Source organism: Bos grunniens, chromosome 15, assembly GCF_055505025.1.
Source record: "Bos grunniens cultivar Pamir isolate PY7600 chromosome 15, Bosgru_T2T1.0, whole genome shotgun sequence".
Lineage (NCBI taxonomy): Eukaryota > Metazoa > Chordata > Mammalia > Artiodactyla > Bovidae > Bos > Bos grunniens.
The window spans coordinates 48,194,253-48,266,341 of NC_141179.1; the positions used below are offsets into that span (position 1 = coordinate 48,194,253).

The 72,089-nt window shown below is 40.0% G+C and overlaps 5 protein-coding genes and 2 pseudogenes across 6 annotated transcripts; all 7 read right to left on the reverse strand.

Moving 5' to 3' along the window:
- Nucleotides 1-2,137: 2,137 nt before the first annotated feature.
- Nucleotides 2,138-3,121, reverse strand: LOC147357941 (olfactory receptor 52P1). The gene has a single exon (XM_086341997.1). It carries the CDS (start codon nucleotides 3,101-3,103, stop codon nucleotides 2,138-2,140), a length of 966 nt encoding a protein of 321 aa, XP_086198123.1. The 5' UTR covers nucleotides 3,104-3,121.
- Nucleotides 3,122-11,918: 8,797 nt separating this feature from the next.
- On the reverse strand, nucleotides 11,919-12,908 carry LOC147357942 (olfactory receptor 52P1-like). Its single transcript, XM_086341998.1, has one exon. The coding sequence runs from the start codon at nucleotides 12,906-12,908 to the stop codon at nucleotides 11,919-11,921; it is 990 nt and encodes a 329-aa protein (XP_086198124.1).
- Nucleotides 12,909-26,942: 14,034 nt separating this feature from the next.
- LOC147357943 (olfactory receptor 52E4-like) lies at nucleotides 26,943-27,920 on the reverse strand. The gene has a single exon (XM_086341999.1). The coding sequence runs from the start codon at nucleotides 27,918-27,920 to the stop codon at nucleotides 26,943-26,945; it is 978 nt and encodes a 325-aa protein (XP_086198125.1).
- An 18,006-nt stretch (nucleotides 27,921-45,926) lies between these two features.
- LOC147357944 (olfactory receptor 52E4-like) lies at nucleotides 45,927-46,904 on the reverse strand. The gene has a single exon (XM_086342000.1). The coding sequence runs from the start codon at nucleotides 46,902-46,904 to the stop codon at nucleotides 45,927-45,929; it is 978 nt and encodes a 325-aa protein (XP_086198126.1).
- Nucleotides 46,905-57,212: 10,308 nt separating this feature from the next.
- LOC147357945 (olfactory receptor 52D1-like) lies at nucleotides 57,213-58,163 on the reverse strand. The gene has a single exon (XM_086342001.1). It carries the CDS (start codon nucleotides 58,161-58,163, stop codon nucleotides 57,213-57,215), a length of 951 nt encoding a protein of 316 aa, XP_086198127.1.
- Nucleotides 58,164-66,576: 8,413 nt separating this feature from the next.
- On the reverse strand, nucleotides 66,577-67,921 carry LOC147357946 (heterogeneous nuclear ribonucleoprotein A1-like; annotated as a pseudogene). The gene has a single exon (XR_015141538.1). The product of XR_015141538.1 is annotated as a heterogeneous nuclear ribonucleoprotein A1-like (transcript).
- Nucleotides 67,922-68,761: 840 nt separating this feature from the next.
- Nucleotides 68,762-69,713, reverse strand: LOC147357947 (olfactory receptor 52H1-like; annotated as a pseudogene).
- Between the last annotated feature and the right edge of the window lie 2,376 nt (nucleotides 69,714-72,089).

Genomic DNA, 72,089 nt, shown 5'->3' on the forward strand with positions numbered 1-72,089 from the left:
AGTGAGATAGTGTTAGTCGTTCAGTCGTGTCCAATTCTTTGCACCCCTACGGACAGTAGGCTGCCAGGCTCCTCTGTCCATGGAATTCTTCAGGCAAGAATATTGGAATGGGTTGCCATGCCCTCCTCTAGGGGATCTTCTCTACTCGAGATCGAACCCCGGTCTCCTGCATGACAGGCAGATTCTTTACCATCTGAGCCACCAGGGAAGTCCAGTTTACTTCTAATGCTTTCATTTTTCCTTATGGAATAGAAATTAATGGAATATGGAAGCCATGAAAGGCAGGAGGTACATAACAAATTTAGTATGATAAAAAATTTATTGCTATAAACCATGTAATAGGTAAAGCATAGTTATGTAATGAGATACCAGTTAAAATCTGAAATTATGAGCACATGGTGCTTGAAATCTGCCCATCCTTATACTTTCTTCAGAAGTGCTCCATACTGGGAGTATAGCAACACATGACACAGAGCACAGAATTGTTCCGGAGTTGGTGTTGTAGGGCTTGTGTGCCAGTATGCTGGTCATTTTGAAGGACAAAATAGAAATTTAGTTGAGGAACCATGGTGTTAAGAATTGTACACAATTCTTAAAAATCTGTTAACATTTCTGTTTGAGGACTATAATTTAAAAAAAAGAATTAAAATCAGTGCCACTCCACGCAATGGCAATCTTCCTATAGAACAGTGTAATGATTACCTTTCCTCTGAAAAATAGTGTTTGATGTATTTTATTCCCATCTATGTGAAGTATCAGAATTATTCATATTCATGAGAATGGAAGCTTTAAAAGCTCATCTTAGTTTTACCACCTTGAGACTGATATGGGAAAATCTGTTAATTACAACAGGGAATTTTGTGTCTCTTCTACCTAACAGTGTAAGATGGCAAACAGATAACGACAAGCAGACAATGAGAACCATCGATAAATTCACAGTTGAAAATTAATTTGTCAGTTAAATGAAATGTGTCAAGCTGATTGTCTGAGGCTATTCTTTTTGGAAAGCAGAAGAGTTAGGTTGTACAGTAACAATTTCCAAGCCCAGTTTTAAAGATGCGATTAAGACCTTTCCACTACATTGTGTTAGCTAAGACTGAAAGATTAAGATCCACTTGGGACTTTTTTCCTTCTATATAAATGTATGAATGAAAGGCTGAGACTTCCTATCCCAACTAGTTTGAGCAAGTGACTATCCTGACTCCTAGGTTCGGAGTTACGAGTCAGTGATCTCTGGAAGGACCTCTTAATTACATGAATGCATAATAATATTTAGAAACCTTAGACCCAGAATAATTTCCAGGTCACTCGGACTTAGGTTGGATCCCTAGAGGCTGGAGTCAGAAGTTTAGAAACAGCTCTCCCTTACCTATGCTGTGCCCTCATCCATGAAGGTCTTACTGTTTTAGGAGTCTAGGTTTCAAGCCCTTGATCTGCCACTTGCTAAAATTGAGAATATTGGTTAGACTTTTTTCTCTTTCTGCCTTCAAGTTCTAATGGAGAAATATAGCATTAATGCAAAAGTGCGTAAGTCCCTTGTAGTTCTAATTTCTTTAACTGTGTATGGTCCTATTATTTGATCTTTCTGATGGTAATGAAGGTGAAAGTGAAGTCGCTCAGTCGTGTCCGACTCTTTGCGACCCATGGACTGTAGCCTACCAGGCTCCTCTGTCCGTGGGATTTCCAGGCAACAATACTGGAGTGGGTTGCCATTTCCTTCTCCAGGAGATCTTCCCAACCCAGGGGTTGAACCTGATTCTCCTGCATTGTAGGCAGATGCTTTACCATCTGAGCTACCAGGGAAGTCTGGTAATATAGCTGCAATAATATAAGGCTAAAAATCCATGCCCACAGAACTGGGAGAGGGCCAGGTAGTGAGGAAGTTCCAGTGACTATGCCAAAGCTCCTCTAACCAAGTTTGGAAGCATCTCACTATGTTATACTTCCTTGGATGAAAATTAAGAATGATGAACCAACTTTACTTTCACTGTGATTTCTTATGCTTTGGAATGGTCTAGAAAATACTTTGACCCAACATAACCTTCTTTAAACCTCTGTGCAAGTATCAAACACTAAGGACAGTTTAATCTTGAAAAGCTTATTACCATATGGACTAAGTCCCTTCTATACTCCTAGATCACTCCGGTGCCTTGAGCCCAGTTCCCTGCCCCTTTTGAAACACCCTGACAACTCTTTCCCGAATTTCTTTGGTCTTCACTCCATATACCATAGGGTTAAGAGCAGGTGGAAAGAGCAGATACACATTGGCCAAAATAATATGAGTGTGGAGTGGAACATGGTGACCAAAGCGATGTGTAAAAAAAGAGAAGAGGGCAGGTGTATAAGAGATTAGGATGACACAGACATGAGAACCACAGGTCCCTAGGGCCTTGGACCGAGCTTCATGAGATGAGAGGCGAAGGACAGCTCGTGCAATGAGGAAATAGGAAAGACCAATGCAAAACAAGTCCACCCCAATGACCAGAAGTGCTGCCGTCAGCCCATAAACACGATTAGGCCTGGTGTCTCCACAGGCTAGCTTCACTACAGCCATGTGTTCACAGTAGGTGTGCGGGATCACGTGGCTTTGGCAGAAGCTCAAGCGCTGAATGAGGAAGGGGCATGGGAGCATGAGAATGGAACCTCGCACCATAGCTACCACGCCGATGCGGACAATGATGGTGTCAGTGAGGACAGTGGTATAGCGGAGTGGGTGGCAAATGGCCACATAACGATCAAAGGCCATGGCCAGCAACACAGTGGATTCCATCATGCAGAAAGCATGAATGAAGAACATCTGTGCCAGGCATGCAGAGGCAGACATGTGTCCAGCTCCACACCAGAGGATGGCCAGCAGCTTGGGGACTGTGGAGAAAGAGGCAGCCAAGTCAATGGTTGAAAGCATACACAGGAACAAGTACATAGGCTTGTGCAGGGCTGGTTCAGTGGCAATGACCACCAGGATGGTTATGTTACCCACAATTGTGGCTGTGCCCAGGAGGCACACAGGGAGTGAGAGCCACAGGTGGAACTCTTCCAGACCTGGGATGCCCATGAGTATGAAAACAGAAGAGTCCAGGAAAGTATGATTAGGAGACGCCATGGTCTGGCCAAGAGTACTAGGCAACTTCTTGGGTCAAAAACCCTCCTACAGCATGACATCACCTAAGGAAACAACACAGAACAGGGATATGAATCAGCTAGAGTCACATTTCTCTTTCTTACACCACATTTGTACTTAACAGAATACAAGCAAAGTAAACTCTCCTATTCCTTAATAGACCAGACACTGCATGCGCATAGTCACAGGATGAGAAAAATCAGGGAAGAAACTTTTTTATTTTGGGCTTCACAGGATATCATTCCTTACAATGTGGATGAATTTAAGAAATAATGCACCAGATAGCCCAAATATGCAGAACAAAATCAACTGTTGTTTGTTCTCATAAACACAGGGATTAAGAGGAGAGAAGGTTGGTGACAAGCACTATTCTATCAACAGGTCAAGATCAATAAACACATGACCTCCACAGAAGGTGGATAAATATGGCTTATTCCATTAGGTATTTATGTAGAGTATTGTTGGACACACTGTCCCATGATCTTATATCTGAGGGGGCAGAGACAGCAAAGATCTAATGTTCTGATCTATTTAACTTAGGATCTTTTCATTCCTAAATTAAAACTGATTGAGGTAAAAGTTTTTACTGTTCCAAAAGTGTGAACATTATTTATGTGCTTTGAGCTCTCTAGATCTCCACCAAATATGCAAGTGACAGTATATTCTAGATTTTTTCTTTTGCCTTCTCTCATTTTTTAAGAGAGGCAGGAATATTTTAGAGATACAGAATCTTAGAATTTTTAAAGCTGGAAGGTGTGCTCACAAAAAAAAAAAAAAGAGCTTGGGACCCATATAACTGGGAACAAATCTCTTACTGACACTATTGCCTTGGACAAGCCAATTTTCCTCTAAGACCAGATTTCCATTTCTGGTCTGGAATATGGTAATAATACTTTGTAAGGATGTTGAAATGCAAACACCACCTTGTACAGTGTGTGGCTCATAGAAGGTGTTCAATAAACAATGTCATTTGCTGTTACCATTGCTTTCATATTAATAGGTCAGTGACCTCATATCCTATTTCAACACAATTTCCTTAACCTGCTATTTATTAGAATCTAATCTTATCTTGAATATTTATTTATACAGTAAGAATTAGAAGGTAAACCTACTGACAAAATACATATTCTTTATAAGTGTTTTCTGTATGATCTCTATAGTTAAATGATGATCATTCAGAGACTGGAAAACAGCTTCCCAGTCTGATCTCAACTACAATATATGTCCTCAGCTCTTACTTTTATGACACAGATATGCTCACTGTGCTAATGTGAAGGACTCAACATGGATAGCGGAGCAGGAGTCAGATTGTGAAAGCAGAAAACCTCTGCTCACAGCACCACCCAGCCACTTAGTTTATGCCAGACATCCCTATGGCTTTTGGTCTCTCACAAATTCACTCACCCTTAGCCCGGATGCTTAATTTGAGGATGGTTCTCTGAGTTTCCTTCCTACTTCTTAAGTCACTGACTTTCTGTCTTATGACTTTTTTTCTTGTAGAAGTTGGACTTATCACATATTGCACATATCACCTGACTAGATTGGCTTATAATTTGATTGATGCAAGTGAACACGACCTGTAGTTCCTGTAGTTTTCATCTAAGGGATCCCAAACTTTATGCGTACCACCACCTTCAGAAGGCCATGTCCTCCTATCATGTCACTCTCTCCCACTATCATCTTATCCAGCTCACGGGAATAAACCCCTGTCTCACACCATCTCTTACATAAAATATTTTACGATATTGGTAAATATTTGGGATCATTCTTACTCACACCTCAGTTTGAATCTTGCCTTCTGACTAAATTTCTAATCCAATTCTTATTGTGACATTAAAGCCAATGCCCTGAGTAAGATAAAAGTTCCAGCATCACCATTTGGCTAAACATAGGTTGGAGAAACTTTCCATGCCTGAAACTGCAGCACAAATCAAAGCCTGTTATTCTGTCTGTGTAAGAGCACAGCTAAATTGGGATACCTCTGGCAATCGTAAGACCATTGAAACATGAAAAAAGTCAATGGAATCAATAAGGTTCTGCTGATCCCCCTGCCCAATATACTGTTGTTGATCTCTGCAAAGTGTCACTACACACACATTCCTCTCAAGTGCTTAGTGAGTAATCAGTTCTTAGCAAATGTCTTGAATTTACTTCATAATGCCTCCCATTTCTCTGGTTTGACTAATAAATCACTTGCTACTTGCTTTGTTGAAGGCTCCCCACTCAGCTTCCCTTTTCAACTAGAGGGCTTAATGACAAATTAAAACTCCCATTTTAGGAAATCTGCTGAACAAATTCCAAATTAGATTACATAGAGTTGTTATTTAGCAAAATCCCCTTTCCATACCTCTAAATCTCACTTTCTCTTCTTTGAAGTAAATTTTCCATCACCGTCTACACAGGAAGATTTTTCTCGAGGGCTAAGAAACATCTTTCCTAGAATCTTTCCCTAGCCCAAACTCACATAACTGCAGGACAGCAGAGAAGAGAAGGCACAACATTGTAGAAATACTCTCCGAAGATGGAAAGAACAGTATTAGTCTCCTGCCCTCAACTTTCTGAATACTGAGCCCAGAGGTTGTTGTGCTGATGAAATCTGTCTCTCAGTCCCACTTGGGAGTTAGGTGGATTGCATTGTGTTTAAGGCCAGAGCCATCTAGGGAGAATCTGTGTTTCCTAGGAAACAGAACATCCAAGCCTTTCTTTTCCAGATGATCAGATCAGATTATAGAGGTGAAGCTAGAGGCTTTTGTTAAAGAGTCAGGGAAGGAGTATTAATAGTCTGTATCCTTGAAATTCTTTCTCTATTTTTGTTTCATTTTCTTTCTAATTCTCCCCCTCTCAGAGATGGGACTATTTATCTAAGGGCACCTAACATTTTTAACTTGCAGATACAAGCGCTATGGTTATCTGACCTGGATCCCTGTTTCCAATGCAGCTCCATTTTCCAAGGATCCCAGGGTGGATATGCTTTCTCTTTCATGTCCCTGTTTATTCAAGAGTCATTCTGCCTTGTTTACTTTTTCCTGGGACTACACTGTTATAGAGGATTTACTACACATGTCCCCAGAATGGTCACTGTTACATAGTTGCACAGTAATTGGCTTTGTTAGACACTTTTTTTTTAAATTTTATTTTATTTTTAAACTTTACAGTATTGTATTAGTTTTGCCAAATATCGAAATGAATCTGCCACAGGTATACCTGTGTTCCCCATCCTGAACCCTCCTCCCTCCTCCCTCCTCCCTCCCCATACCCTCCCTCTGGGTCGTCCCAGTGCACCAGCCCCAAGCATCCAGTATCCTGCATCGAACCTGGACTGGTGACTCGTTTCATACATGATGTTATACATGTTTCAATGCCATTCTCCCAGATCTCCCCACCCTCTCCCTCTCCCGTAGAGTCCATAAGACTGATCTATACATCAGTGTCTCTTTTGCTGTCTCGTACACAGGGTTGTTGTTACCATCTTTCCAAATTCCATATATATGTGTACTGTGCATGATGTAGCAAGCTGGTGATGGAATTCAATAGGAAATTATACTGGTATCTAGGAGAAGGCAATGGAACCCTACTCCAGTACTCTTGCTTGGAAAATCCCATGGACGGAGGAGCCTGGTGGGCTGCAGTCCATGGGATCACAAAGAGTCAGACACGACTGAGCAACTTCTCTTTCACTTTTCACTTTCATGCATTGGAGAAGGAAATGGCAACCCACTCCAGTATTCTTGCCTGGAGAATCCCAGGGACGGGGGAGATTGGTGGGCTGTCGTCTATGAGGTCAGACACGACTGAAGCGACTTAGCAGCAGCAGCAGCAGGAGATGTGAATGCAGTTTTTCACCATATGAAGTAATTATATTAAAAAGTCATATACATTAAACATTACTAAACCTCTATCTCCTGTTGTTCTTTGCTGAGAATTTATCAACTGTGCTAATCTCAATGAAGACTTCCCAGGTGGCTCAGTGGCAAAGAATCCTTCTGCCAGTGCAGGAGATGCTGATTCAGTCCCTCAGTCAGGAATATCCACTGGTGGAGGAAATGGCAACCCACTCTAGTATTCTTGCCTGGAAAAATCCAATGGACTGAAGAGCCTGGCAGGCTGAAGTCCATGGGATCACAAAAGAGTTAAACATGATTTAGTGACTAAACAACAAGTCTCAGTAAACTGTACTGTTAGAGAGCTCATTTGCATTAAAACCACAATCCTGTCTTCTCTGGGTCTAATTCACTCTTGGTAACAATACTCTCATATGTAAAGAGTTTACTTATTTGATATAACTTTACCACTCATAGAGTTTACTTACCATGCATCCCAAGACTCTTGAAAAAATGTCTAAAACTTCTATTCCCAGTAAACCAGCCCCAGCCATCATCTAGGGCCTTATATTATGAGGGGATAGTCCAAGAATTATCTGTAGAATTATGGTCTCTATCCATAATTTACTGCAAAATTTGGTCTCCTTATCACCATTCTGAATGCTTCTCCTCTAGTCCCACCATATTCAAAGAGATCAATTTTCATTTGTAGACACTTCCCACAACTAGACTAGATCTATGTTCAATTAACTGCATGCACGCTCTTGATCCTAGTTTTGGAGAGTCTCTCCAAAGTCACCAGTTTTCAAACTTGGTGTTCTTCAAAATTACGTGTAGCTCCTGTTAAGACACAGGTTGCCAGTCCATACCTCCAGAATTTCTGATTCACTAAATTTGGAGCAGGGTCCTAATGTGTGCCTTTCTTATGACTTCCCAGTTAATGCAAATGTCACTGGTAAAGGAATCACACTTTAAGAAACACTGTTTTAAGAAAATGAACATTAAAAAAAAATCTTTTGGTTGGATTTTCCTTATCAAACTGCTCTGTGGTCTGCACTTCTGGTGAGTGCTATTAGACAATGTAGTTATCATAAACACCTTTAACATGTTACCTTAAAAACCTAGAGCAGAACAGGATTGTAGCAACTTTGCTCTCCTGAAACCTGCCTTGAATGTTCTCATCTGTCTATAGCTAAAAGTGCTTTAGAGAAACTTTCAATCCATTTCACTCCTTTTAGTTAAATGAAAAATAAAAATAAAACAAGGGAGAAATAAAGGTTTGCAATGCCTTTGTTCCCCCCTAATCAAGTCTAGCTCTCAGCAAGATAGAGGAAAAGTCCCGGGTGGTGCATTCTATGGAGCTTACAGTAGTGCTATGATGTGTCAACTTGGATAGTCTAAACTATAGTTTGAGAGGGGAAAATTGCCCCTTGTATTCCTCTTGAGTTCTTATGGCCAGATGAATAATAAAATTGAAACATAAAGATTAGCAGGAGAAAAGGAAACAAATTTAATCCATGTACATTGAGGTTTTGTAGAAGTAGAACTTAAATGGCAAAGCAGGCAGTTTTTATACATTTAAAGAAGGACACTATAAATTTGTGAGGAATTGATAAGCAAAGAAACTTAATTAATGAGGAATCTAAACAAAGTGTGGGCTTGAGGTAGTAAATTAGAAAAGGGACACCATTTCTTTATACAGGCTTCTTGGCCCCAACACCCTGTCTCTGGTGAGGAGGTTGTCATTTTGACATGAGAAACTTATTGTTTGCTCTCATGGAGGGAGAGAGGAGGGTTAAAGTGTATCTCTTCCCCCCCCCCCTTTTTTTTTTGAGATCTGTCTTTATTATTTTTGATTTATGTATTTTAATTGGAGGCTAATTACTTTACAATATTGTGGTGGTTTTTGCCATACATAGACATGAATCAGCCATGAATGTACATGTGTCTTCCTATCCTGAGCCCCTCTCCCAACTCTCTTCCCACCCCATTGCTCTGGGTTGTCCCAGAGCACCAGCTTTGACTGCCCTGCTTCATGCATCAAACTTGCACATGTTTCAGTGCTATTCTCTCATATCTTCCCACCCTTGCCTTCTCCCACATAGTCCAGAAGTCTGTTCTTACATTCTGTCTCTTGCTGTCTTGCATATAGGTTCATTGTTACCGTCTTTCTAAATTCCATATATATTTGTTAATATACTGTACTGGTGTTTCTCTTTCTGACTTATTTCACTCTGTATAATAGGCTCCAGTTTCATCCACCTCATTAGAATTGACTCAAATGCATTCTTTTTTATAACTGAGTAATATTCCATTGTGTATCAGTCAGTTAGTTCATCGCTCAGTCATGTCTGACTCTTTGAGACCCTGTGAATCACAGCAGGCCAGGCCTCCCTGTCCATTACCAACTCCCGGAGTTCACTCAAACTCATGTGCATCAAGTTGCTGAATGCCATCCAGCCATCTCATCCTCTGTCGTCCCCTTTTCCTCCTGCCCCCAATCCCTCCCAGCAACAGGGTCTTTTCCAATGAGTAATGTTACCACAACTTCCTTATCCATTCGTCTCGATGGACACAGGTTACTTCCATGTCCTAGCTACTGTAAACAGTGCTTCAGTGAACTTTGGGTTACATGTGTCTCTTTCAATTCTGGTTTCCTCAGTGTGTGTGCCTAGCAGGAGATTGCTGGGTCATATGGCAGTTCTATTTCCAGTTTTTTAAGGAATCTCCACACTGTACTCATTCGAATAGTGGCTGTACTCATTGCATTCCCACCAACTGTGTAAGAGAGCTCCCTTTTCTCCACATCCTCTACAGCACTTATTATTTGTAGACTTTTTGATGGCAGTCATTCTGACTGGCATGAGATGGTACCTTATTGTGGTTTTGATATGCATTTCTCTGATGATGATGTCAAGTATCTTTTCATGTGTTTGGTAGCCATCTCTATGTTTTCTTTGGAGAAATGTCTGTTTAGTTCCTCAGCCCCCCCTTTTTTTTTTTAAATTTAATTGTTTATTTTTCTGGAATTGAGCTGCATAAGCTGCTTGTATATTTTGGAGATTAATTCTTTGTCAGTTGTTTCATTTGCTATTATTTTCTCCCATTCTGAAGGCTGCCTTGTTTATAGCTTCCTTCATTGTACAAAAGTTTTTAAGTTTAATTAGGTCCCATTAGTTTATTTGCGCTTTTATTTCCATTAGTCTGAGAGGTGGGTCATTAAAGTTGAGAGAGACAATTCCGAGGCAGGTTGATAAGAAGTCCAGGGTACCTGAGGAGGAGAAAGAGGTCTAGGTCTCTAAAGGAGACAGGAGTCTGGAATTCTCAAGGAGAAGGAAATGACAAACTTTTTTTTCTACATACCTTAGTCTAGTAAGGATTATATAACAACAATGTATCCTGCTTGAGGACACATTTGTCGGTCTTGAGAAACTTCTGACTAATCCTATTATCTTAAAATGTATACTATGGGATTGGGTCTGGTAAGATCTTTCTATTATTAATTCTAATCCTGCCATCTTAAAATGTAAATTGTGGGAGGTCTAGTAAGATCTTTACAACCTTGAGACATTCTTTTGATTTAATAACCAGTAGAAAAAGTATGTAATTCCCTTTCCGAAGACTAGAGAGGGGGGCACTCTCTGTCCCTCTTCTGATGTCTACCTCAGAAGCATTCTATCCTTTTTCACTTTAATAAAACTGCTACACAAAAGCTCTTGAGTGATCAAGCCTGGTCTCTGGTCCTAAAGCTAAATCTTCGGAATCTTTGTGAATCTGACATTGTTCATCATAAACTATCAAAGTGTATCTCTTTCACTGCTGTATCTTAAGTAACTTGTTTTATTGAAATATAATTGATTTACAATATTATATTAGATTCTGATGTGCAACATAGTAATTCAATATCTTCATAGATAAAGTCAATTTAAAGTTATTATAAAACATTGGATATATTCCCTGTGCTATACTATGTAATTTTATAATTATTATTTTATACAAAATGGTTTGTACATCTTAATCCCTTATCACTATTTTACCCCTCCTCCATTTTCTCTTCTCATTGGTAACCACTAGATTGTTCTCTATATTTGGGAGTTTCTTTCTGTTTTGCTAGTCATTCATGCCAGGCAATGGCACCCCACTCCAGTACTCTTGCCTGGAAAATCCTATGGAGAGAGGAGCCTGGTAGGCTGCAGTCCATGGGGTCGCTAAGAGTCGGACACGACTGAGCAACTTCACTTTCACTTTTCACTTTCATGCATTGGAGAAGGAAATGGCAACCCACTCCAGTGTTCTTGCCTGGAGAATCCCAGGGACGGGGGAGCCTGATGGGCTGCCCTCTATGGGGTCGCACAGAGTCGGACACGACTGAAGCGACTTAGCAGCAGCAACAGCAGTCATTCATGATATTCATTCATGATAAGTGATAACATTGTATTTGCCTTTCTCTGATTTATTTCACTAAGCAAAGTACCCTCCAGGTCCATTGCATTAAAAAATTCAGAAACTTTACATGTTAAGGTGATATTTAAGATAATGAGTATTGTCAGGTCCCTTGCAACAATACAATACTATTTAGAAACAGACATAGAATTAGAGAAATAGAAAACTGAACCAAATACAAACTTTCCACCAATATAGGAAAAGTTTATCTTGGATCATTCACAGAAAAATTTTTTCTGCAGTTAGCAAACATGAACACATATGTGAAAATTATAAAGAGACCCATGTCATAAGAGTGGTGCTGTTAAACAGACATAGAAAGAGCTATCTTGGCTTTCCCCTTTCTAGTTTACAAATCAATGAAAGTGCAATCATATTTGCTCTTCATATAAGCTAACACATGCAACACATACTTCTTCATGGTTTCCACAGATCATCTGGAGATACAACTGGATCTTGGATGGTTGGGCAAAGGTGTATACAATTGTCCTCAGTGTTCACTTACTCACAGGTATGTGATCAGGACTTGTAACCTATGAATGTCTTCTGCATAGGCATTTGGCCACTTTGACCTGTATATCCTTTGTCTTCATGCCATAAATGATGGGATTGAACATTGAGGGTATGAGAAGGTAGAGATTGGCAAGAAGAATGTGGGCATGAGGTGGGATATTGTGACCAAGGCGGTGGGTGAGAGAAGAGAAAAGTGCAGGCACATAAGTGATAAGGATGACAAAGAGGTGGGCTGAGCAGGTGTTAAGGGCTTTGTAGATGGCATCTTGAGAATTGAGACGTATCACAGCCTGCAAGATGAGACCATAAGAGAAGCCAATCAGCACTAAATCAAGCCCCACCACAAGAAGAATCACAAAGAGCCCATAGATCCGGTTAGGCCTGGTGTCATCACAGGCCAGTTTCACCACAGCCATGTGGTCACAGTAGGTATGAGGAATGACCATGTGGCAGAAGGTCAATCTTTGCAGTAGAAGAGGCATGGGCAGGATAAGAATCACCCCCTTGGCTAAAGCCATCAGTCCCAGGTGTCCAACTAAGGAATGGCTCAGAACTGTGTTGTAGCGTAGTGGCTCACACACAGCCACAAATCGGTCAAAGGCCATTGCAACAAGTAGGGCTGATCGTACCACAGATGTTCCATGGATGAAAAACATCTGAGTGAAACAGGCATTGACAGCTATGTCCCGATCATTGAACCAGAAGAGGCAGAGGAGCTTAGGCAACAGAGCCAGAGTAGATATAAGGTCAGCCACCATCAGCAGAGCCAGGAGCAGGTACATTGGTGTGTGAAGTGTGGGCTCCCTGGCCAGCATGAAAAGGATGGCACCATTACTGATGAGGATAGCCAAAAACATGGAGAAGAAAGGAAGAGATAACCATAAGTGCTGTGCCTCTAAGCCAGGTATGCCCATCAAAGTGAAGGTCATAAAGTTGGAGCGGTTGAAGATAGCATAGTAGAAACTGGTGGTGGTTGATAAAGGAAGTTTTGACACTTCCCAATGAGACATGGCAGTGTGCCGTTTTTTTTATATCAGTTTGGCTTTCAGTGAGTCACTTGAGTTGGGGTTCAGAGAAAAATGGAAGAATACCCCTTTGGAAACATGGAGTTTTCAACATGGCTTCAGTTCTATCACAACATCATTTTCACACTCACTTCTTTATGAGCCTCAAACTTCTTTTCTGTATAAGGAATGTTGTGATGGACTTTAACTCTCACCTCTTCCAGTTCAGCAATTCTCTACATCAAAAATTTTGTCTGAAATTCTGAGTAAGAATAGGAGAAAAGATTTTCAACCTTGATTAAAAGATGGGAGAACATGATAGAAGAACTGTAATATTCTCATTGGGAAGCGTCCTACGGAGAGGAAATATGCTTACCCTTTATTGCAAGAGTGATGTGCTGTTGGGAGTCTCCGTGTTCCTTATGTGTTATCCTTCTTTCAGAAATCTAGTCTCTGGTTATGATCCTGTTTCTCCCCACTGGATTCCTCTGTTTCTCTTGGACAAAATGTCATAGATTGTCTAAATGAAGACAACATCAGCTTGCTCCTTTTGTAGGATAAACCCTTACAATTGGATTTTCTCTTTTTTTGTAATGCAAGTGCTTGCCTTGAGCTTTGATTGCCTAGGCATACACTTCAGACATGGCTATCTCATAAACACTTTGGCAGCCAGAGGACTAGATGAATGGGGAGGCCAGTTTCCTTTATTTTAGAGTTCTTGGTTATTTTTGATATCTGGCCATTTGGGTCCTTTGTTTTCCCTTTCCCCATACTTTAGATTTCTGCTCTTATGTTTTAAATTCACCAACAAACAGTGAGCCTACAAAATCCTAAGCCCACACGCTTGACTCCAATAAAAGAAGAACCCAAGACCTAGGTGCTCCTCATGACCTCACTGTGTGGTCCCAAGTTTGCTATGTAATTTCTAGCATTTCTTAGTAATGAACATTCTTCTCCTTCCCCACTTGCTGCAAAGTTTCCTGATGGCTATTGCTGAGGGCATCTTCCATTTATGCCAAGAACTACAAGGACAGGTCCAACTACCAGACTGGCTATCCATAGGTATTGTCAAGTACAAAACAATCTCCTACTCTCTCTCGCAAGCTATGTATTTATGCACTTGATAGACAGTCTTCTGTGTTTTTTCTTCTGATTTGTGCATCTTTCTTTCATTACAGTCAGCCCTCCTGTGTAGATTGAATTGCCTTTAATCCTGAGTAATTTACTTCAAATTAGTCCACTGGGCTACTAATTATTCTTCAAACATATCATGAAGTACTTGAAGCATGATAAGTTTGTTCCTGCTTCAGGGTATTTGCCCTTACTGTTCAATTTCTCTGTGTACTTTCACATGACCCACTCCCTACCCTTATGTAGGTCTGCAAAAAAAAAAAAAAAAAAATACTGGTTTATTAAACTTCTATTTTTATCACAATAACAGTATATCATCTTCTGAAGCAGCCATTTTTCTCTATTCCCTCTCCTGGCTTATTTTCATACTTCATAGAGTCAAAAGAATGGTTCCCAGTCTTGGTTGCATATTAGAAGAATCTGAAAAGTTTGTAGACTTCTGACTCCTAGGAAACTTAGGTATATTAAGGAATAGTGAGAAAATCAGTGTGACCTTGCTGTCACGTAAGTGGAGTTCTGGAAACAAGGTTAGAAGTGGGATCTATGACTGACAGTTCCTATTACCTAAAATGCTTTCCTAAAATTTACCTAAAATTTCTTTCTTTTTTTCTTGAAAACTCAAGAATTATCCTTGCCTCATTGTTACCTTCCCTTTCCTGCTGTTGCTCACATCATGGGGTGAGTTTAGTTGCTAAGTTGGGTCCTTGCAACCTCATGGATTCTAACCTGCCAGGCTTCTCTGTCCATAATATTTTCCAGGCAAGAATATTGGAGTGGGTTGCCATTTATTTCTTCAGGGGATCTTCCTGACCCAGGGATCAAGCTCTGGTCTCCTGCATTGCAGGCAGATTCTTTACCAACTGAGCTACCAGGGAAACCACATCATGCTTCTGCCCATATCTCTACCCTATTGCATAGTGCTTAAGCTAAGTTTCCTTTCCTTAAACAATTTCTCTACTTTAGTAATATTTATTAAGTACTCACTATGAGCCAAAACTATGGTTTTTCCAGTAGTTGTCTATGGGTGTGAGAGTTGAACAATAAAGAAGGCTGAACACTGAAGAAGTGATGCTTTCAAATTGTGGTACTGGAGAAGACTCTTGAAGGTCCCTTGGTCTTCAAGGAAATAAAAATAGTCAATCTTAAAGGAAATCAGTTCTGATTATTCATTGGTAGCATTGATGCTGAAGCTGAAGCTCCAAAACTTTGGCCACCTGATAAGAACAGCCGACTTATTGGAGAAGACCCTGATGCTGGGAAAGATTAATGGCAAAAGGAGAAGGGGCAACAGAGGATAAGATGGTTGGATGGCATCACCGACTCAATGGACATGACTTTGAGCAAACTCTGAGAGTTAATGAAGGCCAGGGAAGCCTGGTATGCTGCAGTTCATGGGGTCACAAAGAGTCAGACACAACTTACTGATTGTACGATAACAATGAGCTGGGACTTATAAATCAGCCCTACATGCTCATATCTAAATACATTTCTGCATTATTTGAAAACCATCTGATTCTTGAAACTTTTATTCTGTTACCTCCTATATACCCTGTAAACCTGTTTACTTTTCTGAAGTGAGGCACTGCTTTCAGATATCCGGGGTAGAGGTTGCTAAGTGACTAGCAGATGAATGGCCAGTTCAAAGTAGTGGGTGCTACAGATGGAAGGCACTTACAGAAAACAATCTGATTAAAAGAAAGGGATTTAGGAGTAGTTCTAATGATTTACATCAGAACTTACCTAGAAATGTTTTCCCATATTCTTACCAGTCTCTTTTCTTTTGATAACCTGAGCTTGTCATTCCAAAGTCACAACTTGAATCTGCCTATTTCATGTTTCATAGAACACTACTTTTCTTTTCCACTGAGTTGATCTTAGCCCCTGGGAAAGGGATCTCTGCCACCCTGGATCTCCTCCTGTTTGTTTTTCTTGGGGCACAACATATAGCATCCTTTCTACATGGACTAAGGCTCTGACACTATATAAGGGAAATTTTGGACTCTATGATTTCATCATCCAAGAACTTAGGGCACAGCCTGATTCTATAGAGATCAAAGAAAGAGGGAGGGTTAAAAAAAAAAACAAAACTATTTCATTAGAGTATCCCATTGGGCTGGATTCATTCAAAGAACAATATAACCTGAAAAGTAACTCTCAGGAGAAAAGGGATAATTTTGACCATTGCCAGTTTTTACGTAATGTTGGTTTTGTATGACTTAACCTCTATTTGGTGGATGCCTACAGATAGAGCTTTAGCTTTTTAATATAGACTTTTTTTGCTATTTCTTAAAAAAAATTTATTTTTAATTGGAAGATAATTGCTTTACAGCGTTGTACTGGGTTCTGCAATACGTCAAAAGAATCAGTTATAGGTATCAACAAGACCAAGCTCACTCTGCTCACCACATAAGAGGCCAATGAATTGAATCAGAGATGAAATATTGAGGCAAGGAATACTACTTTTTCCTGAGCCAGCTGATTAATGTCTCCAAAAAACCATCTTATTGAGGTCTAGAAGTGCTGTTTCTTTACAATCAGAGACGAGAGGGAGGTGAGGAAACAAAGTAAAAAGGCCATGAATCTTGCAAAAATCTCCTAGAATGGCAAGCTTTAGGTAGGAGATGTGTTAATTTCTTCCTTCCTGACATCCACAGGTGGACAAAGTCCTGAACCAAGGCTCTTAAGCTTACCAAGGCAGAGGGGCAGGATTCTCTGAGGCAAGTCATTATATATGATTACAATAACAAAAGCAAGTCAAAGAAACAGTTCCAACTTGGAGTCCGAATTGACTTTTCCTTGCAACAAGTATGCATACATATGTTCCCTCCCTTTCTACCTTCCCCCCACCTCCCCTTCCAACCCGCCTCTCTGGGTTGTCACTAGGATGAGCTCCCTGCGTCATACAGCAAATCCCCATTGGCTTTCTATTTTACATACGGTAATGTATATGTTTCAGTGCTACTCTCCCAATAGATTTTTGAATAAGGGCATGCTCCAGATGATAATAGTCTAACTCACATGGCCCTCGTACACAATAATGCTGCGGTGGCTCAGCGGTAAAAGAATCCATCTGCAATGTAGGAGATGTGGCAGTGATCTCTGTGAGGCAGCAGTGAGTGGTGGCATGAAGCGAGATCTTAAATCCTTGTCCAGTTATTGAACCTGGGTCCACCTGGATGAGAACCAGGAATCCTGGCCACCAAACCAACAAGGGCTAGAAGCTAGAGGCTAATTTTCCCTGGATCTTTGCCCCGCCCCCCGAGAAAAATGCATTTTTCATAAAGACAGAAACTGTAAATGCTGGTACAAAGTTTATTATAAGAGACACAGCACAACCGCAAGTAGGAGAGCACACGGAGAAGCAGTTTGTTTAGGTGAGATAGAAGCAAGGCAGAGATGCATACCTGGAGAGAAAGGGTGTGGGTGTCCCCTCTAGTGAGGAAGAACATAGTAAAGAGGCAGTTAAGTCATTTATATTAAGGGAGGAAACAGACAGAACAGGCTCCATCTTGAAAGCAGGCTTCCATCTTGGGCCAGACTGTGGAATTTGAGCTATATGCCCAGTATCTATGGAAACAACATACCAACTGGAAAACCAGACCCCCCCACACTGCCCCCCTGCCCCGCCAAATGGAAGAGCCCCAGAGCTTGTACCTAGACTCTCTGTAGCCTAAAAAAATACCCTAATTATCTGTGTAACCGAATACAATCATAAATTCTATTACGCTTACTGGGGTATGACCACAGGCCTATTGATAACTCTCCATTGTTAACTACCTAGGCTTAAGGCATATGGATCACGGGTTAACTTTGATCACATCTTTTTTTTCCATGGGGCTTCCCAGGTGGCGCTAGTGGTAAGAGAACCCACCTGCCAATGCAGGAGATGTAAGAGATGTGGGTTCAATCCCTGGGTTGGGAAGATCCCCTGGAGGTGGGCATGGCAAACCACTCCAGTATTCTTGCCCGGAGATTCCCATGAACAGAGGAGCTTGGCAGACTACAGTCCATGGGATCACAAAAAGTTGGACATGACTTAGCACTGCACCATCCACTGTCATAGGCCTGGGTTGACTCCCACAGCATTCAGTGCTACTCCTATTTGTTTTTCCTTTGTTCAGACTAGTTTCAGGGAATTTGGGGAGGTGGGTTTGGGCACGTACACTTATAGTATATAATGTTTTCACAAAAACTGGTTGGGGTCCTTGGCTAAGAGGAGACTCTGCCTTGGGCCCACCAGGGAAATAAACTGCACTCCACTATCTGCATTGTCTTTCTGAGTGAGTTTGTTTTCTGGAATGAACGCGGCTACAACAATATAAGGCGATTCTTCTGACTTTGCCTTCCTTTCTAGCCAGTTATCTGGTTTCTTTTCCCGCTCCTGCCCTGCCCTGCCCTGGGACTCTCCCTTGGGGTATACATGCACCCCTCAGCCAAGATGGATCTCAAAGTGAAGGCTTCTGGAAGGAACAAGACTCATTATGGCCTGGCATTATGCCTTGGCTTTTGACTCCAAGGAGCCTTTCTGTGCATGTATAGTGTTCCCTTACCTTTTACTTACAAGAATCTGTGCCTCTCTTTGTCCTTGCCATGATTATTCCCTTGAGGTGTAAACAAGAGACAAAGACTAGCTATTTACCCTGTTTCTGTTGTTACTTTCATTCCCAAATGTGGAGCTGGTTGTAAATTCCTCAGCTGGAGCACACATATCTTTTATCTCAGGAAATGCAAAGAAGAGGCTGGCTGATGGTGAATTTTCAAACTGGAGCTAGTCTATCTCCTACCCAGCAGGAGCTGAAGGTTCCATCCCTGGACTGGGAAGAGCCCCTGGAGAAGGAAATGGCAACCACTTCAGTATTCCTGCCTAAGAAATCCCATGGACAGAGGAGCCTGGCAAGCTACAGTCCGTGGGGTCACAAAGAGTCAGACGTGACTGAGCCACCAAACAGCTAATGGCAACAAAATTTGCCACTTTAAAATTCTAAAAACACAATACATAACAAGATCCTGGAAACAAATATATGTCTATCAATAGATGACTGCTGAAATAAATGTTGACAAATATCTACAGGAATGTTATAGAATCACGAAATGGAATAAAATAGGTCTACCTATGCTAATACGGAATGAATGCTAAGACATATTATTAAATAAACAAATTTTAAAAACATAGTAACGTGTTATCATTTATGTTTTTCATCTGTAATGCTGTCAACAAGTTATCTCTTGTCTAATTTTTCCAATGCATATGTTTTTTCCATAGAAGACATGTGAAGATACCTGTCTTATCTTTTTTCTTTCTTTTTTATTTTTTAAGTTATGAAAGTATGATAACACAGTTACAGAAGACTTGGAAAATACAGAACAAAGTTACATATAATGACACTTATCTTTTCTTAAAATGCATTTTTCTTTAGTTCATTTAGTAATTAGTTAAAATTAGAATATTCTACCAACAGATTTATAGTGGTTGCTGAGCTATAACATCCATCCAGATTTTCATGCCCTGATCCTAGTTTTCGAGATTCCAATTTATCTAAACAGCACAGTCTGGTTACATTATAGTGGACAAGAGTGTTGTGATGCTTTGTAGTATTAAAAATAAAAATAATATCTTTGGACTATTTAAATACAAAATTAATTGGTTTTATCATTAATATATTTAAGCAAAAGAAGACTCTTCAAATATAATGGGGTAAGGAGACGATTCAATTTGGAATCATTTTTATTTTTCACCTATCAGCCATTACTGAAATTTTTTTCTGATGCAATTCCAGGTACATAGCTCATAAATCCATAGTGAAACTTCCCTGAAATAGGCCACTTCTAAAATGGCTCAGCAACAGTTCAACTGATGTTGACAGACCACAAAATCTATCAAACTCTGATGCGGTTTTCTTCCATTGTGGTCAGTAGTATTTTGCATGACCTATGTGAATATTCCTCTTATTCTTCTGATATTAACTATTTGAATTAATATTTACTTATTCAGTTATGGTCCTCTGCCCATTCTTGACAAAGAATCAAATTTGTAGCTTCTTCCATAGAGCTATAATATATAAACTCTGAAAACTTGCTAATAATTCCCAGAATTATAATAGGACATCTCTTTGGATAGATCTTTATCAGTTCAGTTCATCTCAGTCACTCAGTTGTGTCTGACTCTTTGCGACCCCATGGACTGCAGCACACCAGGCTTCCCTGTCCATCACCAACTCCCAGAGCTTGCTCAAACTCATGTCCATTGAGTCAGTGATGCCATACAACCATCTTATCCTGTCGTCCCCTTCTCCTCCTGCCTTCAATCTTTCCCAGCATCAAGGTCTTTTCCAATGAGTCAGTTCTTCACATCAGGTGGCCAAAGTATTGGAGTTTCAGTTTCAGCAGCAGTCCCTCCAATGAATATTCTGGACTGATTTCCTTTAGGATGGACTGGTTGGAACTCCTTGCAGTCCAAGGGACTCTCAAGAGTCTTCTCCACCACCATAGTACAAAAGTATCAATTCTTCAGTGCTCAGCTTTCTTTATATAGTCCAGCTCTCACTTTCATACATGGCTACTGGAAAAGCCATAGCTTTGACTAGACTGGCCTTTGTCGGCAAAGTAATGTCTCTGGTTTTCAACATGCTGTCTAGGTAGGTCATAGCTTTTCTACCAAGGAGCAAGCGTCTTTTAATTTCATGGCTGCAGTCACTATCTGCAGTGATTTGGGAGCCTAAAAAACAGTCTATGACTGTTTCCATTGTTTCCCCATCTATTTGCCATGAAGTGATGGGATCAAATGCCACGATCTTCATTTTTTGAATGTTGAATTTTAAGCCAGCTTTTTCACTCTCCTCTTTCACTTTCATCAAGAGGCCCTTTAGTTCCTCTTCAGTTTCTGCCATAAGGGTGGTATCATCTGCATATCTGAGGCTATTGGTATTTCTCCTGGCAATCTTGATCCCAGCTTGTGTTTCATCCAGTCCAGCATTCTGCGTGATGCACTCTGCATAGAAATTAAATAAGCAGGGTGACAATATACAGCCTTGATGTACTCCTTTCCCTATTTTGAACCAGTCTTGTTCCATGTCCAGTTCTAACTGTTGCTTCTTGAAATCTGCATACAGGTTTCTCAGGAGGCAGGTAAGGAGGTCTGGTATTCCCATCTGTTGAAGAATTTTCCACAGTTTGTTGTGATCCAAACAGTCAAAGGCTTTAACATAATTAATAAAGCAGAAGCAGAAGTTTTTCTGGAATTCTCTTGCTTTTTAGTTGTCAGTTCACTTACTATTGAAGCCTTGTTTGGAGAATTTTGAGCATTATTTTGCTAGTGTGTGAGATGAGTGCAATTGTGAGGTAGTTTGAACATTCTTTGGCATTGCCTTTTTTTGGGGATTGGATTGAAAACTGACCTTTTCCAGTCTTGTGGCCACTGCTGAATTTTCCAAATTTGCTGTCATATTGAGTGCAGTGCTTTCACAGCACCATCTTTTAGGATTTGAAAGAGCTCAACTGGAATTCCATCACCTTCTCTAGTTTCGTTCGTAGTGATGCTTCCTAAGGCCCACTTGACTTTGCATTCCAGGATGTCTGACTCTAGGTGAGTGATCACACCATCGTGGGTATATGGGTCATGAAGATCTTTTTTGAATAGTTCTTCTGTGTATTCTTGCCACCTGTTCTTAATATCTTCTGCTTCTGTTAGGTCCATACCATTTCTATCCTTTATTGTGCCTGTATTTGCAAAAAATCTTCCCTTGATGTCTTTTATTTTCTTGAAGAGATCTCTAGTCTTTCACATTCTATTGTTTTCCTCTATTTCTTTGCATTGATCACTGAAAGCTTTATAAATGTGAACAAATGAAGAAACAAAGAAAAATAAAGCAATGTTTGTCTGAAGCTGAAGTATTTATCACCTGAATAATAGGCCCTCAGTAAGTTGCACATATACAAAGTATCAGACTCCAAAATTTAGATCTAAATATACAGACCTATCTGCAGACATCATTGCCACAGAACTGAATATTGAAATGTTTTGATAGAGTTGTTAACAAAGAATGCGATGAGATACATGGCTAGATAAATACATATTTTTCTCTAAAGTTAAATAAAGTAAAGCTGAGAAGTTATGAATATGCTAGTTTATTCTCAGATGTGTTGGTTTATTAAAACAGCCACAGGGACTAACATTTTAAGAAAAGAACTTCTGAGCAGTATTATTTTAAGTAAAGGCATAGAAAACCTATCTAAAAATCTATGTTAAACTGACGATAGGTTTGTTTGGAAAAAGCACATTCAGTCACATGATATGAAATTTGATACCTCACAAGCAGAAATAAACTATTATTTTAAACTACAGAGTAAAACCAGTAAACTTAAAGCTTCTCTTGACACTATTGGATAGGAAGAAGAGAATGCCACCAAGCCTCCAACAAAGAAATCAGCTCTCTTGCATATACATGGGAGATTCTCAGGAGAGGCATGTGGAGTGGTATTTTTATTTTAACAAAATGGAGCATGAGCTGCAATTGGGAAATATTTGTCAATGGAGGAAAAAATACAAGAAGCACTTCAGGTAAAAGAATCCTGCAGCAGTGGAGGAAACATTGTCCTTCTCAATACAGGAAGTCTATGACTGGCAACCTGATAATACAAAGGGAAGGGGAACTGTAGACTTATTTGTCTTTAATTTTTATTTGAAGTAGGTCTGTTTTTGTCTCATGTATGGTAAAGAAGAATGAATTATACACAGGGAATTGTTGCTGACCAAAGAACCAAAGTAGAAAAGTCCAGGACTCGATGAAGCAAATGAAAACAAAGAAAAATGCTCCTTGGTCTTGTCAAGCGGCAGAAAAAGGAAATTCACGATTGGCAACAAAGAGAGAAATTTTAAAAATCCTGCTGCACATAAAAGTTCAAAGTTAAATAAATACGTAAGTCATACTTATGAAAAAAGGAATCATATCTAGACGCCTGTATCTATACTCTTACTTTAAATAGCAAAGTAATTACAGGTAGTAAATTATGCATAAAATCTATTTAAAAGACTTACTTCCAGGGACCAGTTTCATGTAAAAGGAGAAGGAAGACTTTTATACTTCATTGTGTATCTTATCACATTTGTTTGCTTTACAAAGTATATGTATTATTTTAACAACAAAAATAGAAAGAACAACAATAGTAAGTAGCACTATTTATTTCATTCTGTGTAAAAAAGAAGAGAGAAAGAAGTAAGAATTGAGAAGAACTATACACATCTATAGAAGCTCTTTTCTTTCTAGAAACACTTTTAAATATTTTAAGAATACTTTTTAGTTAGCTATAGTTACGGATGTTGAACCATGATAATGAGATAACTTTTTATTTGAAGTTGAAAAATTAAAATAAGGAATCTATTGGATGAACTCAAGGTGTGAGCCCTTCTTAATCTCAAAGAAAGTTCACAGCTTATGGTGAGACTGCCTGAATGCTCACTTGCTCAGTTGTGTCCAACTCTTTGTGACCCCATAGACTGTAGCCCACCAGGTTGCTCTATCATGGCGTTTTCCAGGAAAGAATACTGGGGGTGGGTTGCCATTTCCTATTCCAGGGGATCTTTCTGACCCAGGAATTGAAACTGCATCTCTGTGTCTCCTGCATTAGCAGGCAGATTCTTTACTGCTGTGCCACCTGGGAAGCCTGTGAGGCCTTGGTCACGTAGATTTTTACATTAGACAGTTCTTGCACACCATCCACAGTCCTCTTGTATTCATTCAAACAGTGCTGCTGTGACCAGTTCCTAGCAGGTATAATCAGACAGTCAAGCTCAGGTCATGCCTAGTAATGTCTTGCCATGGGGCTTCCCCAAGTCCATGGATACCCCTAGCAAACAGCTCTGCTGTCGTGCATAAGTACCTGGAGTTAACACCTGTTGAGCAGGCCAGGAACCCTGTTTGAGCCATTGGGAGAAGTCCTTTCATCCCCTGGAGATGAAATACTCTGAGATGTATTTCAGAAGTCTCTTTAGATGGTTCTGGCAGGGCTGGACAATAGTCTCCACTAACAGTGTGCAACTGGACCAAAAATCTTATATTGGCTTTTCCTCTTTCTTGTTTCACTCTGTTTTACAAGGCCATATTTTGTGACTACATATCTAAATGAGCTGCCAATATGCAAGCTTTTGTCTCAGGCCTGTTTTCTGGGGAATCTAGATTTATATTCCCCAATGCTACAAAATCTTTTGCCCCAATACCTAAAACTCTAGTCAGGTGTTGCCTCCATGAAAATTTATTACAAGATACTTATTTATATATTTACTATTATATAATTATTTTCTAACTGTTTATATTTTGGGAGCCTGAGACTCTTACTAGGCATATTTGCTGTTTAGTTGCTCAACTGTGTCTGACTTTGTGACTCCATGGCCTGTAGCCCACCAGAACTCTCTGTCCATGGGATTCTCCAGGCAAGAATACTGGAGTGGGTTGCCATTTCCTCCTCCAGCGGATCTTCCCATACCAGGGACTGAAGCTGCGTCTCTTGCATTGCAGGCCGATTCTTTACCTTAACTTCTCCATAAAATGGAGATGATAGAAGGGTAGTCAACTCTGTATTAACTCAAATCCGAATACCTAGCAGACAGAAAGTGATTTAAACCTGACCATGATACGAAACATTTGAACATTTTTCTAGCTTTGCATGGCTAGAAACAATTCTATAGACATGAGAAAAATAATAGTTTATATCTATGTCATATACTATCTTGTTAGCAAGTCTACAGGAGATGAATCAAGCTGATCTTACAGTAGAAACAATAAAACACTTTTAAATAAGAAGAAAACAGGCCAAGAGAAAAAACACAGATGGAGTCAGACTTGCTTCTTTTTCTGAGTTTCTCAGCTCTCTCTGTTTTCTCAGAATCATCTGCTGCTGACAGCTTTCCTGCCACAATTTTCCCAATATGCATTTTATTCCCAAGTTAATAAATATTTTGCTCGTAATTTCAGTACAAATAGACTTCTTATTTTTATAAAATAACCAGTCATAAAGCAAAAGGAAGAAAATAAATATGAGAGATAGGCAATATTTTATTATGCAGACTCATTAAATTTAACTCATTAAATCAGACAGAGATCTCAGCAAAATTAAGTTTTGTGCTACCACAGCCCCTCCAGCTAATGAGTGCTTCAAGTTCCTTCACAAACTGCTACTTATGTGTCAATCAAATGTTTAATCATAAAATATTATGCTGAGTAATTTGTGCATGTGTGTGTGTAATCTTCAAGTTTGTGGTGTCAGATAGGCAATACTCTGTACCTCAACCATTTTTTCCCCTGTAAGCTTTCCTTCATCTCTAGTTCTCCATTTGTAGAAGAAATATTTCCTAGTAAGCCTCATTTTTTTTTTCCTCCTGAAGGTTGTGCCCATTATTTCAAGCTTTGAAATATTCCATCTTTCACAGCCCTTGTTAATGAATTGTTCAATATACTGGATTGAACAATATAATGAATTGTTCAAAGAACAATATATATAATTGTTTAATAAATAATTTATTAGTGTTTATTATAGCTGGTATCACTCTCGAGGAGTATCATTTATTTCCCTCTAGATTAGTGTTTTAAGAGTCTCCTTTTAGGGAATTCCCTGGTGATCCATTGGTTAGGGCTCTGTGCATCCACTGCAGAGGGCATGGGCTCAATCTTTAGTCAGAAAACTAAGATCCCACATGCTGCGAGGCATGGCCAAAAAAAAAAAAAAGTCTCCTCTAAATGGTAGCTATGTGGCTTCAAGGGTGTCTTTTCACTGAGCTCTGTCTTTAAATATTACTTCTACAATATAATGACCAACCCTAGAATTTTGGGACTTTACCCTTCATACATCTTGAAAGATTTGCACTATATCCTAAATCATTGTCTGAAAGTGATAAATAATATCCTCTGAGCTTTATGAATTCCTAAGTTTGGGCACAAGATCTGAGCTCCACAAACTGTCCAAGAACTTGCCCATGACATTTCCATGTTCCCAGAAATTGCCTTTCAGAGGTCTATAGCCAATGACTTCCAGTGTAAAACTGACTTATAACTACAAGCAATAACAAAACAGTCTCAGAATTTTCTCAGTAAGAGATCCTTAAGAAACACTGGAATTAGTAGAGACAAGCAGGAGAATTGACAACAAGAATTTTTAAAAATGTGAAATTAGTTTAAAGGCATATCCACCTTTTAAGCTTAGGAGCTTCCCATTTCTCCTTTTCCACTGGAATTTCTCTAGGAATTGGGGATTATGGTTCTTGTCCATATTCCCCCTAGTTCTACAAAGAAGCAAGTCCTGTAAACCAAACATAAGTCTCTTGAAGCAGGTATAATAAATTAGTGTACTTTCCCTGACCTACTCACTCATCCTCAAATAATCTTAACCTTTTCCCCCACAACTTGACCAGCCTTGGCAAAGTGGTTGTTTTTGTTTTAGTCACTAAGTCATGTCTGACTCTTTGTGACCGTATGGACTGCAGCATGCCAGGCTCCTCTGTCCATGGGATTTCCCAAGCAAGAAAACTGGAGTGGGTTGCCATTTCCTTCTCCTGGAAAAGTGGTAGACAAGTTCTACCACTATTCTCTTCTACCAATATTCTCTTCATTTGGAAACATTCCACCTCATTTTACTTGCATTCAGTGTGTGTTGTTCAAAGCTCTTTTATGTACATCATCACATTCAGTTTTCCCAATTACCACATCAGATGAAGAGAATATATTATTTTTTCATTTAATGTGGGATTGTAGCCTTGCTTTGGAAATAGTGAGAGTAAGTTCTCCTGTGTCTTAGACTCTCAATTTAAGAATTTTGGCAGATAATTTGTAATATGATGTATTTCTTCCATGAGCTAATTCCTCAAGGAACTTCATTTATGTTGAGATATTTTATTTTCTTTCAACCAGCAGTGCCAGATAATCAGACAGGTTTCTGACCATAGGTAATATTTATGGGCTCCTTTCTCCAGCATCCATATTTTGTCAATTTGTCCCGAAACTCTTTGGTTTTCACTGCATAAATAATAGGGTTGAGCATTGGAGGTACAAGGAAGTAGAGGCTGCCAAGAATGGTGTGCACATGAGGTGGAATGCCATGGCCAAAACGGTGAGCAAGAAAAGAGAAAAGTGGGGGAGTGTAATAGAGAAGCATGACACAGATGTGTGTGGTGCAGGTATTTACTGCTTTTTGATGGGCTTCCTTAGAAGAGAGCCGCATTACAGCCCGGATGATCAGCACATAAGATGAGGCAATAGCTGAGATGTCTACCCCAGCAACCAACAAGGCCACCACCAGACCATATACCCTGTTGACCGTGGTGTCCACACACACCATCTTCACCACAGCCATGTGCTCACAGTACGTGGTGGGGATGACATGCCTGGCATGAAAGGGCATCTTCTGGAGGAGGATGGGCATGGGGAGAATGAGCAGGACAGCTCGCACTAAACTCACGAGGCCGATGAGCCCAATGCGGCTGTTGGAAAGGATGGTGGCATAGCGCAGGGGCTCACAAATGGCCACATAGCGGTCAAAGGCCATGGACATGAGGATGGCAGACTGCAAGGCAGAGATGGAGTGGAGGAAGAACAGCTGGACCAGGCAGCCCTCAAAGCTGATGTCACTCTGGTCAAACCAGAAGATGCACAGCACCTTGGGGATGGTGGTTGTGGACATGCCCAGGTCCATGAGGGCCAGCATGCCAAGCAGCAGGAACATGGGCTTATGCAGGGAGCGCTCTGTGGAGATGGTGAAGAGGATGGTGCAGTTCCCCAGGATGGTGACAAAGTACATGGAAGAGAAAGGAATAGAGATCCACTTGTGTTTGTCCTCCATCCCAGGAATGCCTTGGAGAAGGAAGAAAGAGGGGTGGCCCTGGGAGGCATTGCAGTCAGTCATGCTGGCCCCCTGGTGGAGCACCTGAAAAGAGCAATTCAGAAACAACCTTAGCTGGATTTTAAAAAGAATCAAGATTTGCAAAGTAGAAATAAAAGTTGGAATGTTAAGATACACAAAAATAATTGGGGAGGCTGGATGGAGGCAATCAAAAGGTACAAAGTTTCTGTTATAATTAGTACCAGGGATGTAATGTGCAGTATGATAAATATGTATGACAGTTAAGAGTAAATCCTAAGAGTTCTTATCAAAAGGAAAAATATTTTTTCTATGTCTTTAAAATTTTGTTTATACATGAGATGAGAGATGTTCACAAACCTTAGTGTGATAATCATTTCATGAGGTATATAAGTTAAATTATGCTATATTCTTTAAACTTATACAGGTGCTGTATATCAACTATATCTCAATAAAACTGAAAAAAAGAGAATATCTTCAAAACCACCACAGACTGTTTGACTTCCATTTGATCAGAATTGTAGGTTTCCACAGTGTTTTCCAAAGTTGAACACCGAAGATTCAGCACAGTTTGGATTTTCCTGCAAGCCCGCATGTGTCCATCTGGCAAGAAATTTAGACTGTTATGGTTGAATATATCCTATGAAGCACTGACTCCCCTGTTTTTTAGACTATATTTAGATAAGCTATAATTTGTAATAACACCTTGGTATGTTAATACTGCTATTGACTTCATGCTCCTGATTCCCCTCTATGTTGCAGTCTAAAAGAACAACCTGGGACTCCAATTAAAAAATAATAATAAATGAGAAAAAAGGTGGATTTAAAGTAGCATAAAAAATAATTCTGATATCATGATATATATAATCAATATAATACAGTAGCACATTGTAGTATTAGAGTAGTAATAATGTGGCATAAAATTACTATCTAAGAATATGTTTTATCATAGCTATTTTATTAAGGACAGATTGATTCATTGTTTATTAAGAGCATGCTAAATTTTAAGAATATATTGCATCTATTTTTAATGTATTTTCACTTAAAGACTATAAGTTAAAATATGTGAAACAAAAATAAATTCAATGAGAAATTAATAAAATATTACATAGCCCTCTCAGCAATAAGATCAAATAGGTCAACAAAAGTTTTTTAAAAATAATAAAACTTAGGTTTATAATATAATTTTCTATTCAAGAATTTAAATATATACATTTATGATGTTATATATACAGTGTAATATTATTCAACCATAAAAAACTTGCCATTTGGGACAATGTGGATAGATTTAGAGGGGTTTTTGCTAAGTGAAATAAGTCGGACAGGGAAAGAAAACTATATTTTTTTTCACTTTTATTTGGAATATATTTGTATATTTTCACTCATATGAGGAATCTAAAAAATAAAAAAATAGCAAGAAATAGACTCAAAGATACAGAGAACAAACTGTTGCCAGAGGGGAGGGTGGAAGAATGGGTGAAAAAGGTGAAGGGAACTAAAAGGTACAAATTACCTGTTATAAATAAATAAGTCACAAGGATGTAATGCCTAGAACAGGGAATATAATCAGTAATATTATAATAAATTTTATGTTTGTAATCTACAAAAAATTGGATAACTAGACTATAACCTGAAGCTAATACAATATTGTAAGTCAACTATACTTTAATTTAAAAAAAAAAGTATTATAAAAAAGTAAAAAAGGGATGAAAAAGAAAACTTATGGTGCAGATAAGGAATATATACATTTATCAATGAGGAAAATTTTTTGAGAACATGTATCACTTTCACACAGTAAAGCAATCCACAATTATTTAAAAAATACAGATTTACTGTTCACATGGGACTCAAGGGGACCCTAGTGACTAAAAATGTATAATAATGAATAAGAATGAAACAAGGGATGAGATTTTGATCAACTGAAGCTCAGAGATGAGGCCACCAGAATGTGAATATAAAGCCCTTACTCACCTAGAGCCACTTACCTGAATGTAAGGCAACGAGAGTGGAAAACTAGTCCCACACACTGTCTTCAAATATGGACATGTGAATGTGTACACATGTATGTAGGCATATCAGTAAACATCCATTTGCCTCTTGGAGAGCACATTCATTGTCTTGCATTTCTCCACTCCTCACCTTCAGGCTTTCTTCATGATGTGGCTCTTTAAGTAACCTAAGTAAAGGCCCCCATAATGCCCAGAATTAGCTCTTTTTTTACTCCCTGATTCCCCAAACGTACTCACTATGCATCACTACTATTATGTGTAACATTGACTCTGGAGGTTGCCCTGTGCTCCCAGTAGATAAAGCTGGTTGACTTTAGGGATTCTGGGAAACTTCCAGGGTTTTGCAGTCCTGGAGGAGCCTGAGAGACAGGATGTGAAGCTAAAACTTAATCTAGAACTAGATTAGGGCTTTGCAGTTTCGGTATCCCAGTGGCCCTCATTCCCATACATGTGTAGGTAGGAGAGCCAGGAAAGCTTTACTCCATGGCTGGAGTAGTCATGCTCATAAATGCAAAAGAGGTAAACCCCTGTTGTTGATATCCTGACTTTCGCTCTAACCTATTTGCAGGTCAAGGGCTTTTCCATGGACACTCCTCAGGTCACTTTCTGCAACTCCCATTTCCCCAGCCCTTATAGTCTCTTATGTTATTAGAGTCCCAACTTTCTGCAGTGGAAGCTGTATGGTTGTGTCTCTAAGCAGATACATCTTTGCTGGCCTGTTTATATGCTCTCAAGGACTGGATCCAGATTTGGCCAATGTTTCTTTTCTCAAGAGTCCAGAGGAAGCAAAGTATTAAAGTTCATCAAAAAGTGTGCTGCCAAATCCATCACAAAATGCACAATGCAGAACAAAACTATCACAAAATTTCGCAAAGACTAAACAGAAATAGGACTCAGAGAGCTGGATTCTAAATCCTGATGTAGTGCAAGTTCTTCCTGCAGACAGGCTCTGTAGGGCAACTTTGTTCAGAGTCAGTGTCAATAAGAGTGAAACAGTGGCAGAGGACTGTTAAGGTGCTGGGTCAATCAATATATTTTTTTTAAATTTTATTTTATTTTTAAACTTTACATAATTGTATTAGTTTTGCCAAATATCAAAATGAATCCATCACAGGTATTAACAGAAAGAGTACATCAATATAAACATAGATGCACCTGCTCATAGACGCATCCACACAGATTCCCCTGCAGAAGGTGTGGCTCTTCAGTACACTTCAGTTCAGTCACTCAGTCATGTCCAACTCTTTGCAACCCTGTGGACTACAGCATGCCAAGCCTCCCTGTCCATCACCAACTCCCAGAATTTACTCAAACTCATGTCCATTGAATCGGCAATGCCATCCAACCACCTAATCACCTGTCATCACCTTCTCCTTGCATCTTCAATCTTTCCCAGCATTAGGATCTTTTCCAATGAGTCAGTTCTTTGCATGAGGTGGCCAAAGTATTGGAGTTTCAGCTTTAGCATCAGTCCTTCCAATGAATATTCAGGACTGATTTCCTTTAGGAGGGACTGGTTGGATCTCCTTGCAATCCAAGGAACTCTCAAGAGCCTTCTCCAACACCACAGTTCAAAAGCATCAATTCTTCGGCACTCAGCTTTCTTTATAATCAACTCTCATAACCATACGTGACTACTGGAAAAACCATAGCTTTGACTAGAACGGACATTTGTTGGCAAAGCAATATCTCTGCATTTTAATATGCCATCTAGGTTGGTCATAATTTTTCTGCTCATGAGCAAGCTTCTTATAATATAATGGCTGCAGTCACCACCATCTGCAGTGATTTTAGAGCCCTCCAAAATAAAATCTGTCACTGTTTCCAATCTTTCCCCATCTATTTCCCATGAAGTGATGGGACCAGATGCCATGATCTTTGTTTTCTGAATGTTGGGTTTTAACCCAACTTTTCCACTCTCCTCCTTCACTTTCATCAAAAGGCTTTTTAGTTCTTTGCTTTGTGCCATTAGGGTGGTGTCATCTGCGTATCTGAGGTTATTGCTACTTCTCCCAGCAATCTTGACTCCAGCTTGTGCTTCATCCAGTCCAGCATTTCTCATGATGTACTTTGCATCTAAGTTAAATAAGCAGGGTGACAAGATACAGCCTTGATGTACTCCTTTCCCTATTTGGAACCAGCCTGTTGTTCCATGTCCAGTTCTAACTGTTGCTTCCTGACCTGCATACAGATTTCTCAGGAGGCAGGTCGGGTGGTCTGCTATTCCATTTCTTGAAGAATTTTCCACAGTTTGTTGTGATCCACATAGTCAAAAATGTTAGCATAGTCAATAAAGCATCAGTAGATGTTTTTCTGGAACCTTCCTCCTTTTTCGACAGTTCATTGCCATGATCCAACAGATGTTGGCAATTTAATCTCTGGTTCCTCTGCCTTTTCTAAATCCTGCTTGAACATCTGGAAGTTCTTAGTTGACATAATGTTGAAGCATGGATTGGAGAATTTTGAGCACTATTTTACTAGTGTGTGAGATGAGTGTAATTGTGTGGTAGTTTGAGCATTCTTTGACATTGCCTTTCTTTGGAATTGAAATGAAAACTGACCTTTGACAGTCCTGTGGCTGCTGCTGAGTTTTCTAAATTTCCTGGCATATTGAATGCAACATTTTCACAGCATCATCTTTTAGAATTTTAAATAGCTCAACTGAAATTCACAGTATCATCTTTTAGAATTTTAAATAGCTCAACTGGAATTCCATCACATCCGCTAGCTTTGTTCATAGTGATGCTTCCTAAGGCTCACTTGAGTTCGCATTCCAGGATGTCTGGCTCTAGGTGAGTGATCACACCATTGTGATTATCTGGGTCATAAAGATTATTTTTGGATAGTTCTTCTGAGTATTTTTGTTACCTCTTCTTAATATCTTCTGCTTCTGTTAGGTCCATACCATTTTTGTCCTTTATTGAGCCCATCTTTGCATGAAATGTTCCCTTGGTATCTCTAATTTTCTTGAAGAGATCTCTAGTCTTTCCCATTCTATTGCTTTCCTCTGTGTCTTTGTACTGATCACTGAGGAAGTGATCTTATCTTATCTCTTCATATCTTATCTCTTATCTCTCCTTGCTATTCTTTGGAACTCTGCATTCAAATGGATGTAACTTCTTTTTCTCTTTTGGTTTTCCCTTCTCTTCTTTTCACAACTATTTGTAAGGCCTCCTCAGACAGCCATTTTGCTTTTTTGCATTTCTTTTTCTTGGGCATGGTCTTGACCCTGTCTCCTGTACAATGTCACGATCCTCTGTCCATAGTTCATTAGGCACTCTGTCTATCAGATCTAGTCCCTTAAATCTATTTCTCACTTCCACTGTATAATCGTAAGGGATTTTATTTAGGTCATACCTGAATGGTCTAGTGTTTTCCCTACTTTATTCAATTTAGTTCTGAATTTGGTAAGAAGGAGTTCATGATCTGAGCCACAGTCAGCTCCCAGTCTTGTTTTTGCTGACTGTATAGAGCCTCTTCATTTTTGGCTGCAAAGAATATAATCAATCTGATTTCAGTATTAACCACCTGGTGATGTCCATGTGTAGAGTCTTCTCTTCTGTTATTGGAAGAGGGTGTTTGCTATGACCAGTGCATTCTCTTGGCAAAACTCTATTAGCCTTTGCCCTGCTTCATTCTGTACTCCATGGCCAAATTTGCCTGTTACTCCAGGTGTTTCTTGACTTCCTACTTTTGCATTCCAGTCCTCTGTAATGAAAAGGACATCTTTTTTGGGTGTTAGTTCTAGAAGGTCTTGTAGGTCTTCATAGAATCATTCAGCTTCTTCAGCTTTACTGGTTGGGACATAGACTTAGATTACTGTGATATTGAATGGTTTGCCTTGGAAAGAAACAGAGATCACTGTTGTTTTTGAGATTGCGCCCAAGTCCTTCATTTCAGACTCATGTGTTGACTCTGATGGCTACTTCATTTCTTCTAAGGGATTCTTGCCCACAGTAGTAGATATAATGGTCATATGAGATAAATTCACCCATTCCAGTCCATTTTAGTTCGCTGATTCCTAAAATGTTCATGTTCACTCTTGCCATCTCCTGTTTGACCACTTCCAATTTGCTTTGATTCATGGACCTGACATTCCAGGTTCCTATGCAATATTGCTCTTAGAGAATTGGAACTTGCTTCCATCACCTGTCACATCCACAACTGGGTGTTGTTTGTGCTTTGGCTCTGTCTCTTCATTCTTTCTTGGATTATTTCTCCACTGATCTCCAGTAGCATACTGGGTGCCTACTGACCTGGCAAGTTCATCTTTTGGTGTCCTATCTTTTTGCCTTTTCACACTGTTCATGGGGTTCTCAAGGCAAGAATACTGAAGTGGCTTGTCATTCCCTGCTCCAGTGGACCACGTTTTATCAGAACTCTCCACCATGACCCGTGCATCTTGGGTGACCCTACATGGCATGGCTCATAGTTTCATTGAGTTAGACAAGGCTGTGGTCCTTGTGATTAAATTGGTTAGTTTTCTGTGATGGTGGTTTTCATTCTGTCTGCCCCTGATGAAGAAGGATAAGAGGCTTATGTAAGCTTCCTGATGGGAGAGACTGAGGGGGAAACTGGGTCTTGTTCTGATGGTCAGGGCCATGCTCAGTAAACCTTTAATCCAATTTTTTGTTGAAGTGTGGGGCTGTGTTCCCTCCCTGTTATTTGACCTGAGGGGGGCAAAGAGTGGGGGTAATGAAGACAATGGCGACCTCCTTTAAAATGTCCCATGCAAGCTCCACTACACTCAGTGCCCCCAACCCTGCATCAGGCCACTGCCAACCCAAGCCTCCACCAGAGACTCCTGGACACTCATGGGAAAGTCTGGGTCAGTCTCTTGTGGGGTCACTGATCCTTTCTCCTGGGTCCTGGTGCACATAAGGTTCTGTTTGTACCCTCCAAAAGTCTGTTTCCTCAGTCCTGTGTAAGTTCTAGCAGCTCTATGGTGGAGTTAATGGCAACCTTCTCCAAGAGGGCTTTTGCTATACCCAGGTCTACTGCACCCAGAGCCCCTGCCCCTGCAGCAGTCCACTGCTGACCCATACCTCTTCAAGAGACACTCACATACAGTTCTGTCTCAGTCTCTGTGAGGTCTCTGGGTCCTGACATGTACAAGGTATGTTTGAGTGCTCTGAGCATCTCTGGTGGGTATGGGGTTTGATTCTAACTGTGATTTTGCTCCTCCTACCATTTGCTGGGGCTTCTCCTTTGTCCTTGGATGTGGGGTATCACTTCACAATCACTCCAGTGCCTCACAGCTGCTGCTCAAGCACCAGGCAGCTGCTGTGGCTCTAATAACAGGCAAAAATTCTGGGCTCAGTCATTTGCTTTTCTCACTGTTCCAAGTTGGCCCTGAGGGGCTATAATGACAGGTAACAAGAAAAAAAATAATCATTTCTTCCTAGTCCTCCTTCCCATTATTTTATCTTTGGTCCTGTCAAATACATGAAAGCTACTAAAGAAACTTTTCTTGCATAATATGTCCCCAATTCTATCAAGCACCTTCTGTTATTGACCAGAGGATCCTCATTTTAATCAAAACTTTTAACCTTAACTTTCTGGACAATCATTCCCATCTGATTTCTCTCCAGATCCTATATGCCTCTCACTAACATCATATATGGCAAATAGTAGGTAGTTTAGTTTTGCTAAGTCATGTCCTACTCTTGCAGTCCCAAGGACTGAAGACTGCCAGGCTCCTCTGTCCATGGGATTCCCCAAACAAGAACATTAAAGTGGGCTGCCATTTCCGTCTCCAGGGATCTTCCTGACCCAAGGACTGAACCCAAGTTTCCTGCATTGCAGGCAACTTCTTTACCTACTGAGCCACCAGGTAAGCCCAAATAGTGGGCATATATAAATGTCAAATGAATGAACAAGCAGATGAATCAGCTTATTTTAATATGAACTTAAAATGTATCCTATTTCATAAGATTTCACATGTTTTTGTTTGTGTCTGGTGTCTATAAACACCAAAAGCATGCCTATGTTTGAAGACTATAACTTCTCCTTAAATGAATTTGTACATTCAAGGCAAAATTCACATAAGTTTTTATCTACTTTGCTTGAAATTTTGGCAAAATGACTCTGAAATTAAATGGGAAAAACAAATATCTGAAGATAATAATTCAACAGAGGGGAGCTTATTCTACTAGAAATTAAAGTGCATTATAAAACCTCTTTACTTTGAACAATTAGGTTATGGTTTAGAAATAAATAACTGGGCAAAAGGCATCAACATAGATGTCCAAGTGTATAATGTATATTATGCAACTATGGTAATATCTCAAAACACTGAAGAAAAGCTAGATTCTAGATAACATAATTAATAATTAAATGTATGTTTTCAGATGACTTATGATGTTATCATGCCTACCAATGTCAAATCTAGGTTTCTTTTATTTTAGTCTACTTTGGACACACAAAGCTTATAAAGAACAATATAGAATACATTCTTATATTCATTATGTAGATTAAGAAACAAAGTGCTACAAAAATATTAAGAGCCTCCAGTGCAGTTTATTCATGTAATATTTGTTTTACTTTTATTCTTCAGAGTTGAATTATATCATACCATTTCCATAACATTTTATATATTTTATTTTCACTACTTAAGTATGAATCCTTAGTTAATTCATAATATTTTAAAGCATATTTTAAACTTTATATAGATAGTGTATGCCATGCCGTTTTTCTGAATTTTAATTTTTTATCATTTGTGAGATTTTATTTGTGAGATACACATATGTTTATGCAGGTATAACATTTTATTTGTGGGATACAATTATGTTTCTGCATGTATGTCTAGAGAAATATTTATTATGCAAAAAAGCAAAATGGCTGTCTTGGGAGGCCTTACAAATAGCTATGAAAAAAGAGAAGCGAAAAGCAAAGGAGAAAAGGAAAGATATAAGCATCTGAATGCAGAGTTTCAAAGAATAGCGAGGAGAGATAAGAAAGCCTTCCTCAGTGACCAATGCAAAGAAATAGAGGAAAACAACAGAATGGGAATGACTAAAGATCTCTTAAGAAAATTAGAGATATCAAGGGAACATTTCATGCAAAGATGGGCTCGATAAAGGACAAAAATGGTATGGACCTAAGAGAAGCAGAAGATATTAAGAAGAGGTGGCAAGAATAAGCAGAAGAACTGTACAAAAAAGATCTTCACAACCAAGATAATCATGATTGTGTGATCACTCACCTAGAGCCAGACATCCTAGAATGTGAAGTCAAGTGGGCCTTAGAAAATATCACTATGAACAAGGCTAGTGGAGGTGATGGAATTCCAGTTGAGCTATTCCAAATCCTAAAAGATGATGCTGTGAAAGTGCTGCACTCAATATGCCAGCAAATTTGAAAAACTCAGGAGTGGCCACAGGACTGGAAAAGGTCAGTTTTCATTCCAATCCCAAAGAAAGGCAATGCCAAAAAATGCTCAAACTACCACACAGTTGCACTCATCTCACAGGCTAGTAAAGTAATGCTCAAAATTATCCAAGCCACGCTTCAGCAATACATGAACCTTAAACTTCCAGATGTTCAAGCTGGTTTTAGAAAAGGCAGAGGAACCAGAGATCAAATTGCCAACATCCACTGGATCATGGAAAAAGCAAGAGAGTTCCAGATAAACATCTATTTCTGCTTTATTAACTATGCCAAAGCCTTTGACTGTGTGGATCACAATAAACTGTGGAAAATTCTGAAAGAGATGGGAATATCAGACCACCTGACCTCCCTCTTGAGAAATCTGTATGCAAGTCAGGAAGCAACAGTTAGAACTGGACATGTGCCGAGGTCCAGCCCTGGCTGATCCAGGGAGTTCGAAGGGGAGACGGCTTTGGCAATCAGGAAATAATAGCTTTAATTAAATATTAATTAGAGATACAAAGAGTAATAGAATGAGGATATTTCAGTAGGAAAATTCAGTGGAGAAAAGAGGCTGAGTAGCTTGGTTTACGCAGGAAACCAATAAAACTTCAAGACAAGAAGCTTGCACCACTTACATAGGCCACAGGTGTCCTTACATTCTCCCAAAGGAGAGGAGACACTGAGGCCTCCCCAGTCAGATCTTAGAAGCCCAGGCAAAATTAGTAAGCTTGGCGGGCTCCGTGCTCCAGATGGAAACTCAGCCAGAGTTTGAGAGAGAGAAGGACATGGGGAGACCAGTCTTTTGAGGAACTGATCCCATTTTTTATTTGTCCAGGATCTGTTTTTATACACTGAGATGTTATACAAAAGTCACACGGGGTCAGCAGTCCTGACTTTTATTAAAGTCAGGTGCTTTATACAAATATATACAGAGGTCTTAGGGGTGTTATATCATCTTCTGGCCAGGAGGGCCTGCTGACAATTTATGACTCTTTCCTTGTGACAGCGGTCAGTCAATACTTATTTCTCCAGAGGTGATTATTCTTAAAACAGACGCCACCCAAATAAAGTTACATTCCTATAGGGTTAGGGTGTAGTGGGTTTTAATTAAGGAAAGAATTTACTTAGCCTAAGGTCTAACGTGATTAATATCAAAGGTTAATACTTATTTCTTCTATATATTCTTTAATGTGTATAAGGGCATGGGATGTGGAGACTTAGCAGTGAACATTGGCTCAACAAATGAAAAACCCTTCATCAATACAATTTCTAATCAGCCCACTCTACTATACTAATAGTTTTCTAACTTCTCTAAAGAACCTGTTTTTAGAAGGTTTAAAGCATCTCGTGCCTCTCACGGTTGGGAGGCTGTGAGCAATCACATGTGGCCGGACAAGCCTGTCAGGCAGGCTAGAGAACCTTCAGAGGAATTTGTAGGTTGAAACACTCCTATCATGCCCAGGAATTATTATTAACTGGAGCTCTAAGTTAACTCCTTCTCCGAAAGAGGTGGTGGGGAACAACCCCCCGTAAAGTCAGAGGTGTAGGTGAGAACACAAAGTAGTAAAGTAGGCAGGCTCTGGATTTGGGGGTAGATGGATGAGAATTTCCAGGGGGACTCCTGAGGCTCGATCCCGCCTTTGCATATGCCGAGCCTCCTTCCTCATGACCTTTGCCACGGGTGGAGGTCCTCACGCCGGCTCCCCGCAGACATGGAACAGACTGGTTCCAAATAGGAAAAGGAGTATGTCAACGCTGTATATTGTCACCTTGTGTCTTTAACTTATATGCAGAGTACATCATGAGAAACTCTGAGCTAGAAGAAGCACAGCTGGAATCAAGATTGCCAAGAGAAATATCAATAACCTCAGATATGCAGATGACACCATCCTTATGGCAGAAAGTGAAGAGGAACTCAAAAGCCTCTTGATGAAAGTGAAAGAGGAGAGTGAAAATGTTGGCTTCAAGCCCAACATTCAGAAAACTAAGATCATGGCATCTGGTCCCATCACTTCATGGGAAATAGATGGGGGAAACAGTGGAAACAGTGTCAGACTTTATTTTTTGGGGCTCCAAAATCACTGCAGATGGTGATTGCAGCCATGAAGTTAAAAGACGCATACTCATTGGAAGAAAAGTTATGACCAACCTAGACAGCATATTCAAAAGCAGAGACATTACTTTACCAACAAAGGTCCATCTAATCAAGGCTACGGTTTTTCTGGTGGTCATGTATGGATGTGAAAGTTGGTTGTGAAGAAAGCTGAGTGCAGAAGAATTGATGCTTTTGAACTGTGGTGTTGGAGAAGACTCTTGAGAGTCCCTTGCACTGCAAGGAGATCCAGGCAGTCCATCCTAAAGGAGATCAGTCCTGGGTGTTCTTCGGAAGGACTGATGCTAAAGCTGAAACTCCAATACTTTGGCCACCTCATGTGAAGAGTTGACTCATTGGAAAAGACTCTGATGCACGGAGGGATTGGGGGCAGCAAGAGAAGGGGACGACAGAGGATGAGATGGCTGGATGGCATCACTGACTCAATGGACATGAGTTTGGGTGCACTCTGGGAGTTGGTGATGGACAGGGAGGCCAGGCATGCTGCAATTCATGGGGTCGCAAAGAGTTGGACACGACTGAGTGACAACTGAACTGATAAGTCTTTTATTACTACTATATGCATCTATATGCTCCTCCTATGTTTTATTTTGGAGAAGGCAATGGCACCCCATTCCAGTACTCTTGCCTGGAAAATCCCATGGATGGAGGAGCCTGATAGACTGCAATCCATGGGGTCTCTAGGAGTTGGACACGACTGAGTGACTTGTCTTTCACTTTTCACTTTCCTGCATTGGAGAAGGAAATGGCAACCCACTCCAGTGTTCTTGCCTGGAGAATCCCAGGGACAGGGGACCTTGGTGGGCTGCCGTCTCTGGGGTCGCATAGGGTCGGACACAACTGAAGTGACTTAGCAGCAGCAGCAGCATGTTAAGATATTATATTTAGTTAAGACAGCACATTTAATTCATTCCTTTGTTTGAATGAAAAAATTGTATTTAATTAATTCATTTTTCTTTGATGAGCATAGGTGGTTTATAATTATTTGTAAATATAATACTGTTATTAATATTCTAATATGAGGCTATCTTGCTTACTTGTGAAGTGTGCCTCAAGTGCTTATATTTGGAGTGAAATTCCCTGGGTGTAGAATATCTCTAACTTTTCTAAAGATTAATAAATTGATTTTGAAAGCAGTTGATCCATATTTAGCATCCCATAAGCTGTGATTCCTATTTCTCTATATTAACAGTGAGGATATAGAGATGATAGTGTTTCTACTTCTCAACATTGACACTAATTGTCAGTATTATTTGATTCAGTTCAGTTCAGTTCAGTTCTGCTCAGCCGTGTCCAACTCTATGTGACCCCATGAATCAGAGCACACTAGGCCTCCCTGTCCATCACCAACTCCTGGAATCCACCCAAACTCATGTCCATTGAGTCGGTGATGCCATCCAGCCATCTCATCCTCTGTCGTCCCCTTCTCCTCCTGCCCTTAATCATTCCCAGCATCAGGGTCTTTTCCAATGAGTCAGCTCTTTGCATCAAGTGGCCAAAATGTTGGAGTTTCAGCTTCAACATCAGTCCTTCCAATGAACACCCAGGACTGATCTCCTTTAGGATGGACTAGTTGGATCTCCTTGCAGTCCAAGGGACTCTCAAGAGTCTTCTCCAACACCATAGTTCAAAAGCATAAATTCTTCTGTGCTCAGCTTTCTTTATAGTTCAGCTCTCACGTGCATACATAACCATTGGAAAAACCATAGCCTTGACTGAAGTGAAGTGAAGTGAAATCGCTCAGTCATGTCTGACTATTTGCAAGCCCATAGACCGTAGCCTATCAGGCTCCTCCGTCCACGGGGTTTTTCCAGGCAAGAGTGCTGGAGTGGATTGCCATTTCCTTCTCCAGGGGATCTTCCCAACCCAGGAATCAAACCTGGGTGTCCCACATTGGAGGCAGACATTTTACTGTATGAGCCACCAGGAAGATCTTAGCCTTGACTAGACAGACCTTGTTGGCAAAGTAATGTCTCTGCTTTTTAATATGCTGTCTAGGTTGGTCATAACTTTCCTTCCAAGGAGTAAGCGTCTTTTAATTTCATGGCTGCAATCACCATCTGCAGATTTTGGAGCCCCCAAAAATAAAGTCAGCCACTATTTCCACTGTTTCCCCATCTATTTCCCATGAAGTGATTGGATCAGATGCCATGATCGTAGTTTTCTGAATTTTGAGCTTTAAGCCAACTTTTTAACTTTCCTGTTTCACTTTCATCAAGAGTCTCTTTAGTTCTTCTTGACTTTCTGCCATAAGGGTGGTGTCATCTGCATGTCTGAGGTTATTGATATTTCTCTTGGCAATCTTGATTCCAGCTTGTGCTTCCTCCAGCCCAGCGTTTCTCATAATGTACTCTGCATATAAGTTAAATAAGCAGGGTGACAATATACAGCCTTGACGTACCCCTTTTCCTATCTGGAACCAGTCTATTGTTCCATGTCCATTTCTAACTGTTGCTTCCTGACCTGCATACAGATTTCTCAAGAGGCAGGTCAGGTCATCTGGTATTTCCATCTCTTTCAGAATTTTCCACAGTTTATTGTGATCCACACAGTCAAAGGCTTTGGCATAGTCAATAAATGAGAAATAGATGTTTTTCTGGAACTCTCTTGCTTTTTCCATGATCCAGCGGATGTTGGCAATTTGATCTCCTGTTCCTCTGCCTTTTCTAAAACCAGCTTGAACATCTGGAAGTTTAAGGTTTACATATTGCTGAAGCCTGTCTTGGAGAAATTTGAGCATTACTTTACTAGCCTGTGAGATGAGTGCAATTGTGCGGTAGTTTGACATTCTTTGGCATTGCCTTTCTTTGGGACTGGGATGAAAACAGACCTTTTCCTGTCCTGTGGCCACTCCTGAGTTTTCCACATTTGCTGGTATATTGAGTGCAGCACTTTCACAGCATCATCTTTCAGGATTTGAAATAGTTCAACTGGTGTTCCATCATCTCCACTAGCTTTGTTCGTAGTGATGCTTTCTAAGGCCCACTTGACTTCACATTCTAGGATGTCTGGCTCTAGGTGAGTGATCACACCATCATGATTATTTGGATTGTGAAGATCTTTTTTGTACAGTTCTTCTGTGTATTCTTGCCACCTCTTCTTAATATCTTCTGTTTCTATTAAGTCCCTAACATTTATGTCCTTTACTGAGCCCATCTTTGCATGAAATGTTCCCTTGGGATCTCTAATTTTTTGAAGAGATCTCTAGTCCTTCCCATTCTATTGTTTTCCTCATTTCTTTGCATTGATAGCTGAGGAAGGCTTTCTTATATCTCCTCGCTATTCTTTGGAACTCTGCATTCAGATGTTTATATCTTTCCTTTTCTCCTTTGCTTTTCACTTCTCTTCATTTCACAGCTATTTGTAAGGCCTCCTCAGGCATCCGTTTTGCTTTTTTGCATTTCTTTTTCTTGGGGATGGTCTTGCTGCCTGTCTCCTGTACAATGTCCATAGTTCATCAGGCACTCTATCAGATCTAGTCCCTTTGATTATGTGATTATTTTGTTTTAATTTTACTAATCTGAGAAGTGTGAAAGTGGTTCTAACTAAATTACTTTATTACTCAGATGGTTGAGGAAAGTTTAATATATTTGTATTTAATATATTTATAACTCTTTATGCTCAAAGGCTCATGTGGGTATCCCTGGTTGGCAGTACCTTGTGTATTGTCACAAATGGTGACCAAGAGGAAGTAGTACTTTTAAGAGTTCCTTGGACTGTGAGGAGATTAAACCAGTCAGTCCTAAAGGAAATCAACCTTGAATATTCATTGGAAGGATTGATGCTGAAGCCGAAGTTCCAATACTGCGGCTCAAGGGACAAGCGTTTGAGCAAACTCCAGGACATAGTGGAGGACATGGAAGCCTGGTCTGCTGCAGTCTATGGAGTTGCAAAGAGTTGGACATGACTTAGCAACTGAACAACAATGATTTCACAGGGAAAAGATGACTAAAACTCCCCATATGGACTCTTCCTGGACTCTGTTCTGTATATCTTCTACTTCTATTGTTTTACTCTACATCTTCTTGTTATAATAAAATTTTAATCATAAGTATATTTTTCTAAGTTTTCATGATTTCTCTAGAAGAGTATTGAACATGAGGGTAATCATTGTGACCCCCCAATTTTTAATCATCTGGGGGAACCTGAACTAGCTGATGACATCTGAAGTGAGAGTGATCTTGTGGGAATTACTCTCTCAGGACTTAGAGTTTGGCCAATTCTAGATAACTATAAACACTGGGTAGAGAAACATTTTCTTAGTCATATTAGGCTAAATTAACCATAAGGAAAAATTTTAATGTAAATCATGGTATCTGTTATTTTTTGTTGATAACAAACCACTTCAAAACTAGTTGTTGAGGACTTCCACGGTGGTACAGTGGATGGGAGTCCACCTGCCAGCACTGGGGACATGGTTTTGATCTCTGGTCCAGGAAGATTCCACATGCCATGGGGCAACTATGCCCATGTGCCACAACGACTGAAGGCCATGTACAATAAGGCTTATTCTCTGCAAAAAGAGAAACCACTGCAATGAGAGACCCATGCACTGCAATGAAGAGTATCCCCTACTCACCTCAACTAGAGAAAGCCTGCATGTAGTAATGAAGTACCAGTGCAACCAGAAAAATAAATAAATTTTAGTGAAAACTAGTAGCAGAAACCAGCAATTTTATTTTGCTTACAAATCTGACTTTTTAGTCAGTGCTCAGATGGACACTTTGTTTCTGCTCCTGTAGGTACTGGCTGAGGCATTTGAAGGCTAGTTCAATTTGGTATCAGACAGAATGCTTAAATTATCTAAATACTGACTTACTCCAAAGTCTGGTGTCTGGGCTGAATGAATATAAATAGGTAAGGGCTTGAAGAGCTAGGAAGCCTCATTAATTTCTCTCCATCTGTACATGATATCATGGCAGCTTCAAGGAAGCTGGAATGCTTACACATAAGTGAGAGAGAGAAGAAGGAAAAAGAGATGGAGGAGGAAGAGATGAAAAGGATAAGGGAAGGAAGGCAAAGCTCAGGCAGAGAGGCGAGAACAAGTCTGTATTTTCTTCTATAACCTAGATTCAAAAGTTCACATTAGTCATTTCCAACACATAATATAAATATTATGATCAATCATAAAACATCATGCTGAGTAATTTGTGGGTCTTTTTTCATCTATATGTTTGCGGGTGGGGTAAATACCTACTTTTGGTATGCGTTAGAGATAGGCAGCACTCAACCATTATTGCTTCTGCAAGTTTTCTCCATTTATAGAAGACACACTTCCTATACAATCCATAATTTTATTTTTTCTCCTTATGGTTGCACCCATTATTTCAAGCTTTGAAATATGCCTCCTTTCTCAGACCTTGTTATTGAATTATTCAGTATATTGGAAGCCTTTATTATTATTTATTGTAGCTGGTACTACAGAGGAGAAGTTTTTCATTCCCCTGTAGTTTAAGTATCATGACTCTCCTTTAAACAGTGGCCATCTTGACCCTATGCTGGGTATTCTTTTTCACCAAATTCTGCCTTCATAGATTGGTTCTACAATATGATGACAAATCCTAGAATCATTTTGGTTTCATCCTTCATGCATCTTTAATTATTTGCAGAATATCCATAATCATTGTCTAGAAGTCTTAAACAATAACTTCTAAACTGAATGAATTCCCATACCCGAGCAGAGGATCAGAGCTCCAGAAGCTGCTTCAAGTTCTTGTTCATGACTTCCTCCCATATTCCAAGAGAAATTGCCTTATAGATGTCTTTAGCCAAAGATGTTCAGTATAAAACCAACTTTTATAACTGTAACCATCAACAGAATTTCTCAGAATTCTTTCTTTTTAAGAGATTCTGACAGACACTGGAATTAGTTGAAAAGGGTAGGAGAGTTGACTTGAGGAATTAAAATATAAAATTAATTAAAATACATATGAACCTTTTAAAATTAGAATTTTCCCATTTTTCACTATCTGTTCGAATTTCTCTGTTAATTGGAGATGATATTCACTGCCCAAATTGCCTAGTTCTTCAAGGAAGCAACAATTCTTGATGCCCAAATGTAAGCCTTCTGCAGCAGGGATAATAAAATAATGACCCTAAATGCAATTTAGAACTTTCCCTGTTCCTTCTCACTCACCTCAAGCTTTCACCACTTTCTATTGCTCCTTAAACACACAGGTATATTACACCTTAGCCTTGATGTGACAAAGTGGTGAGCAAGTTATTGTTTGCTCTTATGTTCTTATGGAAACATACCACCCTATTTTATGTGTACAGTATGTTACTGTTCCAAGTGCTTGTTCTTACATGTATGACCACATATAATTTGCCCAACATGTATGTCTGTTATGGAAGAATATGTCATTATTTTTATTTAACGGAGGATAACTGCCTTGCTTTGAAATTACTGTGAACAGGGGGTCTCATGTGTCTTAGCCCATCTGTCCAAGGATTTTGGATGCTAATCTAAAATATGATATATTTTTCCCATGAGCCAATTCCTCCAGGAACAGCATCTACTTATTATTTTTTTTTTCTCATCCCCACCAGCACTAATAATCAGAGAGGTTTCTGATCATGGATAATGTTTATAAGCTTCTTCCTCCAGAACCCATATTTTGTCAATTTGTCCCGAAACTCTTTGGTTTTCACTGCATAAATAATAGGGTTGAGCATTGGAGGTACAAGGAAGTAGAGGCTGCCAAGAATGGTGTGCACATGAGGTGGGATTCCCTGGCCAAAGCGATGAGTGAGAAAAGAAAACAGTGAGGGAGTATAAGAGATAAGCATGACACAGATGTGTGTGGTGCAGGTATTTACTGCTTTTTGATGGGCTTCCTTAGAAGAGAGCCGCATTACAGCCCGGATGATCAGCACATAAGATGAGGCAATAGCTGAGATGTCTACCCCAGCAACCAACAAGGCCACCACCAGACCATATACCCTGTTGACCGTGGTGTCCACACACACCATCTTCACCACAGCCATGTGCTCACAGTACGTGGTGGGGATGACATGCCTGGCATGAAAGGGCATCTTCTGGAGGAGGATGGGCATGGGGAGAATGAGCAGGACAGCTCGCACTAAACTCACGAGGCCGATGAGCCCAATGCGGCTGTTGGAAAGGATGGTGGCATAGCGCAGGGGCTCACAAATGGCCACATAGCGGTCAAAGGCCATGGACATGAGGATGGCAGACTGCAAGGCAGAGATGGAGTGGAGGAAGAACAGCTGGACCAGGCAGCCCTCAAAGCTGATGTCACTCTGGTCAAACCAGAAGATGCACAGCACCTTGGGGATGGTGGTTGTGGACATGCCCAGGTCCGTGAGGGCCAGCATGCCAAGCAGCAGGAACATGGGCTTATGCAGGGAGTGCTCTGTGGAGATGGTGAAGAGGATGGTGCAGTTCCCCAGGATGGTGACAAAGTACATGGAAGAGAAAGGAATAGAGATCCACTTGTGTTTGTCCTCCATCCCAGGAATGCCTTGGAGAAGGAAGAAAGAGGGGTGGCCCTGGGAGGCATTGCAGTCAGTCATGCTGGCCCCCTGGTGGAGCACCTGAAAAGAGCAATTCAGAAACAACCTTGCCTAGATTTTAAAAAGAATCAAGATTTGCAAAGTAGAAATAAAAGTTGGAATGTTAAGATACACAAAAATAATTCTGATTTTTATTAGAATAGAAAAGAATTATATGCTATGGTAGTAGAATAGTAATAATGTGGCATAAAATTAATATCTGAGAGAATATATTTTATAGTAACTATTTTATTAAGGACAGACGGATTCATAATTATCAAGACATGTCATTAAATTTACAAGAATACATTGCATATATTTTGAATGTATTTTCACCTAAAGACTATAACTTAAAGTATATGAAACAGACATAGATAGAAATACAGAGAAAAATTGATGAAGTATCACATTCCTTTTTCAACAAACCAAAGGCCAAATAAACAGGTCAACAAAAAACTGTTTATAAAATAAGAGAACTTTAAAAAAAAAAAATAAGAGAACTTTAAAACTTACAGCAGAATTCTTATCCAGCTAAATAATACACATATTGCAGGCTTAGGAATCATGGAAACTGTAATGCTGAATTAGAATAAAGCAAGCAGTAAGATTTTGATCATCAGAATCTCTGAAACAAGGCCACCAGAATGTGAATATAAAGTCCACATTCACCTAGAATCACTTACCTGAATGTGAGACAATAAGAGATTGGAAAGCTAGTCCCACACACCATCTTCAAATGTCTGTGAGTACATACACATGTATGCAGGCATGTCTTAGCAAACATTCATTTGCCTCTTGAAGAGCACACTCATGGCCCAGCATCTCTCCACTCCTCTCTTTCAGGCACCCAGAATCCATGGTGTGTCTCATTAAATAACATAAGTTAAGGACCCCAGGGTGTCCAAAATTAGCTCTTTGTTACTCCTTCATCCCCTAAACATGCACACTACTGGTGTTAATTGTAAGATTGATGCTGAAGGTTGCCCTGAGCTCCCAAAAGATAATGCTGGTAGACCTTAGGGATGTTGGGAATAATCCTGTTTTTAGCAGTCCTAGAGGAGCTTGAGAGAAGTGAAAGTGAAGTCACTCAGTTGTGTCTGACTCTTGCGACCCCATGGAGTATAGTCTGCCAGGCTCCTCCGTCCATGGGATCTTTCCCAGGCAAGAGTAGTGGCTGCTGCTGCTGCTGCGTCGCTTTAGTCGTGTCCAACTCTGTGCGACCCCATAGACGGCAGCCCACCAGGCTTCCCGTCCCTGGGATTCTCCAGGCAAGAACACTGGAGTGGGTTGCCATTTCCTTCTCCAATGCATGAAAGTGAAAAGTGAAAGTGAAGTTGCTCAGTCGTGTCCAACTCTAGTGACCCCATGGACTGCAGCCTACCAGGCTCCTCCGTCCACGGGATTTTCTAGGCACAAGTACTGGAGTGGGGTGCCATTGCCTTCTCCAGAGTGGGTCCTTATTTCCTTCTCCAGGGGATCTTGTAGATGGAGGGTGAAGTTAAATCTGAATCTGGAACTATATTAGGGCTTTGCAGTTTGGACATCCCAAACACCCCATTCCCACACGTGTGAGCATTTGAGAACCAGGGAGACTTTGCTTTCTGGCTAAAGTATTCAAGCTCATGAAATAGTCACAAACCCTGTTGTTGAGACCCTGGTAAAATGGTGTTAGTAGTCTCAAGTTCTGTCTGTCCCTCAGTGCTTTCTGACTTCACTCTAACTTTTTTCGCAGGTTAATAGTTTTGATCCAAACAGTCTCCAGGGAATTTTCTTCGATACCACTTCCTTCACTCAGCACCACAGTCTCTTCTGTCTCAGTATCCTCTCAATCTCTGAGTCCAGATGTGACCATGTTTCCTTTCTCATGGTTCCAAAAAAAGCAAATTATTAAAGTCTTCAAAAGTATCTCTCCAAGTCAATTGCAAAATGCACAAAACAGAACAAAACCATCATAAAAATCTTTCAAAGATGTATCAGAAATGGGGCTCAGGAAGCCAGATTTTAAAACCTGATATAGTTCAAGTTCTGCCTGCAGACAGGCTCTGTAGGAAGACTTTGTTCACAGTCAGGTGTCAGTAAGAGTGAAACAATGACAGAGGAATGTGAGTGACAAAATTAATGTGTTGGGTCAGTCAGTACATCAATAGAAAGAGTACATCAATGTACTTACGTGCTTAGTTGCTCAGTCATGTCCAACTTTGTGTGACCCCATGGACTGTTGTTCACTAGGTTCCTCTGTCCATGGTATTTTCCAAGCAAGAATACTGGAGTGGGTTGCCATTTCCTACTTCAAGAAATCATCCCAGCCCAGGGATCTAACCCACATCTCTTGTATCACCTGCATTGGCAGGCAGATTCTTTACCATTGCATCACCATAAGGGCCAACGTAGATGCACCTGTTCATAGACAGATCCACACAGCTTCCCCGACAGAAAGCTGTAACTCTAATAACATGCAGAAATCTTGAGCTCAGTCATTTGTTTTTCTCTATGTCCCATGGTGGTCCTGAATGACAGGTAGCAATCAAATATAACCATTTCTTCCTAGTCCTGGGCCTGTCATTATTTTATCCTCGGGCCTGTCAAATAGCTGAACACAATTACTAAAGAAACCTTTCTTCATAGTATGCCCCCAATTCCATCAAGCACCTTCTATTATCAACCAGAGGATTCTCATTTTAGTCAAAACTTTTCACCTTAACTTTCTGGATAATCACACCACTCTGGGATAATAGCCCCATCTGATTTTTCTGCAAATAGTGTGTCCCTCTCATTAACATCATATATGTCACATAGTAGGTTTCCCTGGTAGCTCAGCTGGTAAAGAATCTGCCTGCAAGTAGGAGATCCCGGCTCAATTCCTGGGTTGGGAAGATCCCCTGGAGAAGGGACAGGCTACCCACTCCAGTATTCTTGGGTTTCCCTGATGGCACAGATGGTAAAGAATCTGTCTGCAATGCTGGAGCCCTGGGTTTGATCCCTGGGTTGGGAAGATCCCCTTGAGGGGGGCATGGCAATGCACTACAGTATTCTGGCCTGGAGAATCTCCATGGACAGAGGAGCCTGGTGAGCTACAGTCCGTAGAGTTGCAAAGAGTTAGACATGACTGAGATAAGCACAGCACAGCACATGGCACATCAATGAGTTCAGCTGCTCAGTCATGTCCGACTCTCTGCGACCCCATGGAATGCAGCACGCCAAGTCTCCCTGTCCATCACCAACTCCCAGAGTTTACTCAAACTCATGCCCATTGAGTAGGTGATGTCATCCAATCATCTCATCCTCTGTTGACCCCTTCTCCTCCCACCTTCAATCTTTCAAAGCATCAGGGTCTTTTCCAATGAGTCAGTTCTTCACATCAGAAGGCCAAAGGATTGGAGATTCACCTTTAACATCAGTCCTTCCAATGAATATTCAGGACTGATCTCCTTTAGGATGGACTGGTTGGATTCATTGCAGTCCAAGGGACTCTCAAGAGTCTTCTCCAACACCACAGTACAAAAACATCAGTTCTTCAGTGCTCAGCTTTCTTTACAGTCCAACTCTCACATCCGTACATGACTACTGGTAAAACCATAGCTTTGACTAGATGGACCTTTGTTGGCAAAGTAATGTCTTTGCTTTTTAATATGCTGTCTCGGTTGGTCATAGCTTTTCTTCCAAGGAGCAAGTGTCTTTTAATTTCATGGCTGTAGTGATTTTGGAGCCCCCCAAAATAAAATCTGTCACTGTTTCCATTTATTCTCCATCTATTTGTCATGAAGTGATGGGACCAGGTGTCATTACCTTAGTTTTCTAAATGTTGAGCTTTAAGGCAAATTTTTCACTCTCTTCTTTCACTTTCCTCAACAGGCCCTTTAGTTCTTCTTCACTTTCTGCCATAAGGGTGGTGTCATCTGCATATCTGAGGTTATCGATATTTCTCCCGGCAATTTTGATCCCAGCTTGTGCTTCATCCAGCCCAGCATTTCTCATGATGTTCAGTTCAGTTCAGTTCAGTTCAGTTGCTCAGTCATGTCCAACTCTTTGCAACCCCATGAATTGCAGCACACCAGGCCTCCCTGTCCATCACCAACTCCTGGAGTTCACTCAAACTCACATCCATTGAGTCAGTGATGCCATCCAGCCATCTCATCCTCTGTCATCCCCTTCTCCTCCTGCCCCCAGTTCCTCCCAACATCAGGGTCTTTTCCAATGAGTCAACTCTTCATATCGGTGGCCAAAGTATTGGAGTTTTAGATTCAGCATCAGTCCTTCCAATAAACACCCAGGACTGATCTCCTATAGAATGGACTGGTTGGATCACCTTGCAGTCCAAGGGACTCTCAGGAGTCTTCTCCAACACTACAGTTCAAAAGCATCAATTTTTCAGCACTCAGCTTTCTTCACAGTCCAACTCTCACACCCATACATGACCACAGGAAAAACCATAGCCTTGACTAGACAGACCTCTGTTGGCAAAATAATGTCTCTGCTTTTGAATATGCTGTCTAGGTTGGTCATAACTTTCCTTCCAAGGAATAAGCGTCTTTTAATTTCATGGCTGCATGCACCATCTACAGTGATTTTGGAGCCCAAAAAATTAAGTTTGTCTCTGTTTCCACTGTTTCCCCTTCTATTTCCCATGGATCAGATGCCATGATCTTAATTTTCTGAATGTTGAGCTTTAAGCCAACTTTTTCACTCTCCACTTTCACTTTCATCAAGAGGCTTTTTAGTTCCTCTTCACTTTCTGCCATAACGGTGGTGTCATCTGCATACCTGAGGTTATTGATATTTCTCCTGGCAATCTTGATTCCAGCTTGTGCTTCTTCCAGCCCAGAGTTTCTCATGATGTACTCTGTGTATAAGTTAAATAAGCAGGGTGACAATATACAGCCTTGACGTACTCCTTTCCCTATTTGGAACCAGTCTGTTGTTCCATGTCCAGTTCCAACTGTTGCTTCCTGACCTGCATACAGGTTTCTCAAGAGGCAGATCAGGTCGTCTGGTATTCCCATCTCTTTCAGAATTTTCCACAGTTTATTGTGATCCACACAGTCAAAGGCTTTGGCATAGTCAATAAAGCAGAAATAGATGTTTTTCTAGAACTTTCTTGCTTCTTTGATGATCCAGCAGATGTTGGCAATTTGATCTCTGGTTCCTCTGCCTTATCTAAAACCAGCTTGAACATCTGGAAATTTATGGTTCGTGTATTGCTGAAGCGTGGCTTGGAGAACTTTGAGCATTACTTTACTAGCGTGTGAGATGAGTGCAATTGTGTGGTAGTTTGAGCATTCTTTGGCATTGCCTTTCTTTGGAATTGGAATGAAAACTCACCTGTTCCAGTCCTGTGGCCTCTGCTGAGTTTTCCAAATTTGCTGGCATATTGAGTACAGCACTTTCACAGCATCATCTTTCAGGATTTGAAATAGTTCAACTGGAATTCCATCCCCTCCACTAGCTTTGTTCGTAGTGATGCTTTCTAAGGCCCACTTGACTTCACACTCCAGGATGTCTGGCTCTAGGTGAGTGATCACACCGTCATGATTCTCTGGGTCATGAAGCTCTTTTTTCTATAGTTCTGTGTATTCTTTCCACCTCTTCTTAATATCTTCTGCTTCTGTTAGGTCCATACCATTTCTGTCCTTTATCGAGCCCATCTTTGCATGAGATATTCCCTTGGTATCTCTAATTTTCTTGAAGAGATCTCTAGTTTCATGGTACATAGTAGGCATACATAATTGCCAAATAAATGAATGAATGACTAAGCAAATAATGTCATTTAAATATTAACTAAATATGTATCCTAGTTTGTGAAATTTTACTTGCTTTTGTTTTCCCATATATATAGACACACAAAGCAAATCTTTTAAAAATAATTTATTTATTCATTTATTTATTGGTTGTACTGGGTCTTCATTGCTGCACACAGGCTTTATCTAGTTGCCATGATCAGGCGCTACTCTTTGTTGTGGTGCAAGTGTTCCGCACTGTGATGGCTTCTCCTGTGGTGCACAGGCTCTAGGGCATTTGGACTTCAGTAGTTTGTGGCACTTGGGCTCAATAGTTGCAGCTCAAGTGTTCTAGAGCAAGGACTCAGTAGTTGTGGCACACGGGCTCAGCTGTTCCAAGCCATGTTGAATCCTCTTGGACTAGAGATTGAACCCGTTTCCCCTGCATTGACGGGAAGATTCTTATCCACTGTACCATGAGGGAATCCAGCACAACTATTTAAAGGCTACAACTTCTTAAATGAATTTATAAATTAATGGCAAATCCAAACACATTTTAATGATTTATTGTATTTGAAATCTTGCCAAAATGATTCTGATTCAACTGTAAAAACAAACATTTGAAGATAATAATGCCAAAATAAATGGTGTTTAATATTCTTATTTAAAGATAGCTGTTCACTTGTGCAGTGTGCCTCAAAGGATAATATTGAGGAGTGAAATTTCTGGTTTGTAAGATATGCATATCTGTAACTTTGCTAAATATTTTAAATTGATCTTGAAACCAGGGGATGCACATTTAATATCCCATTAGCAATGCATAAGTATTGCTATTTCTCTATATCCTCACTAATTTTTAGTATTTTCTGATTTTTGTTCTAAGTATATGCTAATTTAAGGAGTGTAAAAGTGGTTTTCATTGCCTTTTTCTTAGTACTGAGATGGTTGAGGTTGATTTTATAAAAAAATTTTGTCTATATTTCTTCTGATAAATGCATGCCTTTATCTTTCATTATTTCTATTTTTTCCTATTTTACCATTTTTCATATCCATGAATTTCATAATATATTTTTTATTTAATTTTTAAAATAATGAATTATAAATTTTATTTCAAAATGTAAACTTCACTAAACATGCATATGCATTAAAACAATAAAATTTACAGTTTTGTTAATTTTTTTTTCTTTTTGCATAGGGCATCATTACAATATAGAATCTATGTCTTACAAAATACATACAAAGTTTTGTCCAAGCAAGCCAAGGCAAGATTGGGAACTGTACAACTACTATTTCAGTGTAGTGATGGGGAAAGGCAAAATGTGGCCTTCAGAAGCATGGTGTGGTGCTAGTTGGAAAAAACAAAAACAAAAACACAAGTTCCTACAGAAAAGGAAAACATGTGTTCAGATGGAAATGGTCTTGGACCCTTGGAGTCTAATGTGGGGTTTGGCAAACAATCCCAGAGAAGCTCCATCAATAGCTTTGGGAAGAGGAGGGCTGTCTGAGAAGTCCAGGGAAGCTGAGACCCCTAGTGCCCCCAGCATACAGAGATTCCTAAGCTGATTCCTGGCCATTGGGATCCATAGCAGCCCTGTCTCCTACAATGCACAGCTGTTCAGCTACCCTCCAGCCCTCAGGGGCCTCAGTGCTTGGGACAAGGACTCTCCAAGGTGAGCCTCCTGCCACACGCCTGGGCACCCTGACCCAGGAATGAACCCCGGGAGGTAGCCCCCTGCTCCAGGGATGGCAGGCTGGCCTAGGACAGGCGCCCCTGAACTGAGCAGGGGAGTCAGCCATCACCCAGACCTCTGGCTGCCTGGCAGGCATTCGGCTTGGTTTCCAAACAAACATGTGCAACAGCCCTGTTGCCATGTTGCCAGGAAGACGTCCCCAAGCCCTGGGAGATGGTGTTCATGCACCACCCCCTACCCCCTATGCCTCCTGTGTCCCCCACAGGAAATGCAAGGTGTTCAGGGCAGGGGAAGCCACTTGCTCCAATCCGGTTCCTCTTTAAATAAAAGTAGTAAGGTTTTAAAGCTGTATGAGAAGGGGACAGGCTGGGTGGGGCCAGGGGGTACACTGCGAGTCCCATGTAGCAAGAAGGGTCAGTAGAAACCAAGCACGGCCCTGGATTCCTGCCTCCTCCCATATCCAACTCTTCTAATTGATGAGAGAAAGAGTAGCTGATGGGGGAAGGGCCTCTTCCGAAACAGTGTTCAGGCATTTATCAGTAGTCAGCTGGACTGTGCATCTGAGTTCTGGTACAAAATTCTCTGGAATGTGTCTGGGACAAACCTTTGAAGCTCAAGTCTTGGAGTCAGGAGAATCAGTTACAACACCTGGCTTTCCGCAGGGCGATCTATATATTCTTTTTTATTTTTTCAAATATATTTCAAACACTTTCTTAATTGTTTAACATAGAGACCATGCACATTTCTGTTAAAGTACCACAGATTTTGTTGCTATTGCTATAAATTTAAAAAATATGCATTCCTAATTGTGGCTTTACATAAAAATGTGTCAGTTCATGATTTTATTTATTTACTTTGAACTCAGCAAATTTCTTTAAATATCATTAGTTTTAAAAATCTATCTCTAGGGGCTTATGGGTTTTCTCTGTAGAAAAATCTTGTCATTCGTTAGTAATGATATTTGTCTTTCTTCTTTTATGATCGTAAGCCTCTATCTCTTTTCATTGTTCTATTGTGTCAATTTGGATACTGTTAGCAGAAAACTCTGTGTCCTGGGGTTTCTAAGATACACAATGTGTTGTTGACTATATGAGATAAAGAAAATATCAGGATATGTCCATAATGACCCACAAAATAATTTGCATGTAAAACATAATTGCTCTGACAATATCGGGAAGATGCAAAGGTCATTGGTCATAAAGTAAATATTAGTGACAAAGTGTCACTTTGAAGTAATTTGTTGAGAAACCTGTGCTGTGGCTTTCCCATTGATATATGTGTTTCCAGACTTCTCACATTTAAGCACCCAGCAGTCATCTTCATCTCTTTCAAATCTAATTCCAGATCCAAAAGATCCTGCCCTCTGACAGCCATCTCTGACCTAGGACTAACAAACACTCTTGCAAACACTCTTGATCAAAGAAAGTGTAAACAATCAATTAATCAGTGTGTGTGTTATTCTCAGTTCCTTGGGGCTGACTATAAGTCAATAGTTCTTTTTTGACCACTTTTTATCTATTTCCAGCACATGGGATTTCTTATGTAGAAAGAATAACTTTCTATGGTTCTTACTACCAATTCAAAGTTACTATATTGTTTCCTGATCTTTTCCTAGGAAGACTCAAGACCTATAGGCCCATGAACAGGCCATATAATAGCATTCTAGGAAACTAATTTTCTATATATGTAGCAGGTATAAATGAGCTGTTCTTCCAAACCTCTCAGATAATACATGGTACTGACTTGCTGTGACTGTGTGGATCAGAACAAACTGTGGAAAATTATTTAAGGGATAGGAATAACAGACCACCTTACCTGGCTCCTGGGAAAACTGTAGGCAGGGGAAGAAGCAACTGTTGGAACTGGCCATGGAACTATGGGCTGGTTCAAAATTGGGAAAGGAGTATGTCAAGGCTGTATATTGTCAGCCTGCTTATTTAACTTATATACAGAGTGCATCATGTGAATGCCTGGCTGGATGAATCACAAGCTAGAATCAAGATTGCTGGGAGAAATATCAATAACCTCAGATATGCAGATGACACTACCCTAATGGCAGAAAAAGCACAGAAACTAAAGAGCCTCCTGATGAAGGTGAAAGAGGAGAGTGGAAAAACTGGCTTAAAACTCAACAGTCAAAATACTAAGATCATAGTATCTGGTCCCATCACTTCATTGGCAAATAGGTTGGGAAAAAGTGGAAACAGTGGCAGATTTTATTTTCTTGGGCTCTAAAATCACTGCAGAAGGTGACTATAGCCACAAAATTAAAAGATGCTTGCTCCTTGGAAGAAAATCTATAACAAACTTAGACACTGTATTAAAAATCAGAGATATCACTTTGCTGACAAAGGTCCTTATAGTCAAAGCTATGGTTTTTCCAGTAGTCATGAACGTATATAAGAGTTGGACCATAAAGCAGGCTGACCACTGAAAAACTGATCCTTTCTCATTGTGGTGCTGGAGAAAACTCGAGTCCCTTGGACTGCAACAAGATCAAACCAGTCAGTCCTAAAGGAAATCAATCCTGAATGTTCATTGAAAGGACTGTTGCTGAAGCTGAAGCTCCAATACCTTGGCCACATGATGCAAACAGCTAATTCATTGGAAAAGGCTCTGACACTGGAAAAGATTGAGGGCAGGAGGAAAAGGGAGCAAAAAAGAATGAGATGGTTGTATGACATCATCGATTCAATGGACATGAGTTTGAGCAAACTCCAGGAGATAGTGAAAGATAGACAGGGAAGCCTGGTGGGCTGCAGTTCATGCAATCATAGTCAGACACGACCTAGTGACTGAATAACAACTGGCTTGCTAAGATTGGCAGAAACAGCAACTTATAGTATAAGGATAAGAGATGTTTGAGAAAGTAGAAAATTAATTACAGCTTTACCAGTTCTTCCTTGGGTTATGGAGAGACTTAACTATCTTCTCCCCATAAAAAAGTGAAATATTCTCAGGCGGATCTGTTTGGTGTTAATGCCATAGACCAAGGGGTTGAGAGCAGGGGGCACAAGGAGATAGAGATTTGCAAGTATAATATGCACGTGAGGAGGTACTTGCTGGCCAAAGCGGTGGGTGAAAAAGGAAAAAAAAGCAGGTGCATAGAATATAAGAATCACACATATATGAGCTCCACAAGTGCTAAATGCTCGGAACTGGGCATCCTTCGAGGGCAGGCGCAGCACAGCCCGCAGGATTAGGCCGTACGAAGTGGCGATGAGGACCACGTCCATGCCAGTGACTGAAAGGGCCACAGTGAGACCATAAATGGTGTTGGGCCTGATGCTGGCACAGGCCAGTTTGGCAATGCTCATATGTTCACAGTAGGTGTGAGGGATGATGTGATGTCCACAGAAAGGTAGGCGTTCTATGAGGATGACAAAGGGGAAAACAAAGAGAAGGCCACGGACCACACATGCCAGACCAATCCTCCCAATCACCATGGCGTTGAGGATGGATGCATAATGAAGTGGATGGCAGATAGCCACGTAGCGGTCAAAAGCCATGGCCAGCAGAACAGCTGATTCTGTGGCAAAGATTGTATGCACGAAAAACATCTGGGTGAGGCAGCCTTGGTAAGATATTATGTGGGACTTAAGCCAGAAGATTGTTAGCATTTTGGGCAATGTGGTTGAACAAAGTACCAGGTCAGTGATAGACAGCAGGCACAGGAAGAGGTACATTGGCTCGTGCAGAGTTCTCTCCTTCATAATGATGTAGAGGATAGTTCCATTGCCAACCAGAGCGAGGATATACATGGAGCAGAAGGGGATGGCAGCCCAAATGTGCTGATCTCTCATCCCAGGGATTCCAAGTAGAATAAATGTGGAAGGATGGAAGATAGTGTCATTGGGGACAGATGCAGAAACCATAATGATGCAGAGAATCAGGCTTTACCTTCCTGAAAGCTATTATAAGGTGAAATAAATTCATCCTAGAAACAATCTATTTCTCCTACAAATCTTTAATTTCATACCTTTCTTCCATTTCTACCAGTTCTACTCCAAATCATGCCTTCCTCATTTCTTTCCTGAGTAATTAAAATAGCTTTGTAACTAATATGCCCCCTTCTAAGATTTTCATCTTACAGTGAAACCTCTCCATTTCTGCCTAATATTCCAATGTGTGAAAATCATCAACTATTAATATCATGCAAATATAACCTTTCTTAGTGCATGCTGTGAGGAATATCTTGTATTTTTCTCCTTTGGTCGATTCTCTGCCACTTTCTATCTTGTTCTGGTGCCTGGGACCCTGGGCTACAATGATAGAGTCCTTGCCCTCTCATTTCTGGTTTGATGTGACAATGGGAAAAACCATCTGGAGACCGGAGGGAGGTCAGGGATTTATTCCTTCAGCTCTCTCCCAGCAAGGTTGCTGCAAGCTGGACACATCTCTCTGCCAGCAGCCTTTTTGACTCTGGTTTTCTCTTTTAGCCATATTTCTCCTCTTGTTCCTTTGGTCCAAGGGTTGTGACAGTGCCTGCTATCACTAACCCAATAACTTCTGCTACTGCTAAGTCGCTTCAGTCGTGTCCGACTCTGTGCAATCCCATAGACGGTGGCCCACCAGGCTCCCCCCGTCCTGGGATTCTCCAGGCAAGAATAATAATTTCATAAGCACTTATAGTTTTCTTATACTTATACCCACACCTTTGAAAGTGGTTTCCTTGTTATGTATGCTATGAAGAAAACATACATAAGCCAGTTCCTACTTAGAGAAAGTGCCTCTGAGGAAATTAAATTTAGTCTCCAAATCTGAGTTTTCCTCAAATGCTTCAAGCATCTCTTGCACAACTCAGTTTCCAGGATTGTCACCCTCTTTATGTGGTCCGCTCTGGAAAATAAGAGACTAGATTTAGACTGCCGGGTTCAGAATCTGATCTGATTGCTGTTACTTGCTAACTGGATTATCCTCAGCAAATATTTTATTCTCCTCAGTATTCAGTTTGCCAATATAAATTTCAGATAATGTTTTAGGGTTTTTTAAATACTTAAATGAGAAAATCATATAAAACACATAATGCAGTCCTATATTTTAAGAAATATTTGTTACAATACTCACTGATACTGCTCATGCATTTGCAAATGTCTGAGTCAGTTAGTCTAACTATATATTTGCCTTTCAGAAAAGGAAACTTTATTTAGTTCCTCAAGTTGAAAGACATATTGGTCTTTCTTGAGCTTATAAGCCATGGTTGAAGGCACTGTGGTTTTACCCTCTTTTAAATCAAGAACTGTTTTCAGAGATAGCCAAAACTAGTCCTCAGTTAGTTAGGTTAGGTGGGCTCTCAAGATACAAGATGGATAGCTCCTCAATGAGCCCATCAATATGGCAATGTCATTGAAGTCCCCTCATTAATCTCCCTTGGGACCAAGAGACAATTCTGATATATGAGTCTTTTAAAATAAAGGGAATATGTTTTGTGCTGCTACCAAGAAAGAGTAAAGATGAAGGAGTGCATATCATTTCTGTTAAAGGAAGAATTTCTCTTAGACTATTCAATAAGACAGAGATCTGATTTTGCCATGGACAAATAGAACCTAGGGTAATGAGATAGGCATTCCTAGCTTTTTGGGCTTTGAAACTTTCTGTGTGAGAAATTGTAGGACAGAATTAGATTTGGAGGATGGAATCCTCAGGCGTGGAGGAGATTGGAAATCTAATAAGTTTGCTGATTTCCTAGGTTTTCTGAGGGCACTATAGGGTCCTAGGTACTTAAGTACAAGGTTGCTTTCTAACAAATGCATGTATCCTGACTCCCGCCTGGCTGGCCTGACTGATATGAGTGAGAACAAGATGCAGAATGAGACATTCTTCCCTCATTATTGCTTTAAGAAAAGCTACTCCTAGAGCTTTGATTGACTTACCTTGAACCCATAAGTAAAATAGTAAGGGACTAAAATCTCTAACTGCAACAAAACAATTGAGATACAAATAAAAGAAAGACTTACTGATGGTTCATGTTGGTATGCAATAAGGCTACCTTAATACTTGAAGGATTCAAGAAACTGTGCATCCTGTACTGGAGTCAGGTGCCAATCTGAGATGACTTCTGGAGTAGACAAGGACATCAGTATATTTGTAGGATTGTTATCCCTCTGTATCTCCTCCGTACCTCTGCTCTTGGCTTTACAGAACAGTCTTCAACCTTTTTCTATCCTTCTTGTTCATTAAACACTTACTCCCAGCACTGATGGTCAGCTGCACTAGAGAAACCTTGATTCAGCACAAATAGTATATTTCCAGGATCTGAGATTTGGTCTCATTTATCTCTCCCCTCTGAAGACTTTTTAGACCCACAGGGCCTGTGGTATGGCTCAGAGCACCAGTGCTCCCAGCTGCTAAAAGTAAAAGTGAATTTGCAAAGAAGATCTCTAGGGAAACACAAAGTCATGTCAGAGTCTTCTCTTAAATGCTGAAAATTTTTTTAAGTCAGGAGGGATCATTATTGTCTCACAGTAAGTTAATACCTGCTCAGCCCTTGGGGAAAAAAAAAGTATTTTGCCAAATTGTGTCAAACTGTTGAGAGGGAAATTCAAAGAGAAAGCAGGCAACATGGAATAAAAATACACTGGGAAGAGATCTATCTGGAGTTGGATTTGGCACAACTTCCTTTGGTTCTCCTGTTCTCAAGAAAATCATCACTGTGTTTGATCTGAATTCCTCTAGCTTGAGTTTGAGTCTTTATTCTCTTAACATTTTGTGACTCCATTTGGGTAACTTTTGTTCTTTTTTCCTTCATCTAATTGTACCAGATGATAAGCTATATACTCAAAGGTACTATTAGTTACAGTCCAGTGTAACATACATGTTTTTTCCAACAATGCTCTAAGGAAGTTACATATTTGTCTTCTGAAATATTTTTCAGTGTTCTCCATCAAACTTTCACTTGGTTCAGCTAGGTATCTTGGATTGGAAATGCAAAATTGAATGCTAGGTTGATTGGGTCAAGAAAAATTCCTATAAATTAAGGCAACATGGAAAGTGTGTACTTGGGAAATATGTGACAGGAAACAATGGTGTTTCCTCCCAGAATAGGACCATCATCTAAGATTATCTAGGACTGAGCTATGGGAATATAGTTTTCCAAGGAAGAAGAGACATGGTGGACTCAGATTTATTTCAAGTGTACTCACTGGGCAGATTTCACATCATTGTAAACATCTTAGTTATCCTGTCACCACTTTTCTCCCTCTCATGCCCCAGACCTAGTATCTGACTCATTGGTATTGAACTATAAGTACGTATTCAGTACAAAATGCTATTCCCAATTTGTCTGTGAATTTCATGCAAGTTGGTGTTTAAATTTGTGCAAGATTTTTGGAAAGTGATTTGAGAGTAAGTGTGAAGTAACTTGGGTTTTCCCAGGTAGCTTTAGTGGTAAAGAATCTATCTGCCTGCTAGTGAAGGAGATGTAAAAGACAATGGTACAGTCTCTGGAAGATCCCCTGGAGGAGGGCACGGCAACCCACTCCAGTATTCCTGCTTGGAGAATCCCATGGACAGAGGAGCCTTGTGGGCTACAGTCCATAGGGTTGTAACACTATTAGAGTTGGACACTACTAAAGGGCCTTAGCACACATTTATAAAGAAACTTGAAAGATGATTTCCCTTATTTTAGTGCTCACATACAGAGGAATCTATTTTATACAGGAAATATAGCAGATGGGAATGAGATATACAAATTTGAGTCCCAGCTCTGATATTTACTAACTGGAAAATTTCAAATACATTTTCAATTTTTCAGATCCTCAGATTCCTCAACTGTAAAGTAAAGCTATTAATTTTACTTAAAGTTGGTGGTTCCAAAACTTTACTATAGACTGGAAATTCTTGGGGCTTTTTATTATAAAAACTGCTGATGCGTTAATCCTACCCATAACCATGCTGATTTAATTGATACAACATGAAACCTGGACATGTACAGCAAGTGAATTATCAAGGCCCTGAAGTAGACTGTATTTGATGTGTTTGAGAAGATTCAGGAAGGCAAGTATGGCAAGAGCAAGGAGGTCAGGTAAATAGCAGTAGATGAGATCAGAGACAAACAAGTCAAGGTTGTGTTGGATTCTGCAATAGAGGTTTTTCATTCTCATATGTCTGACTTGTCTTTCCTTTCTGTATATGTGCTTCTGATGTATTTAGATGGGGGAATGTGGTAGGTTGGACTTCCTAGTGGGCTCAGTGGCAAAGAATTCGCTCACCAACGAAGGAGATTCAGGAGACCCGGGTTCGATCCCTGGGTCCGGAAGATACCCTGGAGGAGGAAATGGCAACCTGCTCCAGTATTCTTGCCTGAAAAATTCCATGGACAGAGGAGCCTGGCAGGCTACAGTCCATGGGGTTGCAAAGAGCTGGAACATGACTGAGTGACTGAGCACACATGTTCACATGTGGCTGGTTTTAACCAATGAAGTTAGAATAGAAATGACAAGTGTCCTGTTACTGAAAAAGCACAATATATTGTGTGTGTGCATGTGCACATGCATGCTAGGTAAAGGAGAGTGAAAAGAAGAAAGCATTTGTACTAAACAGTAATTATAGGAATGAACCTTAAATTCATGCTGGTAAGGAGGAGAAAAAATGAGGCAATATGAAAATGTAATGAGTTTTATTATTACTGCACTGAAATTGAAGGATTATTGCATTCAGATTCAAGAGAAAGTGAATTAGAAAACAGGAGGTAATGGGTCAGGAACTGAATGCCTATAATTTAGATTATGAAGAATATATATACACACACACACACACACACATATATTTGTACATTCCATATATATATATATATATATATGGAAACACAAATTCTAATGTATTTCCAAACAATGAAATAGATGAAGTAGAATGGTTAACAGTTTTGGAGAAAAATTCAGAGTACTGAAAATCAAATTTTTTCAGTTATTTATAACTACATTACAAACTACTCCCCCAAAGTAGTGACTTAAAACAACTTATTATTATCTGTAATGATTCTGTAGATTTATTGATTATATAGGCTATTGTCATTTGAGATTTCTCTTACACACACAAATGACTGCAATCGGATTTTTTATGAAGTTGTAGTCATTTCTAAGTTTCATTAAAATTGATGCAATTGATTCTGGCTATTAACTAGGAGCTCAGACAGATTGTCAATCACATAAACCCTCCATGTGGGTTGGGATTCTCACAATATAATGTCTGTGTTCTAGAGAGAATGTCCAAAAATACAATAACACCAATGAGGAAGATGTAAGATTTCCTAAAATCTAGTCTTGGATATCATGAAACATCACATCTATTGCATTCTTTTTTCCAAAGTCTCTAAGGCAGTCCAGATAAGACGGGGTAGAATTATATTGGACTTTTTGAAGCAATTCTGCTGCTACTGCTGCTAAGTCACTTCAGTTGTGTCCAACTCTGTGCGACCCCTTAGATGGCAGCCCACCAGGCTCCCTCGTCCCTGGGATTCTCCAGGCAAGAACACTGGAGTGGGTTTCCATTTTCTTCTCCAATGCATGCAAGTGAAAAGTGAAAGTGAGGTCGCTCAGTTGTGTCTGACTCTTAGCAACCCCATAGACTGCAGCCTACCAGGCTCCTCCATCCATGGGATTTTCCAGGCAAGAGTACTGGAGTGGGTTGCCATTGCCTTCTCTGATAGCCAGACCATATTGTGAAAGTACATGGGATGCAAAATATTGTTTTGGCCACTTTGGGAAAATAAAACCTGCAACAACGTACCCTTTGGCCACAATAATGATCTCCTCCTACATGCAAAATGCATTCACCTTTTCCCTAAGGTTTCCAGATCTCACTCATATTATGGGATTAGTTCAAAGTCTGGGATTTCAACCTTTAAATCAGGACAATGTGTGAATAGGACTCCTTGAGCTCAATTCCTTGCATATAGATCCTTGAGTGTAGTTCCTCTCAAGACCTGTGGAGTAAAGAAATGGGAAAGAAATCAACTGCTCACACAGGCAATGCACCATGGTGATATACAGATAGGATAACTGCAATATTCATTTGTAAAATATTGGGAGAATTGCCTTACAGTCACTAGTCCATTGTAGTTTTTTAAAATCCATTCAAAGGTAAGTATCATCAGTTTCATAAGAACCCACTTCTACTCCCTGGGAATGATTTTCCATAGCTCTTGGTTAAGTTAAGTGTTAGTCACTCAGTGGTGTCTGACTTTGTGACCCCATGGACTGTAGCCCTCCAGACTCCTCTGTCCTTGGAATTCTCCAAGCAAGAATACTGGAGTGGGTTGCCATTCCCTTCTCCAAGGGATCTTCCTGACCCAGGAATCGAACCTGGGTCTCCCACATTATGGGCAGATTCTTCACTGTCTGAGCCACCAGGGAAGCCCTTTAGGCAATTAGCTCTATATTCCATATGACCTTTGCTTTTCAATGAGAAACAAGGTGTGTTTACATCTGAATACTTTTTTCAGTCTATTTCCAGACGAATAAAGTTGAAAACCCAAAATCCCCTTCTAATTTTGTACTTTGTCCCTTTTAGTCCAAAATGACGGTGCTTCTGTCTATTTTGTCTTAAAAATTGTGATTTTCTATGACTCTTTTAGTGTTTACCCCATTAGACAAAAGTCATACCCACAAATGTCTTCCAGATTGCCACCTGTCTGATTTTGCATGAGTTATGCTTCTCTGGGAAGATTAAGATTCTTAGAAGCTTCTTTATCTAATTAAAAAGATTTATTAGGCATATCCTTAAATATTTCTGTATTCTTAACAAAGGATCTTACAGACTCATCCTAAAGATGACATTATACCCTGAGGGCATTTTTTCTTTTGCGAGTCCTTTGTCATTTGGAAAGACTGTTGTGTGGGTAATTAAAAAACAAACAAACAAACCTTGATCCCAAACAGTCATGACTTCTTTGCATTTACTCTAACAATGATTAAACACTGAAAGTTTTCATTTTAGCTTATAACTCTTTATCTGTACTTTATCATAAGTGACATAAAAATAATGTTGGTATTTTTGGTATTCTACTTCAAAATCTCCTCAGCCAAATGCATCAGTTAATTAGTTATATTTTCTGTTTTTCACAGTATTGCAAATATGATATTACCAAACTTTCTACAACTACATAGTACTCATTTGTCTCTAGCCTCTAGTAATAATTTTCTCTTTGTTTTTCAAGACTTCATTAACAGCCTCATCAAGGCCCTTTCAGCTTCTGCCTGTTGCCTTATTCCACAGCGAATGCTGCATGTTTTAGGCTTTTTTGTGTACCAACTCCATACTTCTTATTACCAATTTTTACAATATTTATCTATTGTTTCATGACTAACCATTCCCATATTTATTGGCCTAAAATAGCAAACTATTACTCTCATGGTTCTATGGCTTGGCTTTGACTAGATGAAGAATTCTGTCTTTTAGTCTTTCATACATTACAGAGAGATGTCAGTTGAGATCCTATAGATACCTGAAGTCTCAGCTGGACTGGAAGCTCTGGATGGCTTACCAACATAACTGGCAGTTGTTGCTGACTGTTAACTGGAGTCTCAATTGGGGCCACCCTCCAGAATATTTAGACATGACTTCTCCATGTTGCTGGGGATGCTCATTGCATAGTAGTTGGATTCTAAGAGGGAGCACACCAAGGTCAAGTATTTCAAGAGACTCAGCTAGAAACGGAAAAAAAAAAAAAAATTATAGTCTAATTTCAGAAGCTTCAAATATTACTAACACTGAGTTCTGTTTGTAAAAGAATCCCTAAGTCTAGTGCAGATTCAAAAGAAGTAGAATTATATTCCACTTGTTAACATGGTAATGGCAAATTTGCACTACAGAAAAGCATGCTGCTACTGCTGCTAAGTCGCTTCAGTCATGTCCGACTATGTGCGACCCCATAGACGGCAGCCCAACAGGCTCCCCCGTCCCTGGGATTCTCCAGGCAAGAACACTGGAATGGGTTGCCATTTCCTCCTCCAATGCATGAAAGTGAAAAGTGAAAGTGAAGTCGCTCAGTCATGTCTGACTCTTAGCGACCCCATGGACTGCAGCCTACCAGGCTCCTCTGTCCATGGGATTTTCTAGGCAAGAGTACTGTAGTGGGGTGCCATTGCCTTCTCCCACAGAAAAGCATAGACAATGGAATATATTATTATTGGGGATATCTTTGGAAAATACAATCTATCACACCACGTTATTAAAGGGTCATCTCTATGGACATTAAAATAATCAACAATATTGATAAGTTTTTGTGCTCAAAGTCAAAATTCTTTAAAAACTGCAATAAGTATAGATAATTGATAGTATATATATATATTTTTTTTTAAAGAAAAAAAAAAGACATTTATTCAGCGTCATGATCAGACTATTACATTTAGCAATCAACAGCATGGGTGCAAAAAAAAAAATCTACATTAAAACCCTTTGTTGGAATGCTTTACATTTTCCACAGAACAGAAATTAAAATAACCTGTTATACAATTAGTCACAAGTACAGTCCTCGAGTTTTTTGCCCATACACATGAGTATTGTCTAAAACATGTCTTCTTTGTAGCAGCTAGGCCCTGCCACCACTGTGCTTGGCTGAGTTCACAAATCTGTTGTAACCTGTAGCTTCCCTGTCACTTTTCTGGCTCTCCTCTCCTGCTAAGCTTTGTTTCCTGGCAGTAATTAAAACCTTCTGCCACTGCCATAGCTACTGCTGCTGCTGGAGCCACCATAGCCACCTTGGTTTCGTGGTTTGGCAAAGTACTGACTTCCACCAGCATAGGGGCCAGAACTTCTGCCTCCAAAGTTTCCTCCTTTCATGGGTCCAAAATTTGAAGATTGATTGTTGTAATTGCCAAAATCAATGTAGCTTCCGCCACCTCCAAAATTGCTTCTGTCATTACCAAATCCATTATATCCATCCCCACTGCCACCATATCCGCCACCACCACGGCTGCCACCAAAGCCACCTCGACCACTGAAGTTTCCTCCACGACCAAAGTTGTCATTCCCACCAAAACCACCTCCACGACCGCCACCAAAGTTTCCAGAACCACTTCGACCTCTCTGGCTGGATGAAGCACTAGCCATCTCTTGCTTAGACAGGGCTTTTCTCACTTCACAGTTGTGGCCATTCACAGTGTGGTATTTCTGAATGACAATCTTGTCTACGGAGTCATGGTCATCAAAGGTTACAAAAGCAAAGCCTCTCTTTTTGCCACTGCCTCGGTCAGTCATGATTTCAATTACTTCAATTTTCCCGTACTGTTCAAAATAATCTCTCAGGTGATGTTCTTCAGTGTCTTCTTTAATGCCACCAACAAAAATCTTTTTCACAGTTAAGTGGGCACCAGGTCTTTGAGAATCTTCTCTTGAGACGGCCCTCTTTGGTTCTACAACTCTTCCGTCCACCTTGTGTGGCCTTGCATTCATGGCCGCATCTACCTCCTCCACCGTGGCGTATGTGAGAAACCCGAAGCCTCTGGAGCGCTTGGTGTTTGGATCCCTCATTACCACACAGTCTGTGAGCGTTCCCCATTGCTCAAAATGGCTCCTCAGACTCTCATCCGTAGTTTCAAAGCTCAATCCTCCGATGAAGAGCTTCCGCAGCTGTTCGGGCTCTTTGGGAGACTCTGATGTAGACATGATGGCAGTGGAGGCAGGGAAGACTTCAACGATGCTTTCTCGGCAGCCTCCACAGGCAGAAAGGATAGTATATTTTTAAGACGTGAAATTTCAAGTTGTGAATAATATGAGGAAATAATAAATAATATGAGGAAAGAAGTAAAGAAGTAGCTATACTGAACATAAAGAACTATGCTACTTCCAGGCCCAGGAAGTTACTACAAGAATCAAGTCTACAGATTTTCAAAGGACCAAGACTTTTGATCTGAAAGGGTCCAAGATTTCTTAGGTATCAGAATTGTACAAAGAAATGTTAAAGAACCCAAAAACCCAGTGAATTACAGTACACCCTGGGCCTCTACACTTTTGCCAAGTTCCCTAGGTGATTGTGGCACCAACCAATGTTTGAGAACCATGTTTAGATTAATAATTTTCCTGAATGATTCTTAAAAGAAGGTAATCACTTGTTAGCTTTTATAACTCTCAACTGGAAAGTGTCCTACAAAGATATTCCAAATTGGTAGACCTTTGCTTGTCTCTTGTAACCTATTTATAACACTAATAGTCTATCCAAATTATACATGATCCTCCTCTTATGCCATAAGACTCTGAAATCTACTTCATAATGGTATAGAAACATTTTGTTGATCTATCTTTTCAGATACACATTTTCTTCTAATTTTATCTCCCTTCTTGACATCTACTTCCTTATCTTGTCTCATTGCTTCTTACAATGATGTGAAGTTGGAGTTCCACTTCCAACTCACAGTGGAATTCTAGGATTTCATAAAAATTTAAGTTGTAATTGTATTCTAGCTTTGAAAAAAATGAAATGTGTTCCAAAATTGATATGGTTACCTGTTTTCTTTCCCAAACTCTCAGTTTCATGTCACTGGGTCCCTTTAAGGAAGAAAAGTAGGATTATCTTCTCCCGAATCTGCTTGGTTTTCACTCCATAGATGATTGGATTGAGTGCAGGAGGAATGGCTACATAGAGGTTGGCAATCAATATGGGGAAGGAGTGAGGAATATTGTGACCACAATGGTGAGTGAGGACAGAGAATATGGCTGGTATGTAGAATATAAGCTGACACAAACATGGGAGCCCCATGTGTTGAGGGCTTTCTGGCGGGCATCATGGGATGGGAGGTTAAAGACAGCACGAAGAATGAGAGTGTAGGAGATGCCAGTGAGGATCAGGTCTGATATAACAGTCATTACAGGCACAGCAAAACCATACCAGATGTTGATGGAGATGTCTGCACAGGCGAGTTGGGCAATGCCTATGTGCTCACAGTATGTGTGTGGAATGATGAGTGTTTGGCAGAAAGGCAGTCACTTTACTAGGAACATGCATGGGAAGATGATACAGAAGCTCCTGCTGACAATACCCATTACAATCTTAGTAATAACCTGACGGGTGAGAATAGTGTTATACTTAGGGGGAAGCAAATAGCAATATAGTGATCAAATGCCATGGCCAGCAGGGTGGCAGAATCCATGGCAAAGCTATAGTGGAGAAAAAACATCTGAGTAAGACATCCAGGAAAGGTGATTTCCTAAGGACCCAGTCAGAACATGCTGAATGTTTTGGGTACACATGTGTTAGACAGGATGAGAACTGTAGCCGCCAGCATGGAGATGAAAAAGAACATGGGCTCATGAAGGCTGTGCTCCATGGAAATAAGATAGAGAAGGACACTATTGCCTGCGAGAGCCACAAGGTAAATGATAAAGAAGGGAATCCTGATCCAGATGTGGAAGTGCTCCAGTCCTGGGATTCCCAGCAGGATGAATGAACCTGGATTGAGGAAGCTGGTCAAATTGAACATGGTCATCATGATCTTGGATAGGTTGTGTCTCACAGACTGAAAATGAAAAGGTCATGACTGATTGTTAACATTATCTTCAGACATGCATCTCTGAGCCTTCTCCTGTATCATCTGCTCACTTTCAGTTCTAGAAAGTGATAAACTATCCTTATCTTCTCTTTACTCATAAATATTTGCAAAGTTTTTAGTCACAATTTTAAGTCATAATAGAAGTGGTAGCTAAATAATTTTTCCCAGAGATACAAGTCATGTAACTCTAAAGCAAGTCCTGCCTGGCTACCAGCAACTCAGGAAATTTTATAAGAAAATATGTGCAAAAATAATATTAGGCAAAGAAACATCATTGGTGAGGGATTTGGAAAAAAGTTCAGTGTAAAGCCCAAGGGTCACAAGGGGCTGAAAAGATAGGCTTAATATATGAAACCAAAGCAGACCATGCAGTCTCTTCTTTATTCTTCTCTGCACCTTACAAACGTAAAGAGAAGACAAAGAAAATTCTTCTACAAAATCTAAGATTGAGGTCGTTTACTCTGCCACTTCAGATATGCCCAGGTTGGAAAAGTTTTGAAGATCAGACATTCTCCAGTAACTTACTATGTCAGATTTGTCTTGCTGAAAGAATAGAACCCGCTTTTTAATCCTGGAAAACTACCCCAGCAGAGGGAACCCAGTCTCCTGGCAGCACTATGCAATGATCTTCTTGACCCTATCTAATCTGTAAAATTACTCAGTCTTATGAAACTTCATCAAACAGTTGAGCCTTTCTTCCAAGCTGTCTTACTTTGTGACATGACACAGAAATTTTTTACTCCAACTTCAGTATTCACTTGTTTTTCTACTTGTTCTTTTTTAATACATTATTTTATTTATGTACTAATATTTATTGATGGCTGTGCTGGGTCTTCATTTCTGCATGGGCTTTTTGTGTGGTGAGTGATGTGCATCAGCTTCTCATTGCGATGGCTTCTCTTCCCGCGGAGCATGGGCTCTAAGGTGCACTGGCTCCAGTAGTTCTGGCATACGGGCTTAGCTGCTCTGCAGCATGTTAAATCTTCCCAAATCTCCTGCACTGGCAAGTGGATTCTTTACCATTGAGCCACCAGGGAATGAGCCACCCTTTTCTACCTGTTCTTGAGTGTTGGTATTTCTCAGTGCTCTGTCCATGTCTGTTGCTTCCTAGGTTGACAAACTCCACATGGGTAATATCTCCAAACACCATGACTTTAACTGTGACTCCTATGTTGAAGACTGTTGAGTTTATAATTTTGAAAATATTCTTCTCCTCAGTCTTGGAACTAGTTAGCTTATACTTTTTGCAACTAGTTACCCTATGCCTGCCATCTTCACTTAAAAACCTCACAAGTGCACCCAACTCAGTATGTTCCAAACTACCACATTTCTCTTCTCCTTGCCCCAGATCTGTTTCTCCTATAATGTTTTTCAACTCAGCAACTAATCGTGTAATACCATCAATTTCTATATCTAAAAGCCTTGAAATTATCTTAGTCATAGCTCCCTCATATCAGTCACCCTATTCATCTTTCAATTAACACATTGCCGGCATTGATTCCCTGAGTATCTGTATATTATATCCACTTTTTACTACCCATGTATTGACTGCTCTGTCTTATACCATCATTTCCCACCAAGACTTCTGCATAGGCTAACTCAAACATACTTAATATTCCTTGAAAAATTAAAGGCAGATGTGATGCAGGGTCTCTCCTAACCAGTGAGTAAAAGGAAGTGGAAAGATTGTAATTCCAGATAGAAATGCTTAGGCTGGCAGTCAGGAGCAGTGTCAATATCATCTGTGCTCAAATCTAGGTAGGATCCATTTCATTAAAAATAGATTCAGTTAAAAAAAAAAAATTCAGTTACAGGAGAGACCAATGCACAGAGAAGTAAAATTACACAGGAGGCAGTAAATCACACAACAAAAAATAGCATAATTAAAGATCAATTCAAATGAGAAATACAAAATTCTGTTAATATATATATTTATGTAGCACAGAGACCTCTACTTAATATTCTGTAATGGCCTATATGGGAAAAGAATCTTCTAAAAAAGTACTAGAGATATGTATAACAATAATGTATTATGAGAGATGAAAAGTAGACGCTGATATGAGAAGCCATCTGTCTTCTATAAAGCCAGATATCAAAGAGATTTACAAAATACAAATGTTGTCATAAAAAAAAGTTTATTTAAGGTATTTTTAGAAGTGACTACAGTAAAGTCCTTTGACTCAGTGGGAAAATTGACAATAATTATAAACAAAATCATGTAAAAATAAATTCTAATCTTTAACACGTATGTAGAATATTCTGTCTCATAAATAGTTAAACTCGATATAAAACAAGGATGTGGTATACTCTAGGGTT

What these genes read in the sequence shown, in the direction of transcription:
- LOC147357941 (XM_086341997.1), bottom strand. Translation starts at nt 3,103, where the DNA reads ATGGCGTCTCCTAATCATACTTTCCTGGACTCTTCTGTTTTCATACTC.
- LOC147357942 (XM_086341998.1), bottom strand. Translation starts at nt 12,908, where the DNA reads ATGTCTCATTGGGAAGTGTCAAAACTTCCTTTATCAACCACCACCAGT.
- LOC147357943 (XM_086341999.1), bottom strand. Translation starts at nt 27,920, where the DNA reads ATGACTGACTGCAATGCCTCCCAGGGCCACCCCTCTTTCTTCCTTCTC.
- LOC147357944 (XM_086342000.1), bottom strand. Translation starts at nt 46,904, where the DNA reads ATGACTGACTGCAATGCCTCCCAGGGCCACCCCTCTTTCTTCCTTCTC.
- LOC147357945 (XM_086342001.1), bottom strand. Translation starts at nt 58,163, where the DNA reads ATGGTTTCTGCATCTGTCCCCAATGACACTATCTTCCATCCTTCCACA.